Source organism: Globicephala melas, chromosome 13 (assembly GCF_963455315.2).
Source record: "Globicephala melas chromosome 13, mGloMel1.2, whole genome shotgun sequence".
NCBI classification, from domain to species: Eukaryota; Metazoa; Chordata; class Mammalia; order Artiodactyla; family Delphinidae; genus Globicephala; species Globicephala melas.
Genome location: NC_083326.1, coordinates 10,396,205 through 10,468,293, shown reverse-complemented (window position 1 = coordinate 10,468,293; position 72,089 = coordinate 10,396,205). Strand labels below are relative to the sequence as shown.

The 72,089-nt window shown below is 37.4% G+C and overlaps 3 protein-coding genes and 1 non-coding gene across 4 annotated transcripts in view; 2 read left to right on the top strand and 2 right to left on the bottom strand.

Moving 5' to 3' along the window:
• LOC115859264 (uncharacterized) overlaps positions 1–4,635 on the bottom strand; it is a 15,023-nt gene extending 10,388 nt beyond the window's left edge. Inside the window, 5 exon segments of the mRNA XM_070047021.1 lie at positions 905–926; positions 928–1,082; positions 1,570–1,739; positions 1,742–1,790; positions 4,552–4,635. Coding sequence (XP_069903122.1) covers positions 905–926; positions 928–1,082; positions 1,570–1,739; positions 1,742–1,790; positions 4,552–4,635 — 480 coding nt within the window.
• Positions 4,636–15,782: 11,147 nt separating this feature from the next.
• Positions 15,783–37,560, bottom strand: C13H18orf54 (chromosome 13 C18orf54 homolog). The gene is made up of 9 exons (XM_030867970.2): positions 37,384–37,560; positions 36,704–36,800; positions 34,698–35,026; positions 33,207–33,989; positions 32,506–32,656; positions 29,151–29,253; positions 22,812–22,943; positions 21,417–21,487; positions 15,783–17,989 (listed from the first exon to the last, which is right to left on the bottom strand). Exons 3-9 carry the CDS (start codon positions 34,978–34,980, stop codon positions 17,917–17,919), a joined length of 1,596 nt encoding a protein of 531 aa, XP_030723830.2. The 5' UTR covers positions 34,981–35,026; positions 36,704–36,800; positions 37,384–37,560; the 3' UTR covers positions 15,783–17,916.
• A 159-nt stretch (positions 37,561–37,719) lies between these two features.
• Positions 37,720–61,239, top strand: STARD6 (StAR related lipid transfer domain containing 6). The gene is given in 9 exon segments (XM_030867975.3): positions 37,720–38,466; positions 39,098–39,181; positions 40,625–40,718; positions 40,909–40,958; positions 51,076–51,202; positions 54,302–54,419; positions 56,750–56,843; positions 61,040–61,171; positions 61,173–61,239. Coding segments are annotated over 7 exon segments (678 nt in total). The 5' UTR covers positions 37,720–38,466; positions 39,098–39,181; positions 40,625–40,628.
• On the top strand, positions 44,675–44,747 carry TRNAA-UGC (transfer RNA alanine (anticodon UGC)). The gene has a single exon. It is a non-coding gene; the product is annotated as a tRNA-Ala (tRNA).
• Positions 61,240–72,089: the final 10,850 nt, after the last annotated feature.

Sequence of the window (72,089 nt, the reverse complement as noted above, 5' to 3'; positions counted from 1 at the left end):
TAGTCACTTCAGCTTCCCCAGGGTCTGGAATACAGAAGCCATAAATACATTTCAGAATTAATGACTTATTTGAAATTCAAGTAAGCACACTAATTTCACTTCCAAAGAATTCTTAAAGGTCTAAACCACAAAAGGGCATCCAACTGGCTGATCTCAGAGACTCCAGGCTGAACATCAGCAAACCAGTTTGTTATTACAGTCACTGCTTTATTCCTTAGAGGGAAGCTGTAGTTTCTTTGATCATTAGATCACAGCTACCAGTTTTAGCTTTGGCTCAACGGACGGAACAGTGGGGATTTCCCTGGTGGCACAGTGGTTAAGAATCCGCCTGCCAATGCAGGGGACACGGGTTCGATCCCCGGTCCAGGAAGATCCCACAGGCCACAGAACAACTAAGCCCGTGCACCACAACTACTGAGCCTGCACTCTAGAGCCCAAGAGCCACAACTACTGAAGCCCGTGCGCCTAGAGCCCAGGCTCCGCAACAAGAGAAGCCACCATTATGAGAAGCCCGTGCACCACAACGAAGAGTAGCCCCTGCTCGCCGCAACTAGAGAAAGCCCACACACAGCAACGAAGATCCAACACAGCCAAAAATAAATAAATAAAATTAATTAATTAATTAATTAATTTATATATAAAAAAAGATGGAACAGTGATCTTAGCTTAACAATGTATGAAAAATGATTTCATACTGAAGAAAGAAGTTCAAAGTGATGCCAAGAATAATTAAAACAAACAGGTTAATGCTTCAAGGCACTGATAACTAATCTAACTGAGTACACAGCCAAAGCCTGGATGTGGTCTACCACTTATTTAAGTAGGTTTTGCAACAACCTAAATAACAGCCTGAGGACACACAGCACAAATGCTTAAGGGCAGAACGTGGGCAAACTGGTGATACCTGTACAAGATAGCCGTGTTCGGAGGCCATTGCTTTTTATTCTCAAGGTCCCCAGAGTCATCTGTGAGCTCTGACTGTTCAAGCTGCTGCCAAAGGCGTCTTCTTCAATGCTGAGATAGTCTTCGGCATTGTTCCTGTACCAGGCCCACTGGATTGCACCACCGGGGAACTCAAACACCTGAAAAGCCATAAGCAAATCAGCAGCACGGAGGCCACCTCCTGAGGAACGTGAGGCCACCATGGCCTATGGGGTAAGCGGGAAGCACAAGGGAAAAGGCAAGGTGGTGTGGCGAGTACTGGAGCCCCCAAAAGGAAGAGAAAGAATAGGTCTGCAAGACTCCGGGAGACAACGTGGTACATGCAGTGCTATCAGTCTCTGTTTGACATAAAAAAGAACACCTGTCTTGGCAAGAGAACAGGGCTGTCCTGCACTTCTCCCCTCCAGTCAAACATAGAACTATCTACTAAAGAAAAATTCTGCCTGGAGCCAATATCCACCCAACTTTCCCCCTTCTCTATCCCTCACTTCCTTTCCTCCAAACAGCCCACAGCTGCTTCCTTCCAATGAAGAGAGAACAAAGCTTAGAAAACAAGCAATGGAAACTTTGTTCTGGAATCACCATTTATAATAGATGGTTCTTTTTCCTAATACGTGTGATCCATACGTTGGATTTAGGTAAATGATTGAGAAACTTGAATTTTGGATCAACACCCTTTTGCACCATGGGAATTGCTGTTTGCAGAGGCTGGGCTCCAGGTTCTGAATGGGGCTGAGAGTTGTTAACATAAACCAAGGAGAGAATCAGGACTCCAGATGCAGTGGTAATGGTGCAGCCAAGAGACACACCAGGAAAATGCTCGTCAGTGACCACTGCCTCTTCTTTTCCTAGGAGAAATTATGAAGCCATTATTCTCTACTCTTGATGCATGAGAAATATTGCCTCCTTTCTCAATTTGGTTTATTTTCTCTTTATTTAAAAAAATGCATTTGTGGGATAAACATACTGAGTAAAATGCTACATGTGGGGCTTCCCTGGTGGCGCAGTGGTTGAGAGTCTGCCTGCTAATGCAGGGGACACACGGGTTTGAGCCCTGGTCTGGGAGGATCCCGCATGCCGCAGAGCGACTAGGCCCATGAGCCACAAGTACTGAGGTTGCACGTCTGGAGCCTGTGCTCCCCAACAAGAGAGGCCGCGATAGTGAGAGGCCCGCGCACCGTGATGAAGAGTGGCCCCCACTTGCCACAACTAGAGAAAGCCCTCGCACAGAAACGAAGACGCAACACAGCAAAAATAAATAAATTAATTAATTTAAAAAAAAGAATAAGGTCTTTGAATGCAGAGAATGTGCTTTAAAAAAAAATACTACATGTGTAAATAAATACACACATACGCACACTCACAGTATGGTCAGGCCCCATAAGACGGCTGCTCTCTTGCTCCCTGTACACCCCCTGCCCCCCTCCCCAGCCCTGCCTCATGCTTACTTATGCACATGACTGCCTTCCCTCCTAAGCGGAAAGTTTAATCAGTAACCACCTGCCTGATCGCTGCCCCCGACAGCCACCTCCGCTAACCATTGTTCTAGCCCTGGGACCAGACCAGCTCCAGTATGTTCAGTCATCAACAGGAAATCAGGCACTTGCGTTGGTTGCTAACCCAGACAGCTGTGCGGAGATGTGTTCCACAGTCCCCCTGGCAACCAAGGAGCCCTTTTGATGTCATGCCCCCTATAATTGATAGCCTCTTCCTCCCCTACGCAGGGAAGATTGCTGTCTTGTCCTGCCTGCCTGCCTGTACATGGTGGGTGTCACTCCAGGACCTCGGCCTCTGACTTGTAAGACTCCGTGTCCGGTGAATCACTGATGTCTCTGCCGCTGACTCAGGCTCTCTCTTCAGTCTAGCAGCTGGGCAAGTGCAAGGACTGCAGGCTGCGGGGCACAGCTTCACACTCACACACACCCCGTATACCCAGATGACATCCAAATAAACAAGGATAAAAATAAAAATACAAGGAGCTGGGGCACAGAATAATACTAGAAAATTAAGTACCCAGTTAAGTTTGTATATGAAATGCATTCCAAGTCAGTCAGTTAGCCCCTATTTACCAGTTTCTTCACCTGAAAATCAAAGAGGTTATAAGTAGTATTTTCTAAGAACTTTTTGGTTCCAGAATGTACAAATGCATTTACATGTACAGCTACATGCATGGGAATAAGCAACATATCAGTAGTCAATGGGCCTGACAGGTCTCTGTCTCTCTCTCCCCCTCCCTCCTTCATTAAATAGCTTCATTAAATTCCCTTCCTCCTGTGTATTACCTAAATGAGCTTCCAAGTCACCACCCATCTCCAAGTCACAATATTTCCATGTATTTCTATGTTACTATTTCCTGGTTTCATATCACAAATATATGCTATAAACAGCAGTATTGTTTCTGAGTTACAATCCACATTACTGAAAGCTGCCAAGAAAATACATACCCTAACCTTTGGACCAATTTGCCCTCACTCCTCTGACCGCTAAAATGACCTTTATAAGCAATGATGTCCAGGACTCCTTTTCCACTGGTCTTTCTCCCTGAGCAAGCAAATCTTTCATCACTAATAATTCTAACAGACATTCTTACTTTAACATTCTTAAATATTCAAAAGAACACAAATAACAAATGTTGGTGAGGATGTGGAGAAAAGGGAAGGTTGGTGGGAATGTAAACTGGTGCAGCCACTGTGGAAGTATGGAGGTTTCTCAAAAAAACTAGAGATATAACTACCATATGACCTGGCAATTCTACTCCTAGGTACATAATAATAATTTAAAAAAACACTTATTCAAAGAGGTACATGCACCCCAGTGTTCACAGCAGCATTATTTACAATTTCCAAGATATGGAAGTGTCCATCAACAGATGAATGGATAAAGAAGAGGTGGTATATATACAATGGAATACTACTCAACCATAAAAAGGAATAAAATTTTGCCATTTGTAGCAATATGGTTGGACTTGGAGGGCATTATTGCTAAGTGAAATAAGTCTGACAAAGACAAATACTGTATGATATCACTTATATGTAGAATCTAAAAAATACAACAAACTAGTCAATATAACACAAAAGAAGCAGACTCACAGATATAGAGAACAAACTAGTGGTTACCAGTGTGTGGGGGGGGAGGGGCAAGGTAGGGTGGGGCAGTGGGAGGTACAAACTACTGGGTGTAAGATAGACTACAAGGATGTACTGTATAATACAGGGAATATAGCCAATATTTTGTAATAACTAAATGGAGAGTAATCTTTAAAAACTGTATAAAAATTTAAAAAATTATCAATTCTTAAATGGTACATTTTGTATAACATAATCATTTACCAACATATTCAATTTAACATTGTATAAGGGTAATATATTGAACAATAACTCATTGATGCCATGAACAACAATTCATAGAAAGCTGGGCCATTAGATAGCTACAGGAGTTAAGAGTTTATGAGAGATGGCAAGTCAGGAGATATTCAGAGCAGGAGATGCTACCTTTCTGAAGAAGGTCACTTGAAGAGAGCTGGTCTAAAGAGGGACTGTTTCCTGAGCTCTGCATAAAGGTTATGGGGGGAACTAATCTCAAAACTTAAGTCCCCATTTACATTCTTACCATTCTGGATATGGTATTCATCTTCCCCCCAGACACAATATTCTGCTTTGCATCTTCATGCATTTCAAATGCTAAGTTGTCCATTGGCATAGATGGGCAAGCAATTCACTGAAAAAGAAAAACGGGGGAGGGATGTAGCTTTAGCAAATGGAGAGATCCCTGAGAGGAGAAGAATGATAATTCTTAAGGAAGGAAGTGCATATATAGAGCTGAAAGTTAAGGAAATGAAACAAGGAAGTTGTTTCTTAAACAATAATCTCAGTTGAAAAAAAAAAAAAAACCGTTGAAAGCATTGCCAAATTAGAGACCGACAAAACACTTCTTTTGGTCCCCAACTCTTTGCTCACTGATGGCACATACACAGATAATAACAACAATAGCTAACTAACATTTATTTCCTCCCTTCAACAAAGTACCAGGCACAGTACTAAGTGCTTTCCACACATCATGGGATTTAATTCTTACAGCAATCCTGTCAGGTACTATGATGATTATTCCCATTTTGTAAATTAGGAACCTGAGGCATGAAGAGGTGCGATACCTGCCCGAAATCACACAACTAGTTTTAGTGTAGAAGCAAAGCACCCTTTATCAAAAGATTCTTCCATGGCATTGGTTCTCTGCAGAGTTTGATGGTGGGTGCTCAGTCTAGCATAACATTTTATCACCCAAATCAGTCCTGCCTCTAGATAATGTGACTGATTTTTCTATGTGGTTTACTTATTAGATAATTTTGTTACCTGAAAGTTAAATCTTCATTTAAAATTCATCTTGCATCAGCTTTCCTGGTGATGAGCTGTGGCCTGAGTAAGCTAAAAACTACTACTGTAATCCACAAAACAGTCACCCATCCTCTTTTCCTTTCTATCTTCCTACCTTTATTCCTTCCATAAACATGGTTGAATGCCTACTCTATTCCGGGCTGTATACCACTCCAAACATTACGAAGTCTTTTATTACCTTATAATCTAGTAGGAGAAATGGAAAAGAAAGCAAATAATTTCCCCAAAAAATGTGCTGTGTTCTGATAGAAGTATGTATAAGATCTTGTGAGCACAGAAAAGAATAATTGTGTTTGAGATAGGAAGAAAAGGCAAGCCCTCTCTGAAACCATAATTTTGAGCTAAGTCTTCGAGTCCCAACACTGTTTCACTTGGTAGACACACTTAGTCAGTTACATTCTATTTCATATTTCTGACTTGTCTGTAAGTAGTTTAGTAACAGACCATGTGGTAAAAATATAGATTCTATCTGGGTCAGGCAGCTCAAGCTCTGACAAGGCTGAAGGTTAATCTATGATCAAGTGATGGGGAGTGACTTTGTGGCTTTCCTAACATATCTCATCAAATCTAAGATGCATCAGTGACTCATATCAATTTAGCCTTTTCTCACAAAGACCTGGAATTTAAATGTATGGCATTGATTTTTGAGGTAATAAAATATTCAAAATAATTTATCTGTGGAGCCAGCAAGGTGATTTTCTCATCACGCTATCAGAGTACCATAAAACATATTTTTCCTATTAAATTTTCCTTGTGCATTTGTTAGAATGAATTCTACATTTTAACATCTCTAAAAATGGGATGTGCTTTACAATGAGTGGTCTGTAAGATTCAATGGAAATATAGGTGGTGTGGTCACACCAGTATATACTAGATGAATATCAGTCCTGCCAGTGGCTATAACCAGGGCAGAAGTTTATCGTGTGTGATTAAGAGTGAAAATTCTAGAGCCAGACCACCAAGGTTTGAATCCTAATTCTGCCACTTATTAGCTGTGTGACCTGGGGCAAGGTATTTAACCTCTCTGTGCCTCAAGTTCTTTATCTTTACAATGGGGCTAACAATGTTGCCCTCATAAAGGTGCGAGAGGACTGAACTAGTTAATATAAGTAAAGCACTTAGCACAGTGCCCATACATAGTAAATGTCCAATGAATGTCAGGCTTTTCCTTTTTAATAAGCACAAGTAGACTCACTACTTTAATAACACCCTTATCTTAATATGGTAGAAGGACATCTGAATTCATAAACCACCTATTATCCCTCCTAGTAAGTCAAATTACTACATCCTCACCCATTACCTTGAATCATTTATAGAATTGTCCTTATTCTGCAAATTAGAAAATCGGAATAAAAGACCTGCTTATATAAAGGTAACAGAATTGTAACTAAAACCCAGGTTTTCTTATTGCCATTACAGTGAACTTCCTATCTAGACCATACCTAAGTACTACTGGCAATATATTTCTTATCTTTTAACCCCTCCATCTTCTTCTAACCCACCCTTTCACCATTTAACATCATTTAAACCATGGTCACTTTAGTCTCCAAAATGGGCAGTGCTGGTGGGAAGGCAGAAGTCCTTAATATCTATGTAAGATATTCATCAGATATCCACCAAAAATATATTTTTTAATGAAAGAAACAGAAAATCACCATTAGATTATCATAATAATAATTGCTTCAAGCAAGATCCCTTGGTGGGTGCTTTTAACTTTTTAGTAATTTTATTACTGGTTGAAAGGTTAAGCAGAAAACAGAATATATGCATATTGTTTCTGTTAGAAAACCTGAGCCAACAGGATTCTTCCTTTATACCATGCTGGCATAGAAGAAAAGGCAGTGCTTCTTTGTTTCAATAAGAACATTTCCCCAGTGGCCCCCATCTCCAAGTTATCTGCCTTCTATGATTCAGGTGGAAAAAGCTAATAAGATAAGATTACTTCCTTTGAAATGTCTACCAGTAACAAGACTGATCAATGCTCTTATTATGCAAATGTATCTTATCTATTGCCAACTTTCAGATGACCAGACACTGGAGACTGTTACAGTATCATAGAAGATATAGACCCTTGTCTCAAAGACAATAATGTAATGTTTCGCACCAGTAACAAATATACAAGGAAAATTAAACAAGAAAAACACTATGTTTTATAGTACCCTGGTAACAAGATGAGGAAATCCCCTTACTGGTCCCACAGATAAAACTTAATTTATTTTAAATATTTTGTCACCTCAAAATCAATGCCATACATTTAATTTTCAGACATTTGTGGGAAAAGACTCAATACATGTTCCCACTGCTGCCATAGTCCACCATTACCCACTGCAGAATGTTCTCAGGAAGAACTCTAACACTACGAGGTGTTATGTGGGTATGGGCTCCTAAAATAAGTGTCAGAGAAGGGAAAGAGCTGGGAAGGAGCTCTGAACTTGTGAAGAAAATGAAAATATTCTATTCACGCAGCTCTACATGACAATCTGATCTTGGACAAGTTCCTTAACCTTGCTAAGTCAGTTTTCCTCATGTGTATAAAATTAAGGCTAGATTAAATAACCCTTAGGACTGTCTAGCTCTACCCACTTGAATTAGAGATATAATTATTTGGGGAAATAACACTGCTGGATTCCCAACACTCCCATTTTTTTCAAGATTTCATTGACATAATAATTCAAGATATTCAACATTCCAGCTTTTGTTTGTTCTCCAATATAAGTGCTTCATATGTAATTTTTAGTGCCAATCCAACAGCATTTTAGAACATAAGGCTATTGAGTGGTGATATGAAAAACAAAATCAGCTGAGTCCAACTCCAGAGAACTGTTACAGCTCATGTGCATTCATTCAACAAATATTGACTGTAATGGTTTATATCAGTGATATATCTGTTTAGAAGGGCATAGTTAACTTCTCCAAGGAGCAGACAACAGATAAATCACGAGAGATAACAATGATCTTAAGTTAGTTAGTATGAACAACACTCTATTGCTCCAATGCAAAAGAAACACAGAAACATTATACCTAGTGACTAATAACAATTGTAATAATGTAATAGTTAACATTTATCGAGGCTTCCTTTATGATCTATTTTACTGTCCCATTAAATGCTCATGACAATCCTCTGATGTAGGTACTATCACTAGCCCCACTTTACAAATGAGAAAGGCAAAGTGTAGAGAAGTTAACTAAACCAGGGTCATATAGCTAGCATGTGGTAGAGCCTCGAACACAGACAGGTCTGACTCCAGAGTCCCCACTTAGCCCTTGGAAACAAACAAACACCCAACATTTCTTGTCACACACAACCTTTGTTTTCTGAAATATATGTAACTATGAAGGTATCTTGGTCAGAATTTAAGGATGAAAACATACAATGTAACAGAGGCTGTCAACTTCTTTTTGTCTCCAGACACTGACACTTGCAACACATTATCCCTCATCACAACCCAGTGATGGAGTTGAGGAAGAAATACCACCCAGCTAATCCTGATATACCCACCCTGAGAACTCCACAGTATACATACTCATATCTGTATTCAAAAGCAACACTACATATGGCTCCACCTAAATCTTGCTTGTGGCTCCAAAAGATTTTTAAATAAAATGTATATTCAAAGATTTTTGCCACATTTCTCTCATGCAAGACTCGTGTTAAAAAAATTTCATCATACTTCAATAGCAGCTTATAATAAAGAAAACTGAATTAATTAAAAAAATTTAAATGATATATCTGTTTATAAATTACAGGTATATTTCTACATAGATACTGCAGTAAACTAGGGAAGAGAACAATGAGTAAGATGAGTAATCCAGGGAGAGCAGATAGTGAACCCAAATCAGGAAGGACTGAGACATAGTCACATATAACTGGAAGGAAGAAGGTTCAACAATTAATCAAGCTAGCAGAAGTATAACAGGGCTTCCCTGGTGGCGCAGTGGTTAAGAATCCGCCTGCCAATGCAGGGGACATGGGTTCGAGCCCTGGTCCGGGAACATCCCACATGCCGTGGAGCAGCTTAAGCCCGTGTGCCACAATTGCTAAGCCTGTGCTCTAGAGCTGGCGAGCCACAATTCCTGAAGCCCGGGCGCCTAGAGCCCGTGCTCTGCAACAAGAGAAGCCACCGCAATGAGGAGCCTGCGCACCGCAACGAAGAGTAGCCCCTGCTCACCGCAACTAGAGAAAGCCCGCGTCCAGCAACAAAGACCCAATGCAGCCAAAAATAAAGTTTTAAAAAATGTTATTTAAAAAAGTACAACTTTATTAAAAGGATGACTACTTCTACTAGACTGTTTATAAACTAGTTCCTGTACAACCAGTGGTTGCTCACTTTTTCTTAAACATCTTTATTGGAGTATAATTGTTTTCCAATGGTGTGTTCGTTTCTGCTGCATAACAAAGTGAATCAGCTATACATATACATACATCCCCATATCTCCTCCCTCTTGCATCTCTCCCCAACCCTCCCTATCCCACCCCTCTGGTGGTCACAAAGAACCAAGCTGATCTCCCTGTGCTATGCGGCTGCTTCCCACTAGCTAGCTATTTTACATTTGGTAGTATATGTATGTCAATGCCACTCTCTCACTTCGTCCTAGCTTACCCTTCCCCCTTCCCATGTCCTCAGGTCCATTCTCTATGTCTGCGTCTTTATTCCTGTCCTGCCCTGGTTGCTCACTTTTAAAGCCAGTAGTGAAATTAGTCATCTCTAATTTCACCCCTTATCTCAACTCTGCCAACATTAAAAACATTCCTAACTTGCCCTCCTTTTATTCGAGGTCAGAAAATGTGGTGGTTTTTTTTTTTTTAATTTTATTTATTTATTTTTGGCTGCGTTGGGTTGTTTCTGCACGCAGGCTTTCTCTAGTTGCAGTGAGAGGGGCTTATTCTTTGTTGCAGTGCGCGGGCTTCTCATTGCTGTGGCTTCTCTTGTTGTGGAGCACAGGCTCTAGGCACATGGGCTTCAGTAGTTGTGGCTTGCAGGCTCTAGAGCAGAGGCTCAGTAGTTGTGGTGCACAGGCTTCGCTGCTCCATGGCAATGTGGGATCGTCCCAGACCAGGGCTCGAAGCTGTGTCCCCTGCATTGGTAGGGGAGTCTTAACCACTGTGCCACCAGGGAAGCCCAGAATATGTGATTCTTGGACAAGATACTGTTTAAAGTACTGAACCAAAGCCCTCATTTGTGTCATTCTTGCCAAGTGAGGCCTTCCAACAGTCAGAAAGGCCCCTGCTACACAGGTAATGCTAAGAGTTTGGACTTTCCTACTTGAACCTGAGACTATGGGTCAGAGAATGCTATAAAAACTCCGTGCTATAAAATCTAGACATTTCTAGATCCTAGAACTGGGATACAGAGACATCAGCTCCTACTTTTACAATTCAGAACTTTACAAAGATGACTCAAAGGGGAGTCCCCCTTCTATCCCTACTAGACAACAGAGGATTCCTACCCTTCCAATCATCCTGGCAGATGTCCCCTCTACTCCTCACCCCTCACCTCTATACCTTACTCATCCTTTCATACTTGGGGGCTCCTCTTTGTGACCATGGCTAAGTAGAGACCTGACACTGAACCCCTCAAATTTGACATTCTACTGTATACAGAAAACAAGTCACATGCAAACCAGGATACAGATGTTGTAACATCCCCTTGTAAAGTTACTTTGTAGGCATGGTCACCAGCTAGGAATCTGAAACTTCTATTAATCCATGAAAAAACTAACCAAAGCAGGGTCTGTTAGTTCAAAATAGTGATGCTATCAAAGTTCGTATTTCACCTCGTTGTCCCTTTCTGTTTTTACTCGTTCCCCACCTCACACCTTCTCTTTTCTCCTACTAGAAGTGAGAGTGTTGGGGAGGCTATGGCCACTGGCTTAGTCTACCAGCTAAACTTGCTTTAATCATATATGCGGTGAAGAGGTCTAAAGGATAAGTAACAAGTGTACTTCCCTTGAACCTCCACTCCCAACTCATGATGTCAAGCCTATACCTTGCTGAAGACCCAAAGCGAAGTATTCTTCCAAGGGCCACCACTTTACAATGGCAAAAGCATTGCCTAGGCTCAAACACCCTCCCATTATGTGAGTGTGGGGATGGTAACTAGGAGAGACGGAGCACAAAGGACATCAGTGGTCTAACAGGAACCCTGGGCTGAAGCATCCTGAAGAGGAAGAAGAGAATTGGGATCTTAATCATAATGCTTACAGTCTAAAGAATGTATGTGGACTACAGAATGGAGACAGATGTTTCTTTCTCCTCAAAACAAAAGAGTTATACCTTGGTGTGGGAAGAGACGGAGATAAGAGCATTTCTTAATATATTCCAGCACAGTTTTCAAGAGTTGTAACTGGTGAATGAATGCCAGGGGCTGAGCTCAAAGCCTCCCCCCCACCTAGGTGTACTAACATTATTAGCTGCTAGTGTTTACTGAAATCACGTGAGAGGCATTACCATTTAATTCTTGAAACAAAACTGCCAAGTACCTACTACAAACGGAAGGGAAAATTTAAATAAAGCCTCAGGCAAGATCAAGGAGCTTGTTTACAACAAAGAGCTAATAAATGGTGGAATCATAAAACAAATCTGCCCAATATTAAAGCACTGGTTTCTTCCACTAACAACACACAACATACCCTTCCAAGTCAGTAATTTTGTATCAGACCTTTTTAATGACTCAAGTCTTTGCACGTCTTACTCTCTGCCTAGAGCAAACAACCTTCCATCCAATTTCTTTGATGGCAAATTTGTTCATTTTGGAGATCAGCTCAAGCATTCCCTCCTGAGCGAACTCATTCCTGATTCTTCCGGCCACTTAGCTGCTCCATCGCCTGTGCCTTAATAGCAGTTGCTCCATCTTCATTTCTCTGAAACAATACTTACCTGGGGTAGCGTAACTGTATACACTTATATATTTCCATCGAGTTCCTCACGATAGCCATACTTTGTCATCATCTCTCCCACCCTTACACTCCTCTCTCCTCCTTCCACCGCCACGCAGAGCCAAATAAATGAATGCTGAATGGAATAATAAATTATCAAAGAACAATATGTAGATCCTTTATGATCTACTCTATGCATCTTGGACATCTGATGCCACATTTCTTAAAAAATGAAAACAACTCACCAAAATAGAGAGAGATAAATATGAGGTGATGAATGTATTAACAAGATGGAGGAATCTTTTCACAACATGTGTATATCAAATCATCACGACATACACTTTAAATATCTTACAATTTTGTCAATTATACCTCAACAAAGCTGGGAAAAAATTAGCTATGGGTGGCAATAAGAAAAAATACAGTTGATGGATGTTAACTAGACTTATATACAAATATCAAATATACAAATATCGAATCATTATGTTGTATACCTGAAACTAATATATGTCAATCATATATCACTACGAAAAATAAAGTGCATACTCTAGAGTTTTGCTGTTAAGTAGGGCTCTGGATCATTTGTATAATATAGACATTTAAACAACACAGGGAAAGCTAGACAGCATTCAAAAAAAAAGTGAGACAATAATGAACATAAAACTTTGTCCAAAAAAATAATTTAGAAACTAGAAACAGCCTGAAAAATGGAAGTAGCATTATTTTTGTTGGTTCCAATATTAGGAAGACCAAAATGTGAGATTGTCTTGAAAGGCAAAATTAAGAGTAATATGTGGAAGACACAGAAAAAATCATGGCTTAATTGAAGCAATGTACTATAAAACAAAGCATTCCAATTGCAGGAAACGCTCAATTTCCAAAAACACTCAAAAGTTATGTGGCACCTTGATGAAACACAATTGAAGGAACGCAATCTACTCCCCTGATATTCTGATCTTCTTTCATGTAATTCCAGAATATTTACAATAGTCCCAGATTTCTAGTTCAGATCTGTTTTCTTTCACAAAATTATCAAATTCATTAGATTTTGAAAATATTGGCCCAAGGTTTCTTACTGGGCCTGTTTTCCAAATGACTTGATATTTTTGCTATTTTATCTTTATTCCAGGTTCTTGGCTTGGACAAGCTACATAGTATATTGCAAAACAGGGAGGTCAGAGTTGGACAGGTGAAGCATTTTTTAAATTTCCCTTATGATGTTTTCTCCCACCAAAACCTTTCTAGAACCTGACAAGTTTCCATGCCAGTCATCAATTTATAGTCTCTCAGCTCCAAATTCACCCTGACGGGGCTCACCTGCTGCTTTCTGGCAGCTCCACCATCAGTAAACAAGGTGGGTATAAAGACACCAGGTAGTTCTCTGCCCCAGTCACAGTCCCAGAATGTATGGTTCTCCTTGGCGACCTCACAGACCTGGCCCAGGCTGGTGATCACCTTCCCAACTTTCCCAATACAAACCCCTTACGCTCCAGGTGTCCAACCAGCACTGTCCAGCATGCAGAAAGAATCCTCACTCCCTCTCCAGGCCCACACCCAGACACCACCTGCAGCTTCCCTGAACCTTGGAGAATGGCTTCCTGCTTGCCTAGTAACTGAAAACCGACTCTGGTCTGGACAAACCAGTAAACTGTGCCATCAAGTGACTGCAGCTACAAGCTCTGACCCCAACTCTTAGCTCCTTCTTAAAAGGTTGTCCTTCCTTGAGCACTCTCCCTTATCTCTGGGGTACCATATAGAGCTCTCTTATATATCTCTTTTGTCACAATTTAAAACTTTTTTTCCCCCTGTGGAACCCGGGAGAGAGGGAGGCAGCCAGGTCCAGGGAAACACCACTTCTTCAGCTGCTGCAAATGCTGAACTCCTGGGAGTCTGACCAGTTTAAACCTTTTTTTTATATTAAGCTTCTCTTGTTTACAATCACTGTGTGGTTTCTGTTTCTAGATTGGACCCAGACTGATAGTTTCCCATCAAGCCAGGCTCAAAGAAGCAACACAATGAAAACCAGCCACTGAAAGTTTCCCTAGACTTAGTCCTAGATCTGTAAAATAGTTCATGTACCTGATGAAATGCAGAATATATAAAAACTCAAAAATCTTAAAAGTTTTCAGGGCTCAAGAGGTTAGAAAGCTTATAACCAAGTCATCCAAAATACAAAAATGTTAATCTTATTTGATAAACTGCAATATCAAAAAAGAAATCTCTTCCATAATAGGTTTAATTTACCTCATTTTAAAAAGGATTTGCAGGACATCACATAAATAAAAGACGTGGTTTCTCCTATCTTGAGCTTACAACCTTATATAGGAAATCAGGCTTAGAATTATCAATTAACACTTTAAATTTACATGTTTCTGGTTATACATCATTATGTAAGAGACACTATCAAGGAGACAAAACAAAATCAATCATCTAATACTTTTTGAGACATTTTCTCCCCTAAGGATACAAATTTGCTACAAGAGGAATATCAAAAACATAAACAAGAAATATAACAGCTAAATGAGCGATGGGGAAGGAAAATGGAGAGCCAACCTACCAGAGTTTGGAAGGTGAGAATGTTTGGAAAAGTAAGCATAAACTCTGTCAGAGCTTTAAAGAAATGGCAGAGTAAGCTTTAAATAACCAGAATGAAAGAAAACTGAGTATTTCAAGTATGAGAAATAATATGCATAAAGGTGAGAACATACACAGAAAGTTTGGGAGAATCTGAGTAAAGCAATTTAGCTGCAGCAAACTTGCTGAAATAAATCAGTAAGATTACAGTGGCGGTGTGTACAACAGTATCTTGTAAACACTAGTCAGGATGTCTTTGGATGTATGAACTGAAAATTAGGGGAAGAATGGTCATGGGTGAAATAAATATTAGGAGGCAAATGGACTAGTCTCCGTTAATGTAACGAAGTTGCTACGTTGTAAAAAAAAAAGTTGTTACGCAGACATGTCTGGTCTACCGTAAGGACAATGTAGAATAAACTGGGAGGGTAAAAAACTAATACTTTTGTTCAAAAAAGGAAAATGATCTTAGCCACAGATGAATTTTGTTCCCTTTCATGCTACTTGCCTATTGTCAAGTTTACTTCTTGAGAGCACTTCTAACAAAGAGGTTTTGAGACACAGTGAAAGGTGGGACAGGAAAAAAGGAAACAAATTCAAAGTAATGAGTGATTCCACATATTCAAAACATAGGGGGAAAAAAAGAAATCTTGTCATGATTTATCTTCAGGCAACATTTTGGTATAACTGCATATGATTTAACAAGACATTATCTGAAACATTAAATACAAAATAATAACCCCCCAAATCCACATTTATAAATTTCAACAAGAAATAACATAACTAGAGAGACATATAACCCAAACAAACCCAAGAAGACAGAGTTCCTCAGTTTGATCAGAAATCTCTATGAAGCTGAAATGAATTGTCCCAGAAAAAACTGAGAGTTCTTACTGATAACAAAGAAAATACAGTTGAGTTTCAAGTCTTCACATATGCATCACACTTTTATCGCTTGATCTCAAATAATTTTTGGAATTAGGTTAAATTTTTTCATGCTCAATTAAAAATCTGAAATGTCTTATTAAAATTTTATCACTTTTTCTATTTAATATTTTTCAATATACCTAAAAGAGAGAAAAAGGTTGATAAAACTTTATATTCACAATTCTATTTTTAAAACTAATTGTTCTCATCTGCTTTAAATTCCCAACTCAGCAGTCTCAATACTGTTGTCTCCTTTTTTTCCTCTGGAAATCTCAAAATAAAAAATACTGAAATATTTAACAATTAATTAAATCAATTCCTTAAAGAATTTATTGAACATTTATCATTTACATTTTTTTCTTGTTTGAATCTCCTATATATTTTTTGAAAGGTTAGAATTAATCATTTAAAGTTCTCTTTTTTGCTAAAAAACTTAAACTTCCATATTTAATACAAAAGGAAAAATACTCTGGGGTAAGTATAATCAAGTTTCTTAAAATACTAGTTATAACAAAATTTTAGAACAGGCTTATCTTATTTAGTACTGGATATATGTTCTTGCAAATGGAAGAACTAACCAAATCAGTGCTACTCAGAGTCAACACAGCATAATAATCCCTTTGGAGATGCTTTCTAGGTATACTAAACATATTATATCTGATCAACAGATAATATGTAATTATCTGCTATCTTTGTCTGCTCTGCCTTTAGAATTCGTTGGATACTGGATTTCACTGGAACATGCTCCGCTCAGATCTATGTTCATCCACTTAAAATCTATCTGCACTTTTAACAACCACATTTCAATCATCAAAGTAATGTCTTGTTTGATTGTATGCAAACTATCTCCTGTGAAGCAGAAGACCATAATCAGAAATAGAATGTCTGCGGCAAAAACACCTCCACAGAGTAAACACAACAAACTTATTAGCAAGTGACTCTCAAACTGGGCAAAAAGAATAGTACAGTGACTGACTCACTAGGCAAGGAAAAGAAAGACAGGATTCACTCCACAGTCTCTGACATGTAAGTTCTATAACAAAGGCCTTAGATAGTGCTTTAAATTGGGGGGAAAAATTCTTTGACCCAATGTACTTAGAAATTCCTATTTGACAGTGAAGCTACTTATTAGCAAAAACGCTCCAATTTGGGTAGTGTTAATTTGTACTATTTGTATACATACCAATTCTTTAATTTCATCAGGCTTTTTTAATATGCTTTCCCATGTCTTATGAATTATTCCTTCATTTTGTTGGTAAAGATGCTTCCTGCTTATTAGACGCTCATTTGGTAGAAGTTGCAAAATTATAGAGCTCTGTTCAGTCCTAGCTAGTGACAAACCTTAAAGAAAGTTCAGCACTTACAAAATAGCTTTAAAATACAGTTACTTTCTGATTTTCCATATTCATTTAAGTTTAGTTATCAAATTCCATAAAGCAACTGGCCACTGATATAGTTTTTACTAGTTTGAGCTAACCTCAAAACTTAAATCTGGGAAATAATATCAAAATATTAAAATCTCAAATATCCCCCCCCCAAATATTTTATAAACTGTCAAGTACTGTCAAGATTATCTTACATATAGAATCAAAGCATTAATTAAATGAGGTTTTCCTGGAATTCACAATATAAAACATCCTTTTAGCACTGCACCAATTAATGTTATTTGCAAATATAACATATTCTTAAATGTTTGCTTTATGAAACTTGAAAGTAACATACTTCCATATGGATAAGATACACCATAACAATTTTGACATTCCTCAAGCTCCTTAAGTGGATACTAACTTTATAAAAGAGTCTATTTAAGAGATTTTGGATAGAAACCAGGAAAAGCTTCTTAATGATCCAGAATCAGATGATAAAATGATGAGGATGCTGAAGAAGGTTAAGTCCATGTAAGCTTCAAGAACGGAAATCATCCATCTTTGAATATTAGACATTTGACAGCCTGAAGACCAAAGTCAGACTAGGCCATATAGTGTGGGTCCTTCTAGTTCACCTCCTGGTATTTTGGCACAAAATGAGGATAGACCACAAAAATCTATGGACATTTTCAAGTCTGGTTTTTAAAAAATATATAATACTTGAACCAATCACAGAATAATATATGGCTTCTAATTACTTTGTCAGTTTAAGCAATAGGAAAAAAAATACATTTTTGTTCTGTGGTGACTACTTATTGGTTAGACTTTTATTTTCCTCTTCATATTTTCGGTGACTGTTTCCCACTGGAATCATCAACCAGGTCTCTCAGGCGAGATAAATGGTGCAAAGCCCTTCATTAAAAAGTATAAAACACATTATAAACCAATATTAAGGACTGAATAGGTAATGCAAAAAGAAATGGTGATTATATTGTTTCTTAACTTCAAAATTAGTATGAGAGATAAGTTTATGGAATAGTTTTAGTATCAAAACTGAAAATTTTTCTTTACAAAACCTTGCAATCTGAATAACTGAGGGTTAAAATAATTCATCTAAAATTCTATAAACACTTACTTAAAAAAATTATATGTTTCACATTTAAGGGTTTTTTTTTTTGAAAGTGTGCCAAGTAGCCTAATAAGAAACAATAATAGCTATCACTTGTGTCACACTTAAAGCATCTTTTTCATGTACTTTGCAGAATGAAATGATACCTTCTGATATACTGTGTATATCATTTAAGAAATAAAGGACATAATTCATTTTTAACATGTACAATCAAGAGAGCTAAATTTAAATAGCACTAAAGAATCAGTTACAATTGAGGAAAACTCATTTTTATTGAGCATGGGGGAAAACAAATGACAATTACATTGAATAATGCAGTATTATACCAACAACCTGGTTTTTCTCAATCATCCCTCAGACAAACCAAGAAGATAGGAGCCCTTAACTTTCCAGTCTTCCTCTAAAAGTATTCTTCCAGCTTTCCTTCTCCCTTACCCTTCAGATCCTTGAGGATCACTCAAAAATATCAGTTAATCAACCATATTTCAGATCTCTGATAAATAAGAGACCAAGAAAAACAGAAATAATATACCAGTAATCTCTAAGGTGAGAAATTAGTAAGAAGTTACTGAAAGGTGGTGACTACAACACCTTATTCTACAGTCTCCAACACAGGTTCAATTGATGTATATTAAATAAAATATATCTTCCACTTTACCAAAGATAAGGAGAGGGAGGAAATTAGTAGTGTTAATTACTGCATTACGTCTATTTCCCTGTACTCTATTTCTTAGACACTTCTACTCAAATGTATTAAGAATCTGAATTCTGCCATCCTTTTGGCAGCTTCTGTTAATTTCTGAGATTGTCATCTTCATTAACTAAATGACAATAACTCACCCAGAGTTACTAAGCAATCAGAGGTAAAATTAGACTTTATTATTTCTACATCCTAATATCTCTCTACTTAAAGAATTATTTTCTTCCTACAGACATATTTATGAGGAAGAAGATAATCTGTAAATATACTTGGGGCTTATCTTCCTTTTTTCTTTTCAGGCTGTGACTCAAGAGAAGGAAGATGACAAGTGGCTAGAATCTGATGTTACTGTTTACAAATCAGAGGGTCAACAGATCCTTTAGACTTAGAGGGTCTATGAAATTGGATGGGGAAAAAATCATCTTTATTTTCACAAAATGCTATCTCTAAATTAGTATTTCCTTCCATTATGAATGTAAGCAACAGCCAAAATCTGTGACCTCATACGCCATAGAAATCAGAGGTATTTTCATATCACATTATAGTCATTGCAAGTATGTTTTATACTCATCACTACTTCAAAATTACAATAGTTATATAATAGTTACAAAATTACAACAGTTATTAAACCCACTGCTAAAACATACGTCCTCTAAGTCTTTCTGTCTACAATCCAAAAGTTCATATGACATAACTGGCCAACTATTAGACAACTTTAAGTCTAGTTTTCATCCTCCAAATAGTGAAGTCTCACTGGTAACCCAGACATCAATGCCTTCCAATATTCCCTTTCTGTAACTGTTTGCTGATCAATATGTGAAAGGTAAGTAAAAGAGCACACCATGGTTTAATGCTTTTATTCAAGTTATGCAAAAGGCCTTCACACTAATACATGTTTTTACAAAATGAATTTTAACTTACCTGTAATTTAAATGTATTGTCTTATTTTAAATGCAATAAAGAGAAGCATATTTTACTAATTAGAAATGTATTTTAATATTTTCATAGTTAATTCACTATAACTGGTTTCCTTTCTAATCCCATGTAGTATATTTTATGTCTTTAAAACAAAATGTCAGGTAGAAAGGGGAGTGGGTAATAATGCGAAGGAATAAAAAAGCTAAGTAGAAGTGTGAAATCTTCAGTCTCCCTACCTCAGCTACGCAATCATTTGGCAGTTCCTTTCATCTAACCTCTATCTCCCGTTTTGAGAATAAAGCAATCTGTTTAGAGAAGAGTCTATCAAAAGTGATTGGTATTTCAAAGTTAAGTGTAGGGAGAAGGAAAGGATAAAATTGTAGAAGGAAATTATTCTTGATTGTCTTCTCTCAAAAAGTGAAAAAGCAGGCTAATGGGGAAAACATCAACCTAAGGGTTGTATTACGACACTGAATAGTCATTCACCTTAAAAACTGAAATTAAAAAACTCATTTCTTATTGTGACAATGTATCTATTGATGATCATTCAAGTAAATACTAATCAACCCACAGAAACTCAGTAACACTGATTATGTGATGGCAATTTAGCTATACTTTACCCATTGACATCTTCCATTTGTTTTTCTACTAGTACTACTATACTGGCTGTTCTCTTAAATACTATGTTAACTGGCCTATATTCAGCCTAGAATCCAGCAAGAACTGAATGAAAGGCTTTTCAGAACAAACTGTCCACTATTTCCTAGATCTAAGTAAAATATGAGCACATTAGAATAAAGAAAAATGTTTGGTTTAGGGTCAAGTTTTGCAAGTCTGAGAGCTAATTCTGTCTATCCCTAGTGTAGAACGAAGACCAGAAAATTGAGCAAGAAAAGAGATCTGAGAAATGAGACAACTTCCCAGCTATCGTTAAGTTTGGTTTTCACAGCATGGCCTTTAGTATTGAGAATTACAAAATCTTACACATTCATATGTGTAAGGGCGCGTCATATTCACACAATCAAATCTATAAAATAAATACCCGTCTCTTCTACCAATATCATGACTATAGGAAATTCTTCCCAACTTTTTAAGATATGTAACTAAGAAAATAAGTAGATTAACACCTTAGGGCATTTAGACCTATCTTTATATCCAGGACATTATATCCACTTAAATTTCTGTGGCGATATGTCAAATAATGATATACTTACTTAGGATTATTTATCTCTTCTAGAGGGAATATATGACAACACATTTCACGTACAAGTTGTTCTTCCAGAATATCCACACCAATACTATCTCAAATTGTTGGTATTACTCAGAAATGAAAAGATATTTTCCCTAGGCCATTCACATCTATTATATTTTTAGTGTCTACAGTTATCTCATTAGGTCCTAAGAACATTTTCAATAGAAAATAGCACAAATTAAAGAGAAAATCTCAGGATTAAAAATTATGCTCCAAGAATCTTAAATATACCTAGCACACTTCCTCTTCCAGCTACTTTAATTCCATTCTGTAACCTTCTGATTTCAATCAGAGATGTTTGTATCCATAACATACTCAGAAATTAACAGAGAACACTTACTTTTGAAGTGACCTATTAACAGGAGCCATATTTTCCTTCAACTGTAATTTAGAGAAATCATCTTCTGAAACCTATTATTAAAAACACCAAATATAATAGAACAGTGAAAATATTATATAATTATAAACTTATATGCTATTTACTATGTGTGATTAATAAGAACATTAAAAATATTGTCCGCATTCCCAAGGAAATAATTCTAAGCAAATAATTTTCAGGAAAGCATTAAATATATATATATATATTTTTTATTCTAAAAATACTACAACTTTTTCATCTTGCAACGGTCCTAAAGTATGCTTCAAAATGTTTGTTCATTAAATATCAAATCTTGGCTTGAAATTATGACTTTACTGAACAAGGCTTTATCTCAAGAATGTTTAAAAGGGGAAGGAAAAGAAGGATGGATTGCACTGTATGTTAGTGTCATGATCATTAGAATGTAAGGAGAAAAATTAAGAAATACAACTTAAGTGAGTAGCATGTGATAGTTCCTAAAATCTAGTACACTCACTTGTAATGAAAACTGAATTTTGTAAAGCTCTACTGAATAACAAAATAAACAATATCAATTAAAATGTATTAAGTATTTTCCAGGTATTAAGTTTTTACCAGGTGCCAAGGACTATAATAAGTACTTTCTATAGTTTGTTTCAATTTGTCTTCTCAACAATCTCATTTTACAGAAGAGGAAACTGAAATTAAGGAGGTTAAGTGATCTGTACAAATACTGCACTTGCTAGTAAGTGGCAGAATTAGAATTCACAATCAGGCTTGGAAGAACATAAGCTAGGTTTGTAAACACTATACTACTGTGAGGAAAATTCGACCCCTATGAAATATCAGCCCAAAGCAGAAACAGATTTCCAAATTCCTAGGAAATACACAAAAACACAATTACTTTAAAATAAAACTTTACATAACCGTATTAAGAGTCAATAAACACATGGTAACAAAATTAAACTTCAGATGACAAAGGTTATGGGGAGAAGTCTAATGTTGAAAGGTTCTCTAGGCCACCTCAAATATAAACACAGGAAGTTGGACTACACAGAATAATTTTGTAGGGCATTAAAAAACAACTATTACAATCCTTTCATCTACAGTTTTAATAACATCATATCTAAATACGATGTTGTATTTATAACCATAAACTTAATAGAACAATCCATTCAGGGGTACACAACTGCAAAAATCTTACAGTATTAAATCTGAGTAAGTTACTTTCTAAAAAAAAGAATAACAACAGTACAACTCTACGACATGTGTTATATACCATGCTTATTAACATAAAATTAGAGGTGAGGCTAAGAAAGATCTAGGAGGAAATCTTATCCTTCACAGATCTCAATTCACATTCATAGATTTCAATTCATAAATTAAGTTTGTGCTTACTTGTTTAATTTCGCCTTTTGGCTCTGTGGTTTTATTCTGATTAAAACTTTCTTGTACTGCTTGAAGATTAAATAACATTTGTTTCAGGGCTTCAACAGGACCATGGTGTTTCCCTCCAGAAAGGGTACAGCTCTAGAAGTTAAAACAGATGAATGATGAACCATCCAAATTCAGAAGGGGAATAGTTCTATTTTGTATTATTTCCCCACAATATAAATTAATGCAAAATCCAAACAATACATGTCAATAATGTGTTCCAACAAATCAAAACTGTAACTCATAAACCTCTCCTTACCCAGTCACTTAAAGACAATCACTATTAACAGCTTGGCACATCCTTCCCAGTCCTTGTTCTTTTAAAATGAATGGTACATGTTTACATTTGCAATGCGTTCACTTAGTACATTTAAAATTATAGATTTTTCGAACTGAAAGGTCCTCAGAGAGCAGGTAAGTCAATATGCTCTTTTCAAGTGTGTAAATGACGCTGGTTATCAGCTGAACAAGGACTAGAATTTCAAATATCATATTCTCTGCACACTTCCAAATACGTTTTCACACAGGGAATGCTGGTTTTTCACCTCTTTATGGACCACACATTCCTTGCTACCTTAAAAACACTCACATCTCGATTACCACTGATCTTATCTGCATCCAAAGAAGGCAACAGCACTTAGCCACATAAGGTAGTCAGTTAAGAGAACCTGTACAGGATATTTTTAAACTTCTTTTTTAAAGTCTTACCTTTATTTTTACATCTTTCAAATGAGTTGCTGTGTCCTGATAATCATCCACAAAGTGGAAAATAGGCCTCTTAAGATGTCTATAATTTAAAATATTTCAACATGGACAGTATAACATATATACGAAGTTAAGCACAGTGGCCAAAAAGATTTTAAAGGCACTCTCCACAGTTATATGAACAGGGTATAAGAAACAAGGCGTGGGAACGTAATAAAATGGTGCAGCTCCTGTAGAAAACAGTATGGTAATTCCTCAAAAAACTAAATACAGAATTACCAGAATGATCCTGCAACTCCCCTTCTGAGTACATACCCAAAAGAAATGAAAGCAGAGATTCAAGCAGATATTTGTACACCTATGTTCATAGCAGCATTATTCACAATAGTCAAAAGGCAGAAGCAACCTAAGTGTCCATCAACAGATAAATGGATCAACAAAACATGATACATACACACAATGGTGTATTATTCAATCTAAGAAAGGAAGGAAATTTTGACAGATGATACAACATGGATGAACCTTGAAGACGTTATGCTAAGTGAAATAAGCCAGTAACAAAAGGAACGATATAGTATGAGTCTTCTTATAAGATGCTATGGATTGAATTGTGTCCCCCACCCCAGAATTCATGGTGAAGCCCTAACCTTGAATGTGGCTGTATTTAGAGATAAGGTTATAAGGAGGTAATCAAGGTTAAGTGAGGTTATAAGGGTGGGACCCTGAAACCACAGGATTAATATCCTCATAAAGAGACACTTAAGAGCTCAAGGAAAGCCCATATGAGGACAAAGTGGGAAGGTGGCTTGTATGCAAGGCAGGGAGAGAGCCTTCACCAGTAACAGAATCAGTCAGCACCTTGATCTTAGATTCTCCCACCTCCAAAACTGTGAGAACCAAATACCTGTTGTTTAAGCCACCCAGCCTATGGTATTTTGTTATGGCAGCCTCAGCAGACTAAAACATATACGGTTCCTAGAATAATCAAATTCATAGAGACAGAAAGTAGAATGCTGCTAGCAGAGGCTGGGGGTAAAGGAGGATGGGGAGTTAGTGTTTAGTGGGTAGTTTCAGTTGGTAAAGCTGAAAAAGTTCTAGAGATAGACAGTGGTGATGGTTGCACAGCAATGTGAAGGTACGGTACTTATTGCACAGAACTATACACTTAAAAATGGTCAGGGCTTCCCTGGTGGCGCAGTGGTTGAGAGTCCGCCTGCTGATGCAGTAGACACGGGTTCGTGCCCCGGTCCGGGAAGATCCCACATTCCGTGAAGCGGCTGGGCCCGTGAGCCATGGCCGCTGAGCCTGCGCGTCCAGAGCCTGTGTTCAGCAACAGGAGAGGCCACAACAGTGAGAGGCCCGTGTACCGCAAAAAAAAAAAAAAAAAAAAAAAAAGGTCAAAATAGTAAATATTATATATACTTTACCAAAATTTAAAAAAAAAGAAAGAAAGAAAAAGAAACAGGGCATAAGGATCCAGTTCCACTTATACTCCTACAACCTTGGAGACAGCACCTGAGGCATTATCTCTAAATGATCTGCATCCAGCCACTGGTTTAGAAGAAATTCAGGTTGCCTAATGCCAACCATAAAAGTTACAAAAGCTTGCCTCTGCAATTTGCTATGTCTGCCTTGAGTGAACTTTTCAGGCAAAATTCTGGTCAGAGTACCAAAAAAGAAAACTACAAAACAGATTATATGAACTGTTCTGTGCCACTCACAAATGAATGTTTAATAAACATTGGCATGTTTGATAGAATTTGTTCTGAGACTTCTCATTAAATCCTTGTAGTGAATGTCTCTGACTATGTCTTTTTGTATAGTATAGCTCTGACTCTCGGAACTATAGTAATGTTTCATGTATTCAAAAACCAATTATTTAAACCACATAAAATGTGGGAATAACCCAATTTACACAATAAAAAAAATGAGCCACCTAACAGCATTACAAATGAACAACATGACCACATTGAAAGGAGTTGGGCAGAAAATAATTAACCACGGTAACCTTGGAAAAGAATATTTTGACTGGATATTGCAAGGCAAAAGACAAAAAGAACCATACACAAATAATATAATCTAATTAGTAAATGTGTTTCTTACAGCAGTATGGGTTAGCAATTCTGAAACTATGCATATGCTAAGACTGAAAAAATAAGTAAACCTATTATAGATAATAAGAGTAAAGATTCTCACCAGATGAGAAAGAAGTTACAAATAAGGAACAGAGGGGCTAAAACAAAGTCTGTGGTATTGGACTAGAATAAGTAGTATCAGTACGAACTCATGATTTTATACCTACATATAAAATATATATATGTAAACAGATATACAAATAAGTATGTGTGTATGCGTGGCTTAGTAAACTTATGTTTCCTAAGTCTGCCTGCTGAGAAAGTCTAGAATAAAAACCCAGCAGCAATAAGCACACGTAGTGCCTAGATCTTAGTTTCTAAATACCATTTTCCAATAAAAAGAACCATGGCTCCTCAGAGAAGTGCTCAAAAAAGCATAGGGACATGTCAAAAGGACACGTGGAGCCAACCTGAAGCAACTCTTTATGGCCTAAACTAAAACAATTTAAGCAACAAAATAAGTAATAATATTGTATTGTGTTAAACCTAGAATAAAATAAATATCTATGAGTCCTAATATAAATAGTTTAATAAATAAATGGGGGAGAAGGAATAGCTCTTCATTACACAAGAATTTCAATTAATAATGCAGACAAAAAGTCAATATCCACCAATGGATACTAAATTAGTAGATGAAAGTTTGAGACTACTTGCATAGTCTCACAGTATCTCCCCTACGATATTTATTAATTACAAGGGGAAACCATGATTTTACTAAAGAGAAAACCAGTAGGCACCACGTGTTCAAGACTAACATCACAAGTATTAATATATTATAATTTTATATATTACATATTATTTTATTAACATATTGCTCTGGACTGAATGTTTGTGTCCCCCTACAATTCAAATGTTGAAGCCTAATCTCAATGTGACAGTATTTGGAGGAGGGGCTTCTGTGAGGTAACTAGGTCATAAAGGTGGAACTCTCATGAGTGGGATTAGTGCCCTTATAAGAAGAGAAACAGAGAGCTTTCACCCTCTCTGCTCTTGAAGATACAAGAAGATGACCATCTGCAAACTAGGAAGCAGGATCTCACCAGACACCTTCATCTGGACTTCTCAGTCTCCAGAACTGCGAAAAATAAATGTTTGTTGTTTAAGCCAACTGGTCTAAGGCATATTTATTACGGCAGCCTGAACTAAGGAACATATCAATATTACCAATGATATCAATATATCATGAACCCTCTTATATGATGCACTGAGAAGGGCACAGCATGATTTCTGTTGCATTCTTGCCAAAAATTCATAACCTCATTCTAATCATGAGAAAACTTCAGATAAACCCAATTCAGGAACTATCTACAAAAAAACCAATGACCAGTAACTCTGAAAAAGTGTCAAGGTCATGACAGACAAGGAAAGACTGAGGAACTGTCAGACTGAAGTAAATTAAGAAGACATGACAACTAAATGCAATGCTGGATCCTGCAACAAGACATTGGTAGAAAAACTGGTGAAATCAGAATAAGGTCTGTAGTTCAGGTAACAGTATTGGGCCTATGTGATCATTATGACATAAGATGTTAACATTAGGGAAGCTGGGAGAAGGGTCACAGGAACGACCTGTATTATTTTTGCAACTTTCTGTACATCTAAAATTATTTAAAAATAAAAAAACACCATGGTAGTGAGGCTGTGTGTGTAAAGGCATAAGAAAAGGGATTAGTTGGTTAGTATTTAACAGTCATCCATCTCAAACTCTGAAAAACTTATGCAAAAACTTATGGTCCAAGTAAATTGCACCACCCAATCCTTTAGTTGCTTGGCTCAAACATCTTGGACTCATCCTTTGAATCCTCTCTATCTCCATCCTACGAGGTCACCTTCAAAACACATCCCAAGTCTAACTATTTCTGACCATCTCCAATGTACCCACCTAGCCCAAGCCTTTACAATCCCTATCCTGGAAGACTGCAAAAGCCTCCTAACTGGGTTCCCTGTCCTTCTCTAGCTCCTTTCAAGGTCTATGTTCCATACAGCTGCCTGTTTATATTTCAAAATGTAGATCTGATAATTTCATTCCTCCAAAGTACTCCAGTGACTTCTCATCTCGCTGAAATAAAACATAAAATCTTCATTCCATTACTTACATAGCTACATGATCTGACTCCTGGTTACCTCTCCATCTTATCTCTTAACCATTCATCCTTGTTCTTTCTGATTGAGCTACACTGACTGGACTCTGATATTCCTTGAACATGCCAAACACTTCTCTGCGTTGGGGTTTCTGCACTTACTATTCCCTCTACATGTAAAGTTACTTCCCTATGGGTACACACAAGGCTTATTCACTCATTTTAGGTTTTGGCGCAAATATCACCTCTCTAGAGAGGTGATTCCTACCTACTCTAGTTAAAATTTCTCTATCCCAAGTAATTTTTCTTTATAACATTTTGTAGTATCACCTTATATATTACATTTTGATATAGCTTATCTCTCCAATTTGGAATAAAAAATCCAAGATGCAAGGTCTCTTCTCTCTTATTTACTATTAGGAATACAGTTCCTAGAAAAGTGCTTGGTATCCAAATATTTGGCAAATAAATATTTGATAATTAAGCTTCACTTAATCAGCATCTGCTATAGTATCTTATACAGAGCTCTAAGGTCAGGGACTTCCCTGGTGGTCCAGTGGGTAAGACTCTGCACTCCCAATGTAGGGGGCCCGGGTTCAATCCCTGGTCGGGCAACTAGATCCCACATGCATGCCACAACTAAGAAGTCTGCAACCCTGCATCCCACAACTAAGACCAGGTACGGACAAAATAAATATTAAAAAAAAAAAAAAAAGAGCTCTAAGGTCAGACATATTCTGACAGCCTCTACTTTCTCTAGTAAATTTCACTGAAGGAAAAGATATATATTGTATTAAAATTTTTAGCTAATTTTTGTTTTGAGTGTTCAATCTCTCAAATCTTCCAGATGTTAAAATATCAAAAGTGTATTTCAATATTTAACAGCCATGGCTTATACTTCTAAATCATATTATATATCATTCCTTATGTGTATATATACACATTTACACTTCATTTTAGGGTTACTTGCAAGATACACATATGCTGATTTTATAAAACTGGATAATAAATTTCCCATTTTAAATCATAGGGGTGATAATTGCATCTTAGAAAAATAACTCTCAATAAGCAACCGCCCTATGGGAAAATATAATTTACTCTATAAGATTCTGTTTTGTATGTTTTTCACAAGAAAAAAAAAAAACCATTGTAATAACAATTTAGGCTCCCTGTAGAGTTCAATCCCAGGTCACTCTACTTTAGAATACTAAAATAAAATTATCAATAATTCTAGGAGTGATGGTTTTATGGAAGTGTGTTGGGGAAGAAGGGATTTTAGTCATTTTTTGTTTTATACTATCTAAATAACTTAGAAATTAATATCTATATATATTAGTCATAAATATTCTTTTAATAAGTTAAAAAGATTTAACATCACCCACCTGATTATCATTATTTAAAAAGTCTTCAAGGAACCCGTCAGCATACTTTGCCCTTGAAGTTTGTTGAACACTATCATCAGAGTTAACCGGAACAGGAGATTTGCTAGGATTTAAGGATACGAGACAGCAAATAAGTTCCCCATTTACAAAAATTAGACAGTATATAACTGATGGTTATCATTTAAAGTGGTCACCACTAAATAACCATTAGGATTCATATTGATGCTGCTTAGTGATTCCTTCACCTTCTCCCTAAACTTCTTCCTTCATCCCGCCCTATCTCCTTGCTTCTCCTTTAAAGCTTTAAGGAAAAACTATATAGAAACTGAAGACATTAGTCTTCAACTAAACAAATAAGCCTTCAAATATAAGTATCCTCCAAAAGCTCATTTGCTTGAAATAAGCAGTGCATTTTTCCAATTAAACATTGTTAGTTACTCAATATTAATACACAAAACTGCCAGAAATTTATTAACAGTTTCTACTGGGATGGCAGTTACATGCTCTTCTACATCAAAGCAATAGGACAGACTTCTCCCCCAGAACTGGCACATATTAATATAAAGGACAGATTAAAGTGGGAGAAGGATCAATTTTGAAATTAAAATTCCTGAGTTCAAATACCAGTCCCACTCACTTATATGACTTCACAAAACTTTATCTTCAGTTTCTACATTTGTAGCCCCACTTATGTCACAGAAGTATTGCATAAATTAACTCAATATACCTGGTACATTGAATAGAGCTCAATAAATAATAGTTTCTATCTTGATGTTCAAGCAGAAGGAAAGGGGATCCCCAGCAAGAGTAAAAATTTTCCCCAAACCAAATTCTATTAGTTACAGAGAATAAAGAAACTCATTTTATCTTTTTCATTTATATATCAATATAAGATGTATCTCTAACTCAAATACTCAGATATCTAAGAATCTTCTTAAAACATTTAAATGTAATAATGCTTTTTTCTCAATAATTAGCAGCACTTCATTATTGACTCATTTGATTTGTAATTTACTAGGAACTTTTTCTCGCTTCCAAGTAGTCTTTTCTCCCATTCTTTACCAAAGAGTTTGTACATCCACCAACTATCAACAAAAAAGGATTTACCTCATTATAGAAGATGGGTGCTGGATATATAGGGAATCATTATACTATTCTTATACTTTTGTATTTGTTTGAAATTTTCCATTATAAAAAGTTAAACCAAAAAAAAAAATTGTCTGGTTGTAGTTATTCTATCTCTCAGTACACTACTTGGAGTATTTCCCAGTCAATTTTGTTTCTGATGACAGATTGATAATAATTTGTCATTATCACAGTGAAGTAAGGTCTATTCCTTCTTCTCACACCATCATTAATTTAATGTAAAACATATCCATCATAATATGAATTTAATCTTCCAAAAATCAACTACTGTACCATAAGGTACTAGGGCAAACCATTAATAATAATTATACAAGTTAGAAGTCATAGTATCTAATTACAAAATACATTTGATGCATTCAAAAATTTTACTCTTAATTTAAGCATCTCTGATATGATTTGCTCACCCATTTTGGTTCCACTTGAAAGCAAAGTATTGCAGCTATAGGACTTTACAAATACAGATACAAATACAACCAACTGATAAGAAGATAAGAAATTAGTAAAGATGAAAGATAAGTTTAAGAATTAAGTGAGCTAATTACTAACCCAAGTTTTTTTTTTTTAGAAGATATTAATGAACCAACAAGTGCGAAATGAAGCTAAACAAACAAAAAATACTCTGGATGATCATCGCCACTATTAAAATTTTTAAGAGAGCATCATAAATCAGAAACTGTCCTAAGTACCTTATATTTACTTATTTTTTTTAACATCTTTATTGGAGTATAATTGCTTTACAATGGTGTGTTAGTTTCTGCTGTATAACAAAGTGAGTCAGCTATATGTATACACATATCCCCATATCCCCTCCCTCTTGCGTCTCCCTTCCACCCTCCCTATCCCACCCCTCTAGGTGATCACAAAGCACCAAGCTGATCTCCCTGTGCTATGCGGCTGCTTCCCACTAGCTATGTATTTTACATTTGATAGTGTATATATGTCAATGCTACTCTCTCACTTCGTCCCAGCTTACCCTTCCCCCTCCCCTTATCCTCAAGTCCATTCTCCACATCTTCATTCCTGTCCTGCCCCTAGGTTCATCAGAACCATATATTTTTTTCTAGATTCCATATATATGTGTTAGCATACGGTATTTGTTTTTCTCTTTCTGACTTACTTCACTCTGTATGACAGACTCTAGGTCCATCCACCTCACTACAAATAACTCAGTTTTACTTTTTATTATGGCTGAGTAATATTCCATTGTTCATATGTGCCACATCTTCTTTATCCATTCATCTGTTGAAGGACACTTAGGTTGCTTCCATGTCCTGGCTATTGTAAATAGTGCTGTATATTTATTTTCTAATCAACTGAATCCTCACAACCCCAAAGTAGAAGTGATTTGTACAGAGTCTCAGCAAGGAAGTGACAGAGCCAAGATTCCAAACTAGAATTAGTCAGTGTCCACTTACAAAAGAATAAGATGTTCAACTGAGAAGGAATCAAAAAAAGGATTCAGGAATTAACAGACTGTCTGTAACAGAATGAAGGCTTAGACAACTGAAGATAATAAATTATCAGAGCCTAAGGCAGGACACAGGATTACCAAGAATGCATTTCTGATGAATATACGTGTAATAATATCACTAAAAGAAACTTTCCTACCTAAGCTCTCGATTCCTCCTCTATACTCATATTCACGGGTATCTAGGCAAACACTTTTTAAATTATTCTGAGAAACTATGGCATAGAAAGGTTAAGTACACAAATGAAAACAATCTTAGAAACTGCAAACATTTACCATACAAGAAAATGCACCATTATTTACAGAAAATAATGACTAAGAAAGTAAACTGTAAATGAAAAGAAATGAATAACTCTAATACATGGAGAGAATATAGAGGAAGAAAAAACTTAAAAGTAAAAAAAGTAACAAGAATTTCAAGCCTTCTCCATTTGCAAAATAGTTGCTTTTGGTTCTAATTCCTCATATTTAATATATATTAATATTTTACAGTGCAACAAAAGGACCATGTAACAAAGACAAAAATTATATAATGTACCTAAGATTATGAAATATTACGCCATCTTGTGGTAACAAATGAAAAATGCAATTTAAAGCAAGCAACACTGAAAGCTATGCTCTACAGAATTACCATGTTATTACCACTGTTAATTATCATTGTTATTTAAAAGATAAATCAGATGTTCACATGACATTCTTCATTTGGAAAACTGAATAGTTTTTCTATTGTAACTTACTTACAAAGTAACAGGAATATTTTCCCATGATCTTTCTGCTTCAAGTTTATCTAATGAACAAGGACTGTCATCCTTCTTCATAGACTTCGGTAATTCTTCAGTACAATGCTCTAGATTTCTCTTGGCCTTCAGGATAAGCAATTCAATTCTGTCACCTAATTTAAAAGATCACATTAATTCTTTAAGAAAAGAAATAAATGCAAAGCACAGCAAAACCTCACAAAGGCAACAAGAATTCAGATAATTTGGAATACACACGTATCTGTAATAGCAAACTATGTTAAAATGTGACATCTGGGGCTTCCCTGGTGGCGCAGTGGTTGAGAGTCCGCCTGCCGATGCAGGGGACATGGGTTCGTGCCCCGGTCTGGGAAGATCCCACATGCCGCGGAGCGGCTGGGCCCGTGAGCCATGGCCACTGAGCCTGCGCGTCCGGAGCCTGTGCTCCGCAACGGGAGAGGCCACAACAGTGAGAGACCCGCGTACCGCAAAAAAAAAAAAAAATGTGACATCTGTTGTGACACAAAGAAAAACAGAAAAGACATTTTCCAGTCACAAAATGCTACGTAAATGAAGACCATTAAGAGTTCAAAATAGATATATCACTTGATGGTTACATCAAGAATATGACACAAAAACTCCTAGATGTGAGGTCAAATTTATAGCACTTTCTTTGGTTCTTAAAAACAACAACAAAACAATTACCACTGAATGGCTTTTTGGATCCTGGGAGAAGTGGATTGTCACACTGACATTGGCTATGTTCAGAATCACATTCATATTCATTAACTAATCCTTTACCATCACTCAAGGAATGTGAACTGTTTGACGGTTCAAAAGAATATTCAAAACAATCTAATTTATTCATTAGCTGAGAAGTTCTTTGTGCCTGGTAACTATGCCTAGGGGAACAGTGATCTTCTTTAAATATTTGATAAATCCTTTGACTATTTGTATCGGGCAGCAAGTCTTGATTGTAGAGCCAGACTGGGTATTTGAAATCCGGTATACTCGTTATCCCTGAAACATTAAGGTCAGACTTCTGGCTAGTGAGCCATCTTGGGTAATTCTTTTCAAGTTTGTGTTCTGAACTGTCCCTAAAAGATGATTTCTTGTTAAAAGATAAAGATGGTACAGAAACACATTTATTAACCTTATTCACAAGTTTTGGGTTTTTCAGCCTACCACACTGCTTTCCTTTTACATTTGTGTATACAACCGGGGTAACTAAGTTATCCTTGCCCAGGAGAGTGGCTGGTTCTTGAAAATTTTGATTCTTTTCACTGTTGGATAAACTCAGTCTTCCAGTATGTTTTTTGCTTTTCTTGCTAATTCCATGACCTGCTCCAACATAAGTGAAAGAAAATGATCCATCTGCTGGAAGTTTTAATAGATCATCAGTTGTTAGGCTAATGGAGTCCATGTCATTAATAGTCTGTCCTCTACAGGATAAGGACAAATCTTTTTTGTCATCAAGATTTTCAAAAGCTGAAAAACAAAGCATAGTTCTGTTTACCTTCCTGTATCACATATAAAAATACTTTATAATATTCAACAGTAAATGAAAATTAAGAATTAAGAATCATGTTTGCCATTTTCCCTTCCGGAATATATTCTCCACTTCTAAGAGTAGAATGTAACCTTTTTCCACACTAGGGGCCATTCTGTAAGTGCTCAGTAAAGTGTTAACTGGATTATCAACAGATGCATTTTCCAAACTTGTATTCATGGAAACCTTACCAAGGAAAAACCCTTAACATCTTGTGAATATTACTGTCCTACAGAATACAGATCAGGAAGACTAATATAGCCCTAGCCCATCAATTGGAACTGATCAAGTATAAACTCTGAAAGGCTGAGATTTGTTTAAAGTCATTAAGCTAGTTAATGGAAGCTAGAACCACCAAGTCAATGCTATTTCTGTTATGCTATAATAGAACGGCTTAAGGGTTTAGGATCAGCCATCTACTATTATTAGTTACATTTCATGAGCTTCTCCTCTAAGGTCAAAAGGGGATCTTACCTGAAAACCCCTGAGAACCAGAAAATTACAGAATCATTTAAGAAATATAACCAGATCTCAATATTACAAATCATTTTTACCCCAAAAGAAGCATTTAGTTTTCCAAGGCTACAATACATCTCTCAAAATGCTTTAAATCGGTAGGCAAAAAGAAAACAAAGAATAAAGCATACCATTCTTTGGTTTATAAACATAGTTGGAGAATTCTGGCATATTAGCAGAACATTTATCGATGTTAATCTTTCCAGTGCTTGCACCAAGATACATACAGCTTAGATCAAAATCATCAATATAGGCCTGTAGAGCCTGAGATGCAGAACTGTACAGTCTATCCTTATACTGAAAAGAGCCATCAGAGTTAGAGGAATTACTACCACTCAGGTTGCAGCTTGCTAACAGAGAAGATACTGAAGATTCCCGAGAACAAACTCTGCGCTTTGTATTTAATTTTGCCATGGCTTCCTCAAAATGGATTATTTCCACTCATTTCTCTTAGAAACAACTGTAATACAAAAACAAAAGGTTAAACTTCCAATTAAAAGGAATAATAGCTGTACAGAGAGAAATTACTAAATCTGTAAACGTTTTATAACTTTCTTTAAAAAATAAAATCCATTATCTATAAATTATTTTTAGGTAATGTACATTATAGATTATCTGTTTTAATTACTGTGAATTCCTTCATCATCAATTTAGAAAACATTTATTGATCACCTATTATGTGCCTGGAATTATGTATACAAAAATCATCTAAGACTATGTATAGAAAGTACCAAGGGAAGAATACTCACTTTTTTTTTAAAGTCCTAAAAACTACGATGTACAGTCTTTTCTTATGCTGATATAGGCTATGACATCACAATACCTAACATTCCCTATACAAAATATTTTTCAATTCTTAAGCCTACCACCACGCGCTGCACATAGTAGGTGCTTGATAAATTTTTAAAAGGCATCAAATGACGTAGCTGAAACAAGAAGGAACAATGGAGAATACCCACCTTCAACATTTTAAATGCCAATTTGTAACTTCAGCCAACCCCTTCCCCCAAGACTTGAGAAAACAAAACAATTTACAATATTCATTTATAAAGAAATAAACTGCAAGTCTTACCATATGAGCTAGCAAAATGTTCTTTTCCTAAAATAACACTGTCAATAATCATTTTCTGACATTCATTTTTGATACTATCCTCACTATTTTCAATTCTTATGTAAAATGGATTCAGCCCACCTCTCTTTCAAAGGAGACAATAGTTTGGAAATTGCTTTAATGTATTCATCTGTTTTTCCATTATTAAAATTGAGAGAATTCCAGTCTACCTTAATATAGCAACAATAGGATCTATATTTGAAAACCTAAGAAATAACAGAGTGAACAGGTACTACTTCAGTAAATAATATGACATTCTTTTAGAATTAAATCAATGGATTTTCTGAAGTAAAAATGAAAGCTTAATGTCTAGGACTTAACACATGCTATGATGTTATAAAATTAATGTTTAATTTTTGGCTATAATTTTTGGAATGTTAAAGTTTTAACAACTTTTAATGTAATCTTAATAACTGTCAAATTTGACTTTAAAATACTGAGAAAGTTTTCCGTTTACGAAGAAAAGAGTAAAAGGTCAGAGCTGACACTAGTCAGTGCAAAGCAGCAGCAGAACATAAGATAATGGTTATTCAGCCTCTGCTTTCCCTGAATGCTGTGATGCTATTGGTATACCTCTAAAGAATGGCTAGGCCAAGTCAGCTCTGCCCTTTCTTCACCCCTCTCACTAATGATTTTAACTTTTCTCAAGTAAATATTGCTTGGATAACAAACTTGACCAAACGTTTCCTCCCTTATTCCAACACAGGACAGGTTACCGATTTTGTAATTTATTTTACAAAACCTTGAAAACGAAAACAAAACCCTAAAAAGGAAAGCTGTTGGATTACAGTTCTCAGTAAGTGGGTAATAACATTTATTTTAATTCACAAAAGGCAAAAAGAAAATCCACAACTGAATTTTTATTGTGCAAAGTTTCCAAAAGTACACCAAAGAAGAAAGAAAAGTTTAATCAACTCCTATGCACCCATCATCCTGCTTCAACTACCAACACGACGAAACTCTATCCACCCACTTCTCCTCACTTCTGCCACAGAATTATCTGGAAGCAAATTCCCTGCATCTTACCATTTCTTCCGTTAACACTTCCGGGTGTATCCCCAAAAGGAAATCCATCATTCCGACGAATAGAACGTTAGCACGAGTGGCCAGAGATCTCTACTACCTTTCATTCAAAAACAGAACGTAGAGCGTTAAATTACCAATGAGAATAGCTCACAGGAAATGAAGAACAACTCTTAGAAATAACAGCTCTGATTTATGTTATGAAAATGAACATGTGCTTGTTCTGCAGCAAAAAGACAAGAATTAATGACCCTGGAAAGCGAAGATCGCTGGCGCCCCTGCAGCGGAGCATCTTCGGCTTCAAAGCTTCCGCCCTTAACTAGGAAACACCTCCCTCGGGGATTCCAGCACCCACCCACCCACCCACCCCCCACCGCAGTCCCAGACACAGGCTTCTCACAAACCATTCATCAGACAACAAGAGCGAGCAGCCAGTTTTGCCGAGGTGACGGCCCCTAAAGCCCAAGACCCTGCCTCCCCGCCCGCTTCAATCGCCGACAGCGCCTCGAGGTCCAGGTCAGGTCCTCTCCTTCCCGTTCCGCGACCCTCCCCCTAAAGTTGCCCGCTTTCCACCGGGACTCTCATCCCGCCCCCTCCCTCGGGAGACACCCCACCCCTCCCCTCGGGCTGTCAAAGGATGGGACGCCTTTCGAAAACACACGCCTTTTTCCGGCCAAACTCACCGACGAAGGCCTGGAAAGAGAGAAAAGCGCAGACGTCCTCAATTCTCCACCCAAAGCCCTGTCCTGCCACCCGACGGGAGACGTGACAAAGCACCCAGACCCGGACGCCGCCCGGCCTCAGGTTCCGCTAGCTCGCAGGTTCCTCCGCCGTCAAAGCCGAGCGCGGATCCCGCGCTCCCTTTCAAACTGACCCAACATGGCGCTGGCTTGCGGTGCGCATGCGTGGCGCTCGGGGGCTGGGGCTAGCAGGGCGAGGGGCAGGGGGCGGGGCGGGGCGTTAGGTCGCTCTCCCTGCTGGGAAGTGTAGTTTCTCCCTCCCGGTCTTTCTTGGGCGGGGAGGTTCTCGACTACCTCCGCGTCGCTACCCCGCGTGCCTTCCCCACCTCGGTCACGGCTCTGCGCGGCCGGTCTGCGCATATGACAGGCTGAGCTTCCTTCGGCCAGTTTCCCGGGGCTTCGAGACGGGACGGGGCGGGGATGGGGACCTGGGGCCCCGGCGGCTGCCGTTTCGGTCGCTGAGAGCCAGCCCTACAGCCACAGTCCTTCCAACATGCTCGGCCTCTCCGCTTTCAGAGCACCCCCTCCCCGGATAAGACACCGACTCGGCCGGGGGGGGCAGATCCCCCAACCACTTTTTTCCCTCCTCTTCAGGGCCTTCCCCTTCCCATCCCTGAGCCCGGCCTTCCTGGGTTTCCAGCCGGCCCCTCACCCTCAAAGCAGACGCGGGATTGGAGGAGGGAGTTTGGCCAGGGATGGGACTTAACAAACTCCTTGGGGACCTTGATTCCCAGGGAACAATGGCAGTGACCCAGCACGGATTGGGAACCCAGTCAGGCAGCCCAGAAACAGGGAGATTATACAAACAGATGTAAAGACCCACTTAACAACATGTGTGAACCTGTCTACAAGGCTGGGACGGGATATGAGTTGCGAAGAATCCAGTTTCAACCGAGTGGTGTATCGGAAAAAGATGCCATCTCAGTGTTGGTTTGTGTTTATTTTCCACTGACCCTATGGGTGAAGATATCCTTGACCATTACTCCATCTGAATATGTTCCAGCTCATCCGATGTTACATCACCAGGTAATACAACTGTAGTCTTGCTGTTTGCTCTTTTCTTCTCTTCACCCTCTCTAGCCCAGTAAGCTTAACCTTCCCTTTTTTTCTTAGCAAATGAAAAAGTCCAGAAGCTACAAAATTTAGTTGAGTGGTTCAATTAAACACATGTTTATTTTGGCAGTAAGTAGTGCTAGTGTTTTGAAAATGAGTAAGACAAAGTCCCTGCAGGAAGTTTACATGCTAGTGGTTTGTTCCAAAAATCTGCAATTTCTTGAGCCTTCAGTATCAAGTGTGTTGCTGGTAGGAAATAAAGAACCGTGTTATATATGCTGGGACAAGCCCAGGTCAGGGACCAGCAAGGATCGTTAATGGCGTGACCTTAAAAACTTCGACATTTTTATCCACATTCCACATAAGTATCTTTTTAACCTATTCTTTTAAAAGATAATTTCTTAAAGGTTCTTTTTCATTAACATTATCTTTAATGTATCTCTTACTACGTTTTTCCTTCATTGAGGAAAGATATATCAAATGTTTCCAAATGAGTACATAAAGTGTAAATAAAGGACACTGAGAAAATATTAAGGAAATTATCAAATATATTTACCTAATTCATGGATCAAAATAATTCTACTTCCACTTCATTCCTTCACAGGTTGAAAGCTATGGAGATCTCCACAAGGATTTGGAGAAGAGTCCTAATAATTATTAAAATTCTGGACTAGATCTACTAGGAAAGGTGAAGTAACCATGAGTCTACTAGGAAGGAGAAATTATAATGGTTTACTAATGCTTTTCAAATATACATGTCAACTACGTGCTGTGCCTTGCTGGAGAACTAAACACGAGAAAATAGATTTATGATCCCACCTGAAGGCCTTTAGGTGAGAGCTAAGGAAGACGTGTGCTGATAATTAAACTTTAAGAAGGTTTATTCAGGCAGGTCTTAGGAGAGTTTTTTTTAAGGTAGATTTAAATGTGTCCATTTTAAGAAAAAAAACTAACTTTTTGATCACCAAGAAGGGGCCTGACACTGTTTCAATCACTTCTACGTATATTAACTCACTTAATCCTTACAATGACCCCATGAGATAGGTATTACTATCCCCAATCTATAGAAGTGAAAATTAAAGTTCAAAGTTTAAGCAGTTTACTCAGAATGATAAAGCTGGTGGTGAGTGGCAAAACCAAGATTTGAATCCAGCTCTGTGTTGTCATATTCTTTCCACCACACCAGCCAGCTTCCCTTAATTGAAAACTGGGTGATGGGCCAAAGGACCAATGAGACTCTACCTTCCTGAGCTCATTCAAAGCAGAAACAGCATCTTACTCAACCTTTTTTGCCACATCTACCACAATATCTAACCCTTAGCAAGGATTCAGTAAATGTGTTTGAGTTGAACTGATGTGAATTTGATCCTCTCTGAAGAGGTAACATTTAAGCAAAGACACCAATGAAGAGGAGTCAGTCCTCTGAACATATTGGGGAAGAACATTAAAAACATAGGGAACAGCAAGTACAAAGACCCTGAGGTAGGAAGTTGCTTGGTTGTATTTGGGGAACAGCCAGGAGGTCAGTATGAGTGGAGCTAAGTGGGAGAGAAGGAGACAGGTAGGAATTGTCTTTGGAGAGGAAGGTAGGGGTCAGATCATTTAGTGCCACTGCCACTCACTTTAAAAAGATGAATTCCCAGTAACACATGATCAACAGATTATGCTGCTTTACAAGAGAAAGGAAGCATGATTTAGCTGTTAGAAATAACAATTTATTGAATAACTATTATGTGCCAGGCAAAGGGGTAAGACATTTAAGTGCATTATTTCATTTAATCCTCGTATCAGTTCTACCAGGTTAGGTATTGTCCCAGCTTTACAACTTGAGAAAATGAGGAAAGAGAAATATGAAATAACATGGTTCACAATTAGTCTGTGGCAGAGACAGGATTTGACCCAGGTCTCTTTGACTCCAAAGCCAAAGCCTGCTCTTTTTACTATATCACATTTTCTCACTTGAAAGACTATGAATAAAAAGGAAGAGATTCATGCATGCATGCATTCCAAAAGTAGTTATTGTTCATTGCTATGTGACAGACATAGAAATAGTATTAAAATGTAACACAGCATTTAAAAAAGTTTTGTATGATTACATTCTCATCAGTCATTTGTTTTTAAAACTTTGCAGGTAGATGGACTATAAGGCACTTGCCCAACAAACTGCTCAAGAAATTTTAGGTTACTATCAAGATACATCAGGCTGGAAAGTGGTTAAGACTTCAGTAAGAAGAGAAGTTAAATATGTTTCAAGAGTTTGTTTTTTAATGAGAAACAATTCATTGCAAAGACATTTTTAAAAATATTTTCTTCTACAAACCAAAAAAAAGCTTTTACTTTTGCTTTATTTTTTTGTTTTTCATTTTTTCTGTATCTGACAGTTAATTTATTTGTGGATTTTTATTCCCCTTTGAGAAAAAGATAACTGTTTCCAGCAAGGCTTCTAAGAAATTCCATGGAAATCTGTAAGTACAATCTCCTATTTACAATCATTGTTTTGAATTCAATGACATTGATGTATCTAGAGTTCAATGCTACTTCATTAGCTATAAAACGTTATTTGATAGTGAACAGGAAGTAGAAATTAATTATAAAGTCACTTGTTTGAAATGTAAAATTAATAAAATGAGCAATATGTACCATCTAATTTCCAAATCGGAAGACAATCAGAAAAGAAAATCACTTCTAGTGAATAATTCACTAAGATGGGAAATTTCCACTTCAAGAAATAATTACTATAAAATTAGATTGATATTTTCTTTCTAACAGTATTTCGTGGTCTTTTAAAACTTCACCTTTCCATTAAATGAACCACTTAAAGATAAAGTTTATTTTCCCAATATATTCGTCTTGCTAACATATATAATTTATTCTGTAAGCTGCTTTTAAGGCTATTTTTGAGGATCCTGTTATTTCAGATACAAGTACTCTAAGGGAAATTGTGCTGACATCTTTAACCTTCTTTTTAAGAGTTGTTCCTTTGTTGCTCGTGATATCACATTAATGCCATCAGATCATCATATGCTATTGAGAAAACCAAATATTATTTAGTTTATTTTTGAGGGGTAGGGGTCCACTCCTTCTTTTCACTACTCTGTTTTGTGCTTATTGCTCTTTTTTTCATCTGACTATAATTATCTATCTTGTGCTTCATTTCAATTTTTTTACTGTAGGACAAAGCTGGTATACTTTCTCCTATTCATTTTAATAATTATCAGGAAGGTAATCCCTACCTTTGTTATCTAAATAATTAATGATTCTAATGGTGGCACTTGAAAAAATAGATTGAGCAGGGAGTGGGTAACGTCAAGCCCAGGCACACTATGGGAATAAACTTTTGGATGTTGTAGTTTTTTGGTGCCTTCCAGGTCAGACCAGTGTGGACAGCAACCTATGCCTCAAAGAAACCTTGGAAGGTATTTATTCTACAAATACTTGCTGGGTACTTTTATACAAGGTGCTCTACACAATGCCTAGAGCCATTCAAAAAATAGCTTCAATAAGGCTGTTTTAAAGCTTTATTCAAATTTTTCATCAACGATATTGTACTCTTACATGCCATACTACGCAGACAAAAAAAATTGAAACTTTTTGCACTTGCTTTAAGAGAAATTTATATGCACTGCATACTAGTTTATTTATTAATACACAGTAATATCTTATACCAAATCTTAGTGATTTAACAGACACTGTCTCATGGTTTATGTCATCAGGAATCCAGGTGTAGCTTAGCTTGGTGCCTGTGCCTCAAGGATTCTCACAAGGCTGCAGTCACGGTGTGGTCTGGGGCTTAGGTCGCATCTGAAGGCAGCTCTGCTTCCAAGCTCACTTACACAGTCACCGGCAGTCAGTTCTTCGTGGGCTTGTTAGACTGGGGACCTCAGCTACTTGCCAGCTCTAGGCTGGAAGCCTTCCTCAGTTCTTGACGTATGGGCCTCTCCATAGGGCTATTCACAAACGCCAGTTTGCCTCCCTCGGAGGGATTTAGGAGAGAGCCAAAGAAAGAGCAAACAAGATAGGAGCCAGGGTCTTTCTGTAACCTAATCTTGGAAGGGACCACCCCCCCATCATTTTGGCAGTATTCAGTTTATTAGAAGTGAATCACTAGATCCAACCCTGACTCAGGGGAAGGGGATTACATAAGTGTGTCAATACCAAGAAGTGGAGATCACTGGGGGCCATTTTAGAGGCTGCCTATCACACGATGATTTTGGCAAACTCTCTTTTAATTCTTTTTTACAGTTGAACTATCATCCAATAAATATCAAGCACAGCTTCAAAATTAAGACTGCTAGAAGATACACACATCTCAATTTTGCATGCTTCTTTTGTCAAGCACGGCCCACTGATCCTTCTAAGTTTAGCATGTTTATGTACAGAAGGAGAGTGTGACTGGAGCAGTTAATATTTTTCAAAATATCTATATTATTCTAAATCAGCTGGGGCAGATATTTAGGTTCTTCCAAAGGAAATCAATCTGAACATGTTGATCAGGTTGGTCTGCCTCAGTCGAAACGTTTACCTCCCCCAGCTTGGAATGAGAAGAAGGTGAGATTGCCGTCAAATAAATCAAGGGGAAAAGCTAGGGAAGCTTAAAATTTTCCAGTACTTCAAGCTTCACAGTTTTATTTATAGGGTTATAAATAATCAAAGCAAGAAACATACGCATGTTAATTTAGACTGGACAACCAAGTGTAAACATTGCACACTTTGGGGATATGTAGCATGGTCTAATATGGTTTGCCAAGCTAGTGTCTGGGAGAAATTATCCTTCAAAATGCCCTGTGGGAAAAATGGGTTGCATTGTCAAGTTTTTCAAAACACTCTGGGCTATTTTCTCTTCTCTAAGGTTCGGAGAAGTCCTAAAGTAAAGACATCTGTCAAACTGTAATTCAGACTCTTCCAAATGTTTTCAACGAAGAACATGCTTGCAAAACATTGACCTAGATAGATAATGGGTCACTCATCTCAGATTTGGATTCTAATAGAAGCTCTAATTGACTAGGTATGTACAGAGAGAAGTGATTTATTTTTCATTATCTCCCTACTATCATTCTCTCACATCTCATGGATTATTTCAGTAACTTCCTAGTGGATTCCTCATATATACCTTTACTCAACTACATCCTATTATTCACACAATGGTTAAAGTAGATTTTTGAAATATAATTCAGTGTTGCTCCCCTGCCTAAACCCTTCTAAAGGCTATATTATGCTCTGCAAGGCACTATCTGGCCCCCACCTACCTCCCTGACCTCTCCTACCACTGCATCTTTGCTCTCCTTATGCTACAGCCACGTAGGACTACTGTTGGCACGAGTGCACATCTCAGAGCCTTCGTAGTTGCTCTTTTCTTGCCTAGCGTGCTCTTCACCCAAATGAAGGCTGATGTCATTTTTGTTTTCAAGATCTCAGCTTCATTGCTTCTCTTCAGAGTGACCTTCCTGGCCAATTGGTCAAAGTTCTCAAATACACCAAACCACTGTTTACTACCCTATTCTGCTGTTACCTTCTTCATAGCATCTATCACCAGATGAAATTTATTCTTCATTTGTTGTCCTATTTATTACGTCTCTCTTATTAGAATATAAACTTGAGAATAGGAACTTGAACAAGAAGCAGACTAGAAACAAACTCTTGTTCATCGTAGTATCCCTAACACCAGAACAGTGTCTGTCATATAAACACTTAATAAATATTTCCTGAATGAATTTATGGACTTTAGTTATGTTATATTGGCTGCCAAATAGAAAGCATTTAAACATATTTGTTTCCATTATAACTACAGAACAACAACAACAAAACCTGAAGATATTCTCTCAGCACTTTCACCTTTTCTTATTAATTTCCCACCCAAAAAGCTCCTTTTGTGGTTAGCTTTGAGCACTTGCCTATATGCATGAAAAGGGGGCCAGTTCTTTGGTTGGAATTTTTTTCCTTTCTACCCTCAAGAGATGAAATACAGTTCAGCTGACACATTCCCCTATGTTCCCTATTAATTCCCTTATTAATCTACTGTATGTCACACACTAAGCTAAATAATTTCATTTTTAAATTTAACCCATATATCCCACAAATACTTTCTATTGCCTGTTGTTTTTCCTGTGTATAGATCACACTTTCCATGTTTCTCTGCAGGCGTGCCTCACAGTTTTCTTGAAAACTGGACATTTTAGGGAATTCCCTGGAGGTCCAGTGGTTAGGACTCTGCACTTGCACTGCCGAGGACGCAGGTTCGATCCCTGGTCGGGGAACTGAGATCCTGCATGCTGCATGGCTCGGCCAAAATCAATCAATTTTTTTTTTTTAATCCTTAACAAAAAGAAAACTGAACGTTTTAGGTAATATAGCAACTCTGGATACAGGTCCCACCCACTCACCCAGGGCTTCTTATTGCTTGGGCATTTATTTGTTTAGTGATTTGTCTGGACTAATTCCATGAAGTCTGTTCCCCCCCCCCCCCCCAGTCTGCAGCCTCAGATATACCTGCCCTGATTTTTGTCCTTGTTTTTATCTTTCAGCCTGGCATCCTATAGGTCATCCCTAGGTTAACACAAGCCATTATTGGTCACAAGTTGTGCTTAGCACCCAAAACCAGTAAGATTTTTACCCTTTACTGTCAATTCTGTGTGTGGCTTGGAAACTGTTTTCACAGTTCAGAGAGTTTTATGGTTTTGCCTTGCATGTAGCCAGGGGGCCGGTAGCTTGGAAGTTGTGTCACCAGTCATTCCCCAGAGGACATAGCCTTGGGGTGCACACATTCTTCCAAACCACCAGCGATGAGTATGATTTTATTTTAAAGTGGTCAGAATAGCTTATTGCTCAGTCAGTGATGACTCAGAGATTATGCTTAAGTCTCTTGAGCCAGTAAGACTTCAGCCCTTCGCTACTTAATCTGTGTATGGCTTGGGGAATGCTTGCAAGTCAGTGAAGCCACATATTGGACTGATTGCTCCTAAGTAGGGGCAGCCTAGCATATCCAGCGTGATTTGTCTGAGTAAGGACAGCCTAGTACAAAGCTCCCATTGCTTCTCGGTTAGGGACAGCCTGGTACGTCACTCTGAATGTTCCTTAGTAGGGGCAGCCTAGTACACCCACTCTGATTTCTCCTGAGTGGGCAACCTCATATATCTACTCTCATTACTCTGATTAAGGGCAGCCTAACATTCACTCTGATTGCTCTGAGTAGGGACCTATGCACTAATACACTGAAGCCAAGTAACACTTCTACTCCATGAGCAAGTGGGTAGCATAGGGGAAGGATGGTACCATGACTTTCTCAGTTTGCTCCTGTTATTCTAGGGGTGAGGGGCAGTTTAGGCCCCAGGATTCGCAGCCTACTGTTCCTTAGGCAAAGCCCTCACCCTACCAGTGAGATCAGGGTGTCAGAAAACCCTAGTCTTCTGAGCAGTGCATGCGGGGAATAGAGCTTCTACAACATGAGCTGAGAGTTTCGGTGATGAGAGATGTCAGTGTCCTGCTGATCCCAGGATGAAACCATAGCCCTAGCCTGGATCTCGTGGGGAGAGGGAGCCCCTGTCTTCTAGTCTGCACCCAGCTGGAGCAGAGCTACCGTAGAGGGAGGGGGGTGGCTGGAAGGAGGTCGTGGCTCAGATGCTACAGACTCTGACTTTTCCTACCTAGATTTAGTAGATTTTCTTGAATAAATGTTTCTTCATTTCCTGTGTGCTGTTAGGTCAATTTCTAGGGAATTTAAGTAGTTTTTAAAAGTAATGTTCACCAGTTCAATGACTGTAGAAGAGGGTTTCCTTAGCTCCTCACATAGCCACTCTGGAAGTCCCACTCCCAACTCTAATTATCACATAGGAAATGCCAAAAATAAGATCACTAAAAAGCCTATCATCTTACAGGTGCTTCCCCAGGTTTAAATTTCCAGTATGTAAAAACAGGCACTTTCCACTGTTTTTCTCCTCCCTTATCCTCCTAGTTTACTGTTCAGCAGTACTCATTCACAGAAGCCATAAAAGGCTATAAAATGATTTAGAGATGCATGCTCAAATTAGCATGTTGAAACAAATGCACATTTACTAAAAGGTGTTCATTGCTTCATGAAATAATGATCTGTAAGAAACATAATTTCATGTATCAATTATCCCACATACCAGCTAAAGCTTGTCAGAAACTGTGAGAGACAAGAGAGAATAATTAAAATATTTTTAATTTGACTTGGTCACTTTATTCATAATGAGCATGAAGCTTTATTATAGATCTTAGTAAAATATCCAAAGAACCAATCATTTTAATGATCAATAGATATAAAAATATAGTTCTTAGATTCAAATATGACAAAATTGATATCTCTGAAGAGTCTTGAACACAGTAGATACTGAATTGCTCATTCAATGATAGATTCAATTATTCAAGACATAGAGATGTTTTATGTTTTCAAAGAGGCATTATATTTACATATTTTTTAAAAGCCAGTAACTCCAATACACCTCTAACTAGTGAATTAAGATAAGGTATTTTTTTTAAATATAGATTTTATTCATTTTTTAAAATTTGGTTTGTTTATTTTTGGCTGCGTTGGGTCTTCTTTGCTGCCCACGGGCTTTCTCTAGTTGCGGCGAGCGGGGGCTACTCTTTGTTGAGGTGCGTGGGCTGCTCGTTGCAGTGGCTTCTCTTGTTGTGGAGCACAGGCTCTAGGCGCACGGGCTTCAGTAGTTGTGGCATGCAGGCTCAGTAGTTGTGGCTCGCGGGCTCTAGAGCACAGGCTCAGTAGTTGTGGTGCACGAGCTTAGTTGCTCCACGGCATGTGGGATCTTCCAGGACCCGGGCTTGAACCTGTGTCCCCTGCATTGGCAGGCGTATTCTTAACCACTGTGCCACCAGGGAGGGCCAAGGTAAGGTACTTTTTAACTAGTAACCTACCCTCTACCCAAGACACAACTTTAATTATATTTCATAATCTTATAGGAAGCAAAATAAATAATTTCTGCCTTGCAGTCATATAATACCAATAACTCAAACTTATCTCACCTTTACAAATGACTGGAAAATGAACAATTAGCCATTGAGTAGACAGTCTAAACCAGGAGTTGGCAAGGTTCAGCAAGGTATCTAGACTTATTTAAAATGATGTTGTTCATTCATTATATTCAGTTATTCATTAATCACTTTCTAGGTGCTGGTAGTATAGTGGTGAGCAAAACAAAATGCATATACTTGTAAAGCTTATAATCTTGACATTCTCAAGAAAAAAACCTCTTAAAGTTAATTTTTCATGATTTTATCCAGCAGATTTGCTCCTCAAGGAGTTTTTAGTCTTTGTAAGAGAGAAAAGTACATAAATACCTATAATACAAGGCAGAGTGGGATGACTATCATAAAAGACTCAATATATGTGAAATAATAATGGCTAACATGTATTGAACAGTTAATACATGCCATGTACTATCCTGTAAATATATTAATTTATTCAGTCCTCATGACAGCCCTATGAGGTAAATATTACTCTCTCTACATATGAGAAACCCAAGACTTCGAATAAGTAACCTGCCTAAGGTCAGATAACTGGTAAGAGCTAGAATTTGAAAACAGGTGGGCTGACTCTATATGCTACTCTCCTAACATTTTAACTTTATTGCCTGTGTGTAGTAGCAACTATGAAACATCAGCAAAATCAAATATTAAGTATCTCAGTGTAAAGAACTATGCAGATACAGGTGTAAAGTATTATTAGAATTATTACAAGCCAACTTCTATCAAGAGAGTTTTTAATATGTTCCTGTCTCTTTTAGGGAGCTTCTTTCAAATGTCAGGGAGGCTCTGCAATAATATATGGGTGTGATCAGGCCCTACACATGTGTGGAAACTTGATATGTAACAGATAAGGCATTACAAAAACATGGAAAAGGATGAACTATTTATAATCAGTTGTGCTAACATAAGTGATTATTTATATGTAAAAAGTAAAATTAGATGCTGACCTCACACTATACACAAATATCCATTCCAGGTAGATTAAAGTCCTAATATGAATACAAACTATAAAATTGTAGAAGAAAATGTATGAAAGTAGCTTAATGATCTTGAAGTAGGGAAGGATATCTTGTAGAAGACATAAAAAAGCACAAACCATAATGGAAAATATTGGTCAATTTGACTATGGTAAAGTGAAACACTTCTGTACCAAAAGAAATAAGTGAAAAGGTAGGCTGTAGCCAGAGATATAATATTTGCAATATACATAATTAATAAAGGATTTTAATTAAAAATATAGAGAACTTCTATACTAAGCATTTAAAATATTATACAAGAAGGATAGCTATCCATATGCATAAAATTTTAAAACAAAGTTTTGAAAGAAAAAAGCGAAATGCTTTTGTAAATTATATGTAATGTGTGTACTGTTACTTAAAGTTAAAAATCGAAACTTCCTCTCCGAAATAGAAGAAACAAAGCAGCTGATGCCTAAATGTCCTCCATTTCAATATTGTCCATCCCTAATTTTATCGTGAATAACTATGAAAGGGTTTGGGCAAACCTTCCAAAAAGAGCTTCAGCACATTATTCCCCTTCTTACCTTGATTTTTTTTTTTTTTTTTTTGCTTTCTGTCTCTTCAACACTTATCAAACCATATAATAATTTTTTGATTATATGTCTGACTCTCTGCTAGGCTGAAGTATATATATAGTTAACCCTTAAACAACACGGGTTTTAGCTTCGTGGATTTTTTCTTGATAAATACATATTACAGTACCGCAGGGTCTGCAGTTGATTGAATCTTTGGATGTGGAACTGTGGATATGGAGGAACCACAGATACATAGATCCGACTCTAAAGTTATACACGGATTTTTGACTGCATGAGGCTCAGTACTGCTAACTTTCATGTTGTTCAAGCGTCAACATAATAAATAGTAAATGTTTGATCACTCAGTCAATAAAAGAATGCTATTAAAAGATTAAGGGTAGTCATTATCAGTAAATATATAGTAAGTGCTTAATAAAAGATACCTAATTCGATGTTAGTTAGAAATACAAAAAGGTCAAAAACTCTTTATCCTCAAAATTTACAATATAATTAGAGAACAGATTAATAAAAAAAAGCAATCTAGGGAGGTATATACAAACCCCTTAACAATAGTTTTGTGCTTAAATTTTAACTGTTTTATATCTGCCTTCTTTTTCAAAGGACCTGATAATTATTCAGGTTGTTTTGTCACTGTCTTCTATAGAGTTTAATAATAAGCTCTTAAAAACTTTGTAGATCTGAAGGAAGGAAACCTTACATACTAAGAAAATTTTAGGATATCTCACAGAGAAAACTAGGGACCAGTTGAGCTTTTAAAGAGAGACTAACATACAAAAAAATAGTCTAATGATTTACTTGTTTACCAAATCATAAAAACAAGGTTCAGAGGAAGAACTCTTCATAAATATAACAACTATTTTCTGTAATAATAGCATTTAGTTTTTACCTCACTTCCTCCAAAAATTTTAACTTTTTAGAGGTTTAAAATTTTGATTTTACCTAAACCTATCGCCTTAGTTTAGAAAGAATGATTAACAGAGAGAGAAAGTATGGCCAATATTATTCAGATTTCATTTTCATTTAACAACCTACTGCTAAATTGTGGGTTTTAATCCAGTTTTCTCACATTGTCCTAACTTCATTGGTTGTGATAGCCCAACCCAATTCTATTGATGGATTAACATAAAGGTTAGTTTCTTCTCCAAATCTTGACATGTGAAAAATAAATGAAATTCAGAAGTCAATGTCTATAAATGGAGTTTAATTGTAACATAAGAGTGACTATAATATATTGTCTATGGCTGCTTCACTGATACACTAGCAAAGTTGAATAGTTGCAACATAGAACATGAAGCTTGCAAAGCCTAAATTATTTACCATCTGGCCCTTTACTGAAAAGTTTGCTGACTACTGCTTTAGACCATATTACATCCTTCAATTAAGAATTAAGGCCACAAGATATTGCACAACCACACAAACTTCTCATCAATTACTGTTGGCTTATGATAAATACAGTAGGTAAATGTTTATGAGAAAGAGTTTAGAAAAATTCTAAATGAAAGTAGCCCCTTTAAAAAGACAACTATAGAAACATTATAAACAAAATTTGTAGAAAAATGTAGAAAAATAATTTATATTAATTATTACAGTGCATATTTTTATAAACTGGCGACTTCCAATTGAATATTAGTTTTTTTTTGTTTGTTTTTTTTTTTTTTTTGCGGTACGCGGGCCTCTCACTGTTGTGGCCTCTCCCGTTGCGGAGCACAGGCTCTGGACGCGCAGGCTCAGCGGCCATGGCTCACAGGCTCAGCGGCCATGGCTCACGGGCCCAGCCGCTCCGCGGCATGTGGGATCTTCCCGGACCAGGGCACGAACCCGTGTCCCCTGCATTGGCAGGCAGACTCTCAACCATTGCACCACCAGGGAAGCCTGAATATTAGTATTTTAAATTGCTGATATTACCTTCAAGTTTTCTTTACATTATTTGCTAAATTAGTGTGCTTTATACTGTGATAGCATTATATTTTCAACTTAGACTAACCTTATTAAATTTTGAATTTTCTTTATTTTGTTAACTATAGATATCGTGTTGAAGGAATAATTCCAGAATCAACATCTAAACTATCTGATTTCCTCTACAAACCTGAAAACAGGGTCACATGGGACAAATCATTGAAAATGTACAGCATGGTACAAAAAATTGATTCGGTAATTTACTGTTTAATATCGGACTTTCACTGTATGAGTACACTTTTAGTTTGCTATCTTAGTGATTTGAGTTTATTAAATCTGTATTATGTGGACACTTTGTATTTTATAGGTTCAAACCAAGTTGAAATTTTTATAAAAAGCTTAAAACTTCCTTCTTTATTAGTCAAGAGTTCAATTCCAATTACCTTTATTCTGTTTTAAATGAATACCACATTCTGAACGTGGTCAGCTCTCCTGCAGATGTGTGCCTTCGGTTACTGAGGGGACTGAACTCATGGATTCACCTCCTCCATTAGGTGGAATAAAAAGATTAAGCATGCCTTGTTGATGGGAAGTCAGTAGATTTATCTTAGTCATAATACACTAGATAACAGGAACATCGTAGACACTTACTGTAAGGACTTAAGAACAAAAAGCATGTGACTTTTTTAAAGAGTAAGTGTGAAATAACATTGTGGTTTTAGAAACACTTTCAAATACATTATCTCAGAAATGAAGAGGGAGAATAAAAACAGAAAAGAAAAATGTAGGTAATGGACTAGAAATCTAAAGTCATAGAGGTGAGAGAAAGAAAGACAGAATGCAAGAGGCAAATAGGGCTTAAAAGGGGAGAGAAGATCAGGGTGAGGTGAGGGTAGAGTGAAAGCTCAGGAGGAGAAAACCATGAATGAAATGAGAAAGACTGCTAGCTGGTAGAAAGAAGGAGGAACAGGAAGAAGACAGGAGTGGGGTGAGGGATTCTGAACTCTGGTACAGCACAGTATAGGTCTGACACTTATTAAGACTGATAGACTTCACGGTATGTAAATTATACCTCATAAGCGGCTTTTAAAAATTGAGTCCTACTGTTTGGCTAATAATAACTTTATTAGAAGGAGCTGGTAAATGTGACTGTTGGAGTAATGCAAACTTAAACAGTTGCATTGGTAAAATTCCACATCACTGAGTCTTTGGTTCTTAGAGTCTCCAAGCCGCATTTCACTCATCAAAACAAATGGCCCACATATCTGCCATCACCTTATCAGGTATTTAGAACTCTGTAGGTTAACTTTACCGCCTTTTATTAAACTGATTTTGAAATCTGGGATGGGGGTGAGATTGTAGAAAAGCCCAGAAAGGTAAAGCAGTTTCATCTTGTAGAGAGGCCTTGAAGTTCTTACCCACAAAGAACGCCTGTCCGTGACCTTCTTGGGATTTGAACATGGCCCATCACAAATGAAAATCCAAACAATTGGACTGTTGCATTCATGATTGTATGATACTAATTATACAGTTTCATTAGCATTTCAGATATTTCTGCTGTTGCTGCAAGTCAGCTGTAATAATGGAAAGTATACTAGGTTTGGCATCAAAAAACTTGAAAACATAGAGGAATTTTGTGATTTGCCCAAGGTCACCACAGCCAATGTATGGTATAACCAGGACTTATACCTGATCTCCTCATTCCAAATTTGATGCCTTTTCCAGTATACCACAGTATCTCTGAATCACATTATACTGTGAGAAGAATTAGTCTGCCTTGCAGTGAATGTTTGTAGCATTCACTTCCAGGGGTGCATTTTAATTGACTCATTCACCCCATTGGTGAGGAAGGGATTCCTGCTCTAGGGTTATGGTGGTGGTCAAACACATGACACCAGCACTAGACAAATGAGATCCACAGCACTTTGTTAATCCTTAATCACAGCCCAGGAAGGACTGTTAAGACTTTGTTAAATTAACATTTGTTAGTGGAGCACAGGGTGCCAATAGTGAGCCAGGTTCAACAAATGACCACAAGAGAAATTGAAATAGAGAAGTTTATTACTCACAGGTCGAGGAGGAAGTGTACAGCACGCCTAAGGGCCCCATGTGGGGAGGTCAAGGCAGGCTGCAGACAGAGAGAGGCAGGACCTGAGGCACATGCCTTTATTAGTGTCTGTGGGTGGAGTGCTTTGGGGTTCCTGGGCTAAGGCCAGATTGATCAATTGGAACCAAAAAGAGCAGGGTTTTGGTAAGCTCCACAGGGGGCATCTTACCTAAGGTGCTCACAAGGGGAAGGCCCTGGGAAGTGGGAGAGACAGTTGATCAGAAGCGCTGTTAGGGAAGTCATATCAGGAACTTACATTTGCTTGTGACTCTGAGGGCTGTTATCTGGCGGTGTCCTTACATGAGAGGACTAGTGTTAGTTTAAGGCCCCTGCAGGCTGCTCGGACAAACAAAACGGATACTGAGGCAGCAGTACATGGAGTAGCTTAGCTAAACTCTCAAGGATGCACCACGTCATGCAGTGTGATGTGGGAGCTGCACTCAGGAACAGAGTGAATAACTAGGGGTTGTGCAAGGCAGGCTTTGTAGTATCAAGAGGTTGAGGTGACCCCTGATTCCTGCAGGAGGATCTGATTGGTTGTTGGAATAATTCTGCAGGGTAGCAGGGAACTGAAACGCACTACTCAGGTATAAGTAGGCATTGTGTCTGATCCTGCTGATAAGGAGGGTTGTTGGACTAAGGGTTCTTATCTGTGGGAACAGAGTGGGGAGAGGAACTTGCAGTTAGGCCATTCACCACCCTCCCAGTTTTACCAGATGTCAAAGCAGTGCATATATTGGCCTTTAATTTTAGGCCTTACACCACAAGCTGCTAAGTCAATATATTTTTCAGAATATATTACCTAGTCAGTGTGGGGTAGTAGACACAATATTGTACTGGAAATCCAGGTTCTAGTTCTATACATATCTCTAGTTCTACATGTAATTTAATGTTAGGCTTCAATTTCTTCATCAAAAAATTCAAAGGTTAGATAATATCAAGATTCCTTTCTGATTCTGTCACACTTATGATTATATTAACTCGTGTTAGATATATGATCTGCAAATATTTTCTCCCATTCTATAGGTCACCTTTTCATTTTGTTGATAGTTTCCTTTTCTGTGCAGAAGCATTTTAGTTTGATGTAGTCCCACTCGTTTATTTTTGCTTTTGTTGCCTTGCAGTTATAATTATACATCTAATGTTTCTTTAACACTGAAAATGCAAGTTGACTCGGTGATAAATTCTTAAAACCTCAAAGCCCTGCTTTTTCCAAATACAGTCCAGCCTTATGCAGTTTGTTTCAGGACACATTCATATGTCCTACCATCACACAAAGTTTTGCCATGGGCTCAATATCCCCCCGAGACTTTATCGACTTAGTGTATTTGAAGCACTGCGAAGGGAATATCGATATTATCAGTTGTAAGTTGAAACATTTTGCCCACACTTTGGAATTACTGTGAGTCATTAATAAATTTTTTTACTTTTAACTCACAGTTTGAAAGAAACAATATTTTCAATTAATTATTTTTGTATTTACTTAGTGAGGCCAATAAATGCATGTTAATATAGATAAGCCTGAAGTTTTACCTAATTCTAGAGGTGCCATTTATATCATAGTCAATGATTATGGCATCTCCTGGCCTTTTTGCAGCATATACCCTGCAGCGCTCAGTGTAGATAGATACTTACAGGCTAAAACGTCACAACATACATTATAAAACTACTAAGAAACAAAATTGATCTTTGGATATATACTTTTGTATTTAAATTACATAGAATGGGTATATCTAGAAACTGAAAAAGCTCATGAAGAAAATTTCAATAGATAGGTGTTTTCATAAATGTGCTTATATTTCTTTTAAAAACTGGAGGTTTTGATATACCCTTATTCACCCCCCGCCAAAAAAATGTGTCACTCTGTAAAATACAAATACGTAGCCACTTCCTAATTTGCGTTATTCACTTAAAACATACCAGTTCACACCCCAAAGATCTTTGGACTCCAAGAACTCAAGATAAATCATGGTGAAGGGACTTTGGTAGGACAATGACCTAGAGTCCTTTTTTTCCCTGTAATTCAATTTAATCTCACTATTCCTATGTGAATAGTTTCCCCTACTGTAAACTACTTGGGGAGGGACAGTTAAGTGTTGTTAATTATTATTTTCGAACAAGGTTGCAGTTACTTTGATATATCTGTAGGACTCTTAAGTTTCTGAGTCCAGGACTGAGTCATTGCTCTGCTGATAGCACTCATGTGCACAGTTAGCTCTCTTGCCCATACCACTGGGGACTGCTGTTCATCACTTTCACATATTCGTCTCGTATAGTTTCATACAGTTGTCATTTAGTCGTCTCATTTTTAAATGAGGGCACATAAAAATTTATTCACTGCCTATAACACAAAATACTGTCCATTTGAATCATAGATCTGTTATTATCTATATTTTGAAAGCATTCAATTTGTATCTCATTTTTAGTGGTCAGAGGGAAGGTAAAAAATAAGTATGGAAGATAAAATCAATAAATAGTTATAATCAGTCATTCAGTGATCACTACTGAATTTGCTTTAAGTGATTTTCTTTGAATGAGTTTTTGATGATTACTGATAGTTTTCTTCTTAATGTTTCTGTTGTTGTCTAGCTTACTGTGTATCTTGCTTTGAGCTAAATATTTTGCATGCATTTTCTCACCAATGAGGAAACCGAAGTTCACAGAAATCAAGTTACATAGCTAATAAGTAGCTCAAGTCTTTCTGATTTTCCAAAATCTGTACTAACTACCATACTATGTGCCTCACAAAAGACCCATACTTGTTTGTGGAATATAACAAAATTTTAAAAAATAAAGACAAATATAATCTCCATATTTTAAACAGTGAAAAAATATGTTAATATCACTTCTGGCAGTACCATTTTGCCAACATAATTGGCTCTGTTAAGATGATGAAACAGGTCATGAAAATGGGAAATTGATTCCACCACATTTGTCTCCTAAGCTAGTCCTAAGCTAGTGCTTAACATTATATTTCTACAGAAGTGATTGCTTATGTTAAAATCATATAGGAAAATTCTCTGACAAAAGCAGGATTCAGTTGCACAGAATAAACAAATATATTCTGTTGCACAGAATAAACAGTTGCACAGAGTAAACAAATATATTTGGAAGAGTATATATAATTATCATAAACATAATCATGATCAGATCACCTGCCTTCTAACTTCACATACAATATGCAGTTATGCTGCATAATTCCTAAAACAAAATCTGCTGATTTTTAATTATATATTGAAGTTAGCTACAGGGAATTGGCAGAAAGGGGCATTTAAACTACTTCTATTGACAGACCAAATAACTACATCAAATATTTTATTTTAAAAATTTATAAACCAAAACATCTATAAACCCACTATCCTAATAGAATAGTCTCTTTCTTTGTGATTTCTGCTTCAAATCTCAGAAAGTAATTGAACAATACTTTTAACGTGAAAGATAACAGCATCTTTCGAAGTTCTACATGAAAAAGTGTGAGAGGACAATAGTGATCATACTGATATTCTTTCATTTTTGGCCTGTGTACACGTTCAAATGTGCAAACATACATACATATGTATAAAACTAATGTCACTGCTGATAATAACTAAGTTAAATCAAGTGCTATGTCATACACTTTTTAAGATATGCTACTGGAAACAGAATTTTTCATCTTTGTGGAATAAGTTTCATTTTAATTCTTTTTAATCACTTAGCTACTAGTGTGGATTTTCCAGCATATCCTCCATCTTCAAATTATATCCGTGGTTGTAACCACGCTTGTGGCTATATGTGTTCACCTCTGCAAGAGTAAGTGTTATTTCCATATATTTATTTTTTAACAGTTTTTTAGTTCAATTTGTAATTTGTTAACTAACTCACCAGAAATATGTTCTGGTATATTCTGTTGGGAAAAAAATTGCCCCTAAATACAATTTTTAAAATAATTTTTTAAGTATTTTTGTCTTAAGTATAATCAGAATGGATAATTCCCTATAAAGTATGATTTGAGGTTTCTGGCACTAGTCACATATATACAAACATCCTCACCCCCTCCTATTAACCTTAACCTGATGTTTTATGTTTCTCCATTAGAGTCACTTCTGTGAATTATTAGGGAATTTTTGCAAATTAAAAATAAATTCTCTAGAATTATAATGCAGTTACGTTTATCAGCAATGAATGCTTTACCTTGAATAAATTCTTTCCAATGGACTACCTACTGAGAACAGATACCTGCAGAATGACACATCCAGTAGGTAAATTCAGAAAGGGAAGAGCTGGAGAAATTAGAGTCACTGCCCACAGGTGGCCAGCCTAGGGATAAGATGGTAACATCCAATACACATAGTCTTTAAATGCCTATATATTAATTCAATGTATATCATTCTACAAATTCGTTACATTTTAATTTTTGGTAAATGATTTTATATTAAATAAAAGATATCGACACATAGAAACAGGTGTAAAACTTTATAGTGGTCAGATATAAACCACTCAATATGAGAAAAATATTTTTGTGAAGGAAGTCAAAATAAAATTACATTTAGACCCGTACTCCTTAATATTTTCTCTACTGAATTAGAGAACTAAAAGATATTCACAAATATTTACATTAATGGACAGGATCATTGATGCAGATGATGATGTTGATGACGATATGGCCTTTCTGCCCATCCATCAGTTTTGTGTCTATGGCCAGGACTTTATTCTCCACAGCAGGAAAGAACAAAACAGGGAAGGATTATTACTCCAAATCAGCTAGGTACATCAGCTGCTGGTGGGGACTCTTGTTGGGAAGCTACACAACCTAAAGTGTGCTTCACAGGCAAAGTCCCCTTCTTGCACCTTGTCACCGTTCCCTTTCCACTGCACAAAGCATAGGACAAAAGCTCTGATTTAGATATCCCACCTAGGGTGGAAACTCTCTAGCATCCTGCTGGAGAAGGGTACTGACAAAAAAGTAATTTTGTACCTTCTCTTTCCATGCAGCCCAAGTCCTATAGTAAACTTATAAAACATAGTATCTGTAGTAAAGGTACTCTACAGTAAATGTTGGAAAGGCTTGGTTAAGTGTGTAAAGCCCTAGTAAACTCAAATAGAGATTTAAGACTATACAAACTGCTAGTGAGTCCAGCCATTTGACACAATGTAAAAATAGTCTAAACTCTGCATAGAGAGGGTGTAAGAATATAGACACTCACGGTTTGTTGGAGCAGTGGTCTTCAAACCCCCCAAGAGAATTTTGTAAAACTGTATACTGCCTTGCACATTTTTAAGTTAATATTAAAAATTTTCATAGCATTATATTAAGAGGGTGCAATGTCCAGCATACTCTAAATCCTGACATTTAAAAAAAATGTTTATATCACCCTTCTAAGTGCATCCAATGGAATCTAAATACCATAAAAACTTGAAACCCACCATTACATTATCAATTTCAAAATACATATAACCTTTAACAGAAAGTTTGTGTCATTTCTTTTCTTTTCTCCTTGATCCCATATTTTTACTCTTTTTCCCTTGCATAATTTTATCCTAATAGAATATATCTTATGCTTCGGGTTCTTTTATTAATCACTATCTATTTTCAATCATACCTCAGCAAAAGTAAGTACCTAATTTTTAAAATTTGTTTTATTTTCTATGACCCCAAGTATCTAAATGTTAAAAAATATATATGTGTACTGGTTTAAATTGTTATTACTACACATTGATAAAAATAAAAATATATTACATAGTTGTTCAATATAAAAGCAAATTGTTGGGCTTCCCTGGTGGTGCAGTGGTTGAGAGTCCGCCTGCCGATGCAGGGGACACGGGTTTGTGCCCCGGTCCGGGAAGATCCCACATGCCGCAGAGCGGCCCGTGAGCCATGGCCGCTGAGCCTGTGCGTCTGGAGCCTGTGCTCCGCAACAGGAGAGGCCACAACAGTGAGAGGCCCGTGTACCGCAAAAAAAAAAAAAGCAAATTGTTATTGGAAACACATATTATTAGCAAAACTTAGCACTTACTATGTGCCAGACACTGTTACAAACAATTTACATATACCAAATAAGTCAATTATTTGATCCTCACAATTACCTCATGAAGTCGGTTGTATTACTGTCCCCATTTTGCAGAAAAGAAAATGGAAGCCCAGAGAGATTAAGTAACTTTCTCAGGGTTACACATAGGTAATAGCAAAGCTCAGCTTCAAACTATGCAGACTGGCTTCAGAGTCCATGCTTCTATCAATTACACTAATTTAACTGTAAAAAACATGGGACAAAAATGCTGATCTAGATGTCCCATCTAATAGAATGAGACTATCAAGTCTACTTCTACTTTGCATTTTTATAAAATAAGCATAGGAAACTTTGTTCACATAAATGAGTGAGTTAAAATGGAGAGAGTGCAACCCTAGCACTGTCATTCAATCCCTTGAAATTCTTCTGAGTTATGTGCTGTGAATTACATAGTGACCTATGTAACAGGTCACTTTTTAACGACCTATGTAATAGGTCGTTTTTAACGACCTATCAGGTGACAACTCAATTAGATCCTTACATTTTATTGAAAGCAAAGAATTGACATGACTTGGTAAGGTTTTATTACCCAGTCATCTGTCATTCACTTTCTCAATTCACTTCCAATAGATTGAATTTTCCCTTTAGCATCTCAAAGATTTTTATATGCTGGAGTAAAGCACCTTGGTACCGTTCAGTATTATTCAGTGGGGAATGACAGGCATCCCTTGGTTCTGTAAAGCAATAGAAGGGTGGTGTGAACAGGCTGGTGGCAAGAGAAAAGCCAGCATCTCCATCAGAGACGTATTCTCAGATCAGTTTAAGGAAAAGTTACATGGAAGTTAGAGATCTGAAAATTTATTCCCTTAAATGTTATTCAGTCTCTCATACCCCTTGGCAAGTCTTCATATACTCTAGTTTGAAGATCACTGGGTTAGAATGTAAAATACTACAGTCTTCTTGGAAGGCAGTTTGGAGATAACATTTCAAAATGTTAAATGCACAAAAACTTTGACCTAGAAACTCAATGCAAGTATTTATAGCAGTGCAAATGGATACATTACAAGATGCTTTATTGCAGCTTTATTTATTTATTTATTTATATTTTTTTTGTGGTACACGGGCCTCTCACTGTTGCGGCCTCTCCCGTTGCGGAGCACAGGCTCCGGACGCGCAGGCTCAGCGGCCATGGCTCACGGGCCCAGCCGCACCGCGGCATGCGGGATCCTCCCGGACTGGGGCACGGACCCGTGTCCCCTGCATCGGCAGGCGGATTCTCAACCACTGCGCCACCAGGGAAGCCCTATTGCAGCTTTATTTACAGTGGCAAAAAGTGAGAAACAACCCCATGACGGTCAATAGAGGACTGGTTAATAGAGTATGAAATACCATGTGCAATCATGAAAAACAATTAAGCTGATCTATATAGATTGACACAGAAAGAGGTGCATGATATCATACTAAGAGGAAAATGAAACTAGTTCCAGAAAAATAAATATGTCTCATTTTTGTAAAACTAAGAATGTACATGTGCATATATGTGGGGTACATATACATATATGTACATACATGCTATCTTTGTATATCCATAGACAATAACCTGAAAAGATACAGTCAAAGTTATAAATAGTGATTATCTGATGAACAGAGTGAGGGGGAATTGTGAAAATGCTCTACAGTTTAAATTTTCATAAGCATGTATTACTTTTATAATTTTAAAAAGTCAATAAAATGACAAAAAGGAAATGATAACTAAAACTGAAGACTTTAAGATATAGTCTGACTACTTAATATTTTTATGTAAAATAGTTTATTTATGAGTGTGCAACTCACTCTACATTTTGTCCTTCCTTCCTTCAGTAGCTGTTTACACTGTCATAAGCGCTATGTGGGCAATCACTGGCGAATAAGACAAGCTTCCTGCTCCTTGTCAACTTGCACACTCCATAGATAAACTTAAAAATTCTTTATATTTTTTAACTCTTCCTTTGTTTACAGGAACCCAGCATATTCCAAACTAGTGATGTTTGTCCAGACAGAAATGAGAGGAAAATTGGCCCCATCAATAATTGAAGCAACCATGCCTTCCAATTTAGTAAGCTTCCTCCTCAATGTAAAGGATGGAGTAAAGACACAAAATTCTATCAGGACGTGGATGTCATCATGATGGGCATTCGTCATTCCGAAAGAAGAAATGAGGCCATTTAAAATCATGCGTGGCAGTTAACTGCCTTTTACTTCTAAGTCAATATGCATAAATACTGTTACACAATTCTAAACTGTATTCTTGAACAAACTACTGAAGGTGCTTTGTGAAAATAAGAGCTCATAGTTGTACAAGAGAAGCATTAAATATAGTTTTTAATCTCATGTAAGAATAATGTTAAACAACAAGTGATCTTAATGCACTTTTATCTTTTGCTTTTTTCCCCTGGAAAATGCCCGGCAAGAAAACATCAGTAAGAAAGCATATACAGGCAGAGGTCAGCATTAATTAAAGATTAAAATATATTTTAAATTGTTTTTCTTTCACTTACTGCTTAAATTGATAACTGTAGGAAGCATGAACATAAAAATTGAAAAGAATTCCACTAGAATGTTTGACAACTGATATCTGGAATCTGCAGCTGAATCATGAGTCAATTTTTGGTCTGGCCAGAATGTAGTAGCCCGTTCCTCCCAAGTCCTTCCTCGTAAAACTAGAAGACCTGCACTTACCACAACAGACAAGCATAGGAAGACTCCAGCATAGGTGGCAAGAAGAAGGTGAACTGGCCAAGGACCTGGGGACTTGAGGAATGTTTTAGCCGCGAGTTCTCTGGGTTTCCTTATTGCCATCCATATATTCCAGACAGGGCGCTGCCGAAGCCTCCAACCTGGAACTGCTGACAGGAAAGAAGAAAAAAGAGAGGGGGGAGGCTTTAGGAAAAAGCCTTCTCCTCCTCGCCATAGGAGTGCCCGCAAACAAAAGGGTGGCCCCGCAGAACACCAGCCAAACATCAACTGAAAAGCTGCACCTACCCCACCGTGTGGGCAAAGCAGAGCGAATCTTCCACCCCACCTCATCTCTGCGGCGCAGAAGCAGGCGGTGGTGCCTGGACAGCCCCAGCCTGTGGTGTCGGCAGGGTTGAGCAGGGAGCTCATCTTCCACCTTCCATCCAGCAGAGGCAGGTATGGTGCTTTGATATCCCTGCTGGGGTAGTGTTAGTGGGATTCAGTGGCAGAGTGAGCTTCCACCCGCACCTGGCAGCAGCAAGATTTAACCAGCTAGGTCAAGGAAGAGCTAGTCACCAGTCAGCTTCCCTGATCCTTGGCGGCACCACGGCCCAGCATGATGTGAGCCTCCATCCGCACCCAGCATCAGTGTTCTGCCCTCTGTAGTGTGTTGAATGGTGACCCCCAAAAGGTACATCCTTGTCAAATCCCTGGAACCTTGAATGTGACCTTATTTGGAAAAAGGATCTCGGCAGATGTAATTAAGTTAAGGACCTCAGAATGAGATCATCCTGGATTATCAGGCTCTAAGTCCAGTCACAAGTGTCCTCATAAGAGATGCACAAAGGAGAGACATGTGGAGAGGAGGAGGCCATGTGAAGACAGAGGCAGAGATTGGGGTTGTGCGGCCATAAGCCAAGCAACACCTAGAGCTTCCAGGAGCTGAAAGAGGCAAAGAAAGATTCTCCCCTAGAGCCTTCAGAGGCAGTGTGGCCCTGCCGACACTTTAATTTTGGACTTCTGGCCTCCAGAACTGTGAGAATAAAGTTCTGTTCCTTTAAGCCACCAAATTTGTGGTAATTTGTTACGATAGCTATAGGAAACTAATATACCCTCACTGGTGTCAGCAGGGCTCAGTGGGAATCTGGGCCTCTGCTCCTAGCTTGCATCAACAAGGTGAAGCAAGGTGTGGGACATGGGGTCAGTCAGCACTCCACTTCCCCTTTCCCTCCCTGGTGTCATCGGGGCCCAGTGGGGAGCTGAGCTTATATTTGCACTTGGAGGCAACAAGTCTATGCAAATCAGTGCCCATTTTTGCCAGCAAGGGGAGCTGAGCTGCCCCCTCACATCTGCAATGAGGGTCGGTCAGTGCTCTACTTTCACCAGGGTGGTGAGAGCAGGGCCTAGTGGGGAGCTGAATGTACATACCCACCAGTCCTCGCATTACACCTCAACTAGGAGACTGCCTGCTGAGATGGAAGGTTCAATAGGATCCAGAGTCCTTTGCAAAGGAAAGAAGAACATCAGAATGGGTAAAAAGAGGTGAAAATGTCAAATGTCATATGCTATTCTCAGGAGTATATTAAATCACATTTGATGGTCGACAGCGGTACAAAAGCAATTCATTGGAGGAAGGACAGCCTTTCAGCAAATGGTGTTGGAGTAACTGACATCCAAAGGCCTAATCCTGCACTTTGTACAAAAACTAACTCAACATGGAACATGGGCTTAAATGTAAAACATTAAACTACAAAACTCCTAGGAGGAAAATCTTCAGAACCTACAGCTAGGCAGAATTCTTACACTGGATACCAAAAGTATGATCCATATAAGGAAAAATAGCAAATTAATCTTCATCAAAATTTAAAATGTATGCTCTAAGAAAGACCCTAGGAAGAAGTATTATGGAAGGTGTCATCTGTAATAACGAAAATCCTATATAACGCAAAAGTTTGAAGGTAATACTGTCATCCAAGTAATATGAAAAATAAAAATAATTTAATTCTAAACTTAGATTTTTCTTTAAATATTTTAAATCTTTCTAATCATGCAGCTTTCCTAATAATTTCAGATATTCAGACATTACTGGAATTACCAAAACAAAATGTTTATATTTAATCAAATGAAATGCTTATTCCCTATGCACCTTCTAATCTTGGATCTTATCTGTGATGTTGGACATATAACATTAATGAACCAGAACTGTGCAACATGATTATATCAGTTAAGAAAATATTTGGGTGCAAAAAAAGAGGACTTTCAGAGAACATAAATGTTGAGAGGTTTATTGCTCTCACACAGGAACTCTGGGAGTGTGCAGTACAGAGCTAATAATAATTGGGACCGGGGAGGCTCTTTACATCACTCAATTCTGCTTCGATTGTAGCTTCTGTCTTTCTGTCCCAGTGGCACTGTCCCAGGGTTCCAAGCAGGACAAAGAAGGGTAAAAGCTAAAAGACATTTTAGCTGATTTCATCCTGGTACGTAGCCTTTTTGGAAACCTCCACGTTCAATCCAAGATGTTCACATCTCATTAGCCAAGAGTGGAACACACGGCCAGACCTGGCATCTGAAGGTATTCTAGCATCTGTAGTAGAAAAAGAAAAAGGGAAGTTCTACTGGGGTGCAGAAATAAAATATTACAACTTCTACTTATGTTCATTTTTTTCAAACAATCAATTCCTAATATATGCTGTGTACCTTGCCTACAGTGTCACACTTCACCAGTTATGAAAGGGTCCTGAGACATATTATAAAAGACATTCTGAGGAGTAAGAATAAGTTCAACAATGTGGAAGTTTTGAAAGTGATCGTTGGCTTTCAGTATATTTTGACAAATTGGGTTTCCTAGGGTTACAGTTAAATTGATATAGTTTTAATGAAAGAAAAACCCTTGGAAAATGGAGAAGTGAATTTAAAAGATTTCTATAAAGAAACTAAGGATTGAAAATGCAAATAATGAAAGCAAAAACGAGAATATAGCAGAGCTGACATTTCATTAATGTGAGATCTTTGCAACATTATAAAGTAAACAATAACAATATATGTAATTAGATCTCATAAGAAGTTAGAAAAATTATCAAGACTATTTGAAATATAAAATTGCATCCACTGTCAACGAAAATGAGCTTCATCCTAAATGTCTTTCATGTCTTAAGATATCTAACAACAATAGAATAAATTTATAATTTTAAACTATGTAAAAATAGAAGTACATTGAATTAAATATACATTTTGGTCAAACAGTAGGTGAGTATTAAAATCAGTATTTGTCCAAATCAAGGCCAGCTCCTATTATCACCATCATAGAATGAACTGGGACATAAGGATAAATCTGAAGTTTTATCAAAAAATATGTATTATAATTTTGTTTAAAATTTTTAGAAGTCTATATTTTCAAGTTTGACGAGAGTGTGCAGGGAAAAATAATTTCTCAGTATTGTCAGCTTCTGGACTATACCTACAGTCACTATATTGTACCCCTTCAATACACAGGCTCAAGTGGCACACATAATGATATTACTAACTCCTTTGGACATAAAATCTGGGAAAAGTTTCTTCAGTTCTGTGAGTTTCAAAACGAACTTTGGAGGCTTCTCTGGTGGCGCAGTGGTTGAGAGTCTGCCTGCCGATGCAGGGGACACGGGTTCGTGCCCCAGTCCGGGAGGATCCCACATGCCACGGAGCGGCTACGCCCGTGAGCCATGACTGCTGAGCCTGCGCGTCTGGAGCCTGTGCTCCGCAATGGGAGAGGCCACAGCAGTGAGACGCCCGCATACCGCAAAAAAAAAAAAAAAAAAGAACTTCAATTTAGGATTCATAGCTTTGGCAAACCTTAAAATTCCTTTAGCAAAATGGCAGTCTACAATAATCACTTTAATAAGTTGCTTTAAATTTTATCCTCCAGTTGAAGGTTGTTTGGGGATTTAATTGGTTGAACAAAATAAGTTGTTTTTCACTAACACTTTTTTTCACTAACACTTTTCTCACATACTTTATCTTTTTCATAAATCAAGATGACTTATATATACTATTGTAAATTATTGTATAACTATTGGTTGCCACAATAATGATGTTTAATAGACAACCATAAAACCTCAGAGGCATACAATTAACTTTATTTATCTTAAGTCTGGCAAACGGCTGTGGGTCATCCGAGAAAGGATGGCCTGGGCTGGAACAACTGGAGTGACGTAGCTCTGCTTCGAGTCTCCATCCTCCAGCAGCCTTGCCTGGAGGTGGAAAAAGACTAAGTGTTTTTCAAGTCTAACATTCCATTGGCAAAGCAAGTCACTCCGCCAAACTTGTAATCCTATATAAGCAAAGAAATAGAATCTGCCTTTTTAGTGAAACTGTAAAGTCCCATGGTAAAGGAGTATGAATACAAGAGGTGAAGAAGTGAGACCATTAATTCAGCTGATCTATGACATTTCACCGTCTGGTCATAATCACATTCCTTCCACATGCATGATATACTCACTCATTCCCAAGACCCACAGAGGTCTCATATAATCACAGTAACAGACTTCAAGTCTAGAAATTTGTGATATATATCAGGTCCAGATGCAGCTTCTCTTGGTCCAAAGACCTATGAAATAAAAACAAGTTTCCTAGCCCTCTGCCTCAACACACACGCAGCCAATATACAATAATAAAAAAGGAACAGGATAACCACAGTGAATAGTCCCATTGGAAAGGAGGAAGAATGGGAAGCATAGAGTCACTGGTTCATAACAATTCTGATATCCCACTGGGCCTGCCATTCTGACCATGGGGAAATGCTCCCTGATTAGACCCAACCCTGCTCTCTGGGAGCTGCTCCCTGACTCATTGTTCTCCAGCTTTTTGTCACACTATCTGAGATGCCCTCCTTTTCCCATCACCCTCCTTTATTCTTTGTGAAGAAATGATCCTTGTTAGCAGCTGAATAACTTTCTCAGGATGCTTCCTACCCCGAAAGTCAAGAGCCCAGAGACCTTTGTATAGCTTGACCCCTCTTGTCGTCCAGGCAGTTGGTGTTTTTGCTAGTAGTACTCTCTTTAAAACTTTTCAGCTTTCTGTAACTGTCTGGTTATGGTCCATTACATATTCAAAAGCCACACCCCCATAACTGGTATCAACATATACTTCTCTAGATTTTCCTATGGCTAATTTTGGATCTGACTTCTGTGCAACCACACCCTTAGGCTTTTGTCCACTTCAGAAGATCTCAGCACCACCTTAACTCTCTCAGAAGTCTTATCAAAATATCTGATAGTCACAGTGTTCATTTGATGTTTGACACATGTTCACATCTCACTTTGAGACTTTGCTAACTGGGGTGGCTGGAGATAAGATGACAAGTTTTCCAATTTAGCAGTTCTGGCTCTCTATATTACCTTTAACTTCTGCTTGCAACCTAACCATCTTTTTTTTTTTTTTTAAAGTTCAACTCTTTCTTGTACGTAGTATATTCCATGTAGCTAAAAGCCACCAGGTGGCGGTTTCTACATTTTGCCTGGAGATAAACTTGCCCAAACCCAAAAGTTAATTAGGTGTATTTTCTCTTTTCCAAGGTACCATAGGCAGCTGTTTTATCAAATGTTTCATGAAAGCTTTTTAATAAAGCAGTTTCCTCATCATTATTTCAACCTCTGCTAACAGTTTTCTCAACTCCCTACTGAAGCCAATACCATATTTTCAGGGTTTTGTTGAACAGCTCCCCACTTGTATGTATTAACTTTTGTAGTAATCTATTAACAAAATAATGCCACAAAACGACACATTTTTTGTTGACTCAAGGATATGTGTTCATCATAAAGTTATCAAGTATTTGTACTCTTTCAACATTCATATTAACTGTCAATCTCTTTCCCTACTCAATAACTGAAAATTGTTCATTGTTTTTAATATAAAATTAATAGCTTTCATAATTATTGATTACCGCAATAATAAGCACTCCTTGGCGTGAGCCCTCCCAGAGTCCACGATGAGCCCCAACAAAGAGCCCAGGTAGTATCCAGTGTTGGGTTGACTCAGGCCAAACAACCAACAGGGAGGGAACCCAGCCCCACCCATCAGCAGACAAGTGGATTAAAGTTTTACTGAGCTCTGCCCACCAGAGCAACAGCCAGCTCTACCCACCACCAGTCCCTCCCATCAGGAAACATCCACAAGCCTCTTAGATAGCCTCATCCACCAGAGGGCAGACAGCAGAAGCAAGAAGAACTACAATCCTGCAGCCTGTGGAACAAAAACCACATTCATAGAAAGATAGACAAGATGAAAAGGCAGAGGGCTATGTACCAGATGAAGGAACAAGATAAAACCCCAGAAAAGCAACTTAATGAAATGGAGATAGGCAACGTTCCAGAAAAAGAATTCAGAATAATGATAGTGAAGATGATCCAGGACCTCAGAAAAAAAATGGAGGCAAAGATCGAGAAGATGTAAGAAATGTTTAACAAAGATCTAGAAGAATTAAAGAACAAACAAACAGAGATAAACAATACAATAACTGAGATGAAAAATACACTAGAAGGAATCAACAGCAGAATAACTGAGGCAGAAGAATGGAAAAGTGACCTGGAAGACAGAATGGTGGAATTCACTGCTGCAGAACAGAATACAGAAAAAAGAATGAAAAGAAATGAAGACAGCCTAAGAGATCACTGGGACAACATTAAATGCAACAACATTCACATTATAGGGGTCCCAGAAGGAGAAGAGAGAGAGAAAGGAGCCGAGAAAATATTTGAAGAGATTATAGTCGAAACCTTCCCTAACATGGGAAAGGAAATAGCCACCGAAGTCCAGGAAGCACAGACAGTCCCATACAAGATAAACCCAAGGAGAAACAGGCCGAGACACACAGTAATCAGATTGGCAAAAATTAAAGACAAAGAGAAATTATTGAAAGCAGCAAGAAAAAATGACAAATAACATATGAGGGAACTCCCATAAGGTTAACAGCTGATTTCTCAGCAGACTCTACAAGCCAGAAGGGAGTGGCATGACATATTTAAAGTGATGAGAGGGAAGAACCTACAACCAAGAGTACTCTACCCAGCAAGGATTTCATTCAGATTCGATGCAGAAATCAAAAGCTTTACAGACAAGCAAAAGCTAAGAGAATTCAGCACCACCAAACCAGCTCTACGACAAATGCTAAAGCAACTTCTTTAAGTGGGAAACACTAGAGAAGGAAAGGACCTACAATAAACAAACCCAAAACAATTAAGAAAATCGTCACAGGAACATACATATCAATAATTACCTTAAACATGAATGGATTAAATGCTCCAACCAAAAGACAAAAGCTGGCTGAATGGATACAAAAACGACACCTATATATATGCCATCTAAAAGAGACCCACTTCAGACCTAGAGACACATACAGACCGAAAGTGAGGGGATGGAAAAAGATATTCTATGCAAATGGAAATCAAAAGAAAGCTGGAGTAGCAATACTCATATCAGATAAAATAGACTTTAAAATAAAGAATGTGACAAGAGACAAGGAAGGACACTACATAATGATCAAGGGATAAATCCAAGAAAAAGATATAACAATTATAAACACATATGCACCCAACATAGGAGCACCTCAATACATAAGGCAAGTGCTAACAGCTCTAAAAGAGGAAAGTGACAGTAACACATTAATACTGGGGGATTTTAAGACCTCACTTACACCAATGGACAGATAATCCAAACAGAAAATTAATAAGGAAACACAAGCTTTAAAAGACACAATAGGCCAGATAGATTTAATTGATATTTATAGGACATTCCATTCAAAAAAGGCAGATTACACTTTCTTCTCAAGTGCACATGGAACATTCTCCAGGATAGATCACATCTTGGGTCACAAATCAAGCCTCAGTACATTTAAGAAAATTGAAATCATATCAAGCATCTTTTCTGACCACAACGCTGTGAGAATAGAAATCAATTACAGGGAAAAAAACATTAGAAACACAAACACATGGAAGCTAAACAATACATTACTAAATAACCAAGAGGTCAGTGAAGAAATCAAAGAGGAAATCAAAAAATACCTAGAGACAAATGACAATGAAAACACAATGATCCAAAACCTATGGGATGCAGCAAAAGCAGTTCTAAGAGGGAAGTTTATAGTTATACAAGCCTACCTAGAGAAACAAGAAAAATCTCAAATAAACAATCTAACCTTACACCTAAAGGAACTAGAGAAAGAGGAATAAACAAAACCCAAAGTTAGCAGAAGGAAAGAAATCATAAAGACCAGAGCAGAAATAAATGAAATAGAAACAAAGAAAACAATAGCAAAGATCAATAAAGCTAAAAGCTGGTTCTTTGAGAAGATAAACAAAATTGATAATCCATTATCCAGACTCATCAAGAAAAAGAGGGAGAGGACTCAAATCAATAAAATTAGAAATGAAAAAGGAGAAGTTACAACAGACACCACAGAAATACAAAGCATCCTAAGACACTACTACAAGCAACTCTATGCCAATAAAATGGACTACCTGGAAGAAATGGACAAATTCTTAAAAAGGTACAACCTTCCAAGACTGAATCAGGAAGAAATAGAAAATATGAACAGACCAATCACAAGTAATGAAATTGAAACAGTGATTAAAAATCTTCCAACAAACAAAAGTCCAGGACTAGATGGCTTCACAGGTGAATTCTATCAAATATTTAGAGAAGAGCTAACACCCATCCTTCTCAAACTCTTCCAAAATATTGCAAGGAAGGAAAACTCCCAAACTCATTCTTTGAGGCCACCATGATGCTGATACCAAAACCAGACAAAAATACTACAAAAAAAGAAAATTACAGACCAATATCACTGATGAATATAGATGCAAAAGTCCTCAACAAAATACTAGCCAACAGAATCCAACAACACATTAAAAGGATCATACACCATGATCAAGTGGGATTTAACCCAGAGATGCAAGGATTCTTCAATATACGCAAATCAATCAGTGTGATACACAATATTAACAAATTGAAGGAGAAAAACCATATGATCATCTCAATAGAGGCAGAAAAATCTTTTGACAAAATTCAACACCCATTTATGATAACAACTCTCCAGAAAGTTGGCATAGAGGGAACTTACCTCAACATGGTAAAGGCCATATATGACAAACCAACAGCAAACATCATTCTCAATGGTGAAAAAGTGAAAGCATTTCCTCTAAGATCAGGAAAAAGACAAGGATGTCCACTCTCACCACTATTATTCAACATAGTTTTGGAAGTCCTAGCCACAGCAATCAGAGAAGAAAAAGAAATAAAAGGAATAGAAATTGGAAAAGAAGAAGTAAAACTGTCACTGTTTGCAGATGACATGATACTATACATAGAGAATCCTAAAGATGCCACCAGAAAACTAGTAGAGCTAAACAATGAATTTGCTAAGGTTGCAGGATACAAAATAAATGTACAGAAATCTCTTGCATTCCTATACAGTAATGATGAAAAATCTGAAAGAGAAATTAAGGAAACACTTCCGTTTACCACTGCAACAAAAAGAATAAAATACCTAGGAATAAACCTACCTCGGGAGACAAAAGCCCTGTATGCAGAAAACTATAAGACACTGATGAAAGATATTAAAGATGATACCAACAGATGGAGAGATACACCATGTTCTTGGATTGGAAGAATCAATATTGTGAAAATGACTATACTACCCAAAGCAATCTACAGATTCAATGCAATCCCTATCAAATTACCAATGGCATTTTTTACAGAACTAGAACAAAAAGTCTTAAAATTTGTATGGAGACACAGAAGACCCTAAATAGCCAAAGCAGTCTTGAGGGAAAAAAACGGAGCTGGAGGAATCAGACCCCCTGACTTCAGACTATACTACAAAGCTACAGTAATCAAGACAATATGGTATTGGCACAAAAACAGAAATATAGATCAATACAACAGGATAGAAAGCCGAGAGATAAACCCATGCACATATGGTCAACTAATCTATGATAAAAGAGGAAAGGATATACAATGGAGAAAAGACAGTCTCTTCAATAAGTGGTGCTGGGAAAACTGGACAGCTACATGTAAAAGAATGAAATTAGAACACTCCCTAACACCATACACAAAAATAAACTCAAAATGGATTAGAGACCTAAATGTAAGACCAGACATTATAAAACTCTTAGAGGAAAACATAGGAAGAACACTCTTTGACATAAGTCACAGCAAGATCTTTTTTGACCCGCCTCCTAGAGTAATGGAAATAAAAACAAAAATAAACAAATGGGACCTAATGAAACTTCAAAGCTTTTGCACAGCAAAGGAAACCATAAACAAGACGAAAAGACAACCCTCAGAATGGGAGAAA

Bases quoted from the DNA above. Each gene is read 5' to 3' on its own strand.
- C13H18orf54 (XM_030867970.2), bottom strand. From the start codon at position 34,980: ATGGCAAAATTAAATACAAAGCGCAGAGTTTGTTCTCGGGAATCTTCA. The intron at 32,657-33,206 runs GTAATTGTTTTG...CTTTTAAATTAG, and splicing joins ATCCAAAAAGCCATTCAGTG to GTGACAGAATTGAATTGCTT. The intron at 29,254-32,505 runs GTAAGTAAGTTA...CTTAAATCCTAG, and splicing joins GAAAATATTCCTGTTACTTT to CAAATCTCCTGTTCCGGTTA.